At 36.6% G+C, this 72089-nt stretch overlaps 1 protein-coding gene across 4 annotated transcripts; it reads right to left on the bottom strand.

Annotated features, from left to right (window-relative positions):
• Positions 1-13123: 13123 nt before the first annotated feature.
• On the bottom strand, positions 13124-54572 carry GABRA1 (gamma-aminobutyric acid type A receptor subunit alpha1). Of its 4 annotated transcripts, none has more exons than XM_051631094.1 (10): positions 54464-54572; positions 51049-51136; positions 47208-47320; positions 37555-37622; positions 32041-32261; positions 30392-30474; positions 25722-25865; positions 20987-21139; positions 18887-19089; positions 13124-15952 (listed from the first exon to the last, which is right to left on the bottom strand). In XM_051631094.1, the coding sequence occupies exons 2-10, from the start codon at positions 51120-51122 to the stop codon at positions 15644-15646; spliced, it is 1368 nt and encodes a 455-aa protein (XP_051487054.1). In that variant the 5' UTR covers positions 51123-51136; positions 54464-54572; the 3' UTR covers positions 13124-15643. The 4 variants fall into 4 exon arrangements, with proteins under 4 accessions (XP_051487054.1, XP_051487053.1, XP_051487055.1 ...); XM_051631093.1 differs by lacking the exon at positions 54464-54572 and adding an exon at positions 53422-53465; XM_051631095.1 differs by lacking the exon at positions 54464-54572 and adding an exon at positions 53252-53271.
• Between the last annotated feature and the right edge of the window lie 17517 nt (positions 54573-72089).

Here is a 72089-nt window from a genome sequence, read left to right as displayed (position 1 = left end):
CAGCTATACTGATCATTAAATGTTTAGTATTTCTGTTGTGTCAGAACAGCTGGCACTAGTTTTGAACTTTGACTTGAAAACTCAGTAAACCCACACTAATTTCTTCAGCCTGTATTTGCACGGTACCTGGCACAGTGTTGTATGAGATGAATAATAATAAAGGGAGGAAGAATTAATAATCTCAGGCATTAATTATGAGGTATTCAGGATGAAAAGTGGTAGCTCCTGTGAACTCCCCTTAATTTGAATAAACAAATAAAATATTACATTGTCAGAAGTCTGGCAGAGCAAGGCACTCTTAATAAATGTTCATTTCCAATATTAAGATCTCTTTCTATTGTTTGTAAAATCACATTACAAGTGTCATTTATATATTTTTGTATATTTGCTTTATTTGCATATGCTGTGCTTAATATTCTAAGATATTTTAGAGATTCCTTCTGAAGTACATAATGCTGTTGGATTAAATCAGGCAGTTTTTCATTTCTGGATGATGTCCTTTATTTATAAACTTCACTAGATGTCTCTGCTCTGGAAAATGTGGCTACTTCCTTGTATGTGTGTCTTAAAAACCAGTAAAGAAGCATATGCAACAATAAAAAGGTCTCCATGAACAAACAGTACCCTGATTACTTCAGTTTTCTATGGCTTTTTTTCTTCTTTAGTCTCTTTATGTATCTGTTATACAGAATCCTGATTATGAACCAGTCTGACAGCTGTCAATCACAAGCTAATTGGAGTTTGGCTTTGCACAGAACTTGGGTTCTGCAATATTTTGAAGAAAATGCCTTAGAACTAACCTTGGCCTCTGGTATCTTCAAGTCAAAACTTGGAAAGAAGATTAGGAAATTAGAAACAAAATTTTTAGACAGTATCTGTTGTTTTTTAGGACTGTCCCTCTTCCATGAAATGAGTTCGATCTGGAGAAAGAAAAAGGAGCTCCTCCAAGTACAGATTTTTATTTTATGAATAAGTGTGAAGAACAGAAATAACTTGTTTCTGGTGTCTTGCTTGATAATAATGCTGGAGCTATTGTGGGTTAACAGAATTTTCTGGGCCATTAAAGGTAGTCCCTTTGTGATAGCAAGATTAACTGCTACAGTAATGCAACAAGTGAGCTGCGATCACTTAAATCTATTTATAACAAGGGCTACAGCACTTTCATTATTAAGGGGATTGAGGAGAGAGAGTGGCAAGGGTCTGTTGGGGGCAGGGACATTAATTTTATAGAGAGGTTACATGGAATCCCTTTCAAATATTTGGATGATTGTTCCAGCAAACCAGGAAAGTGAGCCTCCAGCCTGTTGCTTAGCCATCTTCCCACATCTGAAAGGACAAGGAAAAAGGCAATGACTGGGACAGTGAGAAAAGAAAAAAAAAATAGAGAATGTAAGATATAAATTTTACCTTGTGAGTATGTTGGAAATACAGCATCCTATAAAGGAGACACTGCGAAAGATTCTGAAGATACCCTTCTCTTTCTGCTACTGATCTGCTCTCCTTTTCTCTCTGTGTTTGATTCTTTTTTCAAACCCTCTTTCTCTTGCTTTGCTAATGGTAGCTTCCTCAACATCTTCTGTTTGTATAGTCTGTTTCAACTAAACCACACTATTGTCTGGAGCTCCGGACTCCTAGCTGTTGTGCCAGCAGAAGCTCACGTTTCACCCAATGGGACCAAATAAACATTTATATCTAAATAAGCATTTACGAACATCTCATTTAACTTGAGTTAGCTGGTCATCAATCAAAATGATGTACAATGAGAACTCCCAGGCTGGCTTGTTTGTATGCTTCTGAGCAGTGTGGGAAATAAATAAGAATTAACCCTTGGATGTTTTCACTTTACATGTCAGCAGGATTTGGTGATGAAGCAGATTATTTTGTTTAGGGTTAGGAATGTGGCTTTTCTAGTAAACAATAATTCTACCTTTGCAGAAAATATCCCAGTGGGCCAATTAATTTGAATTTGCTACATAATTTTAATTGGTCTAGTTAAGTTCCTTGATTACCGCTTTATAATAAAAAAGGTAATATATTGTTTTATATTTAGTTGTCTGAAGTACTGCAGGCTTTCTTTGTTCTTACTGCTCATTTTAATCTTTCCTTTTCTATCAGAGACACTTTTTCATTTTTTAACTTACTATATTAAAAATAAAAATTCTGATTAGTATAAGTATCTAATGTACATAGCTATGCTACTCAGTCACTGCTGGGTCACCTCTTCTCATTCCTTGTCTCAATTTTCTCATTCGGAGATGAACAGGATTTCTGTATTTACGTTCTAGTGCTGTGAGAATAAAATAAGCAACACCACCAATTCTTTTTCTTATTTATATTCCACTTCTGTCTCTTTGGAGCTTTGCTTCCATTTTACATTTTCCTCCTTCGTGACAGCTTTGCATTGGAGTGAAGTTTGTAAATTTTCAGCAGTAGCTCCCAAATCCCTACCCTGGTCAGTATGCAGCAGCATAAGCCTAGATCTGCTGTCAGTAATCTTGCTTGCTTTTCTGTTTTATCTTCCCAGTTTTGACTTGCAGGTTTTCTTTTTACTGCTAAATAAAAGGATCCTTCACTCGTGACTGTATCTGCACTCATCTGCTATTTCCATTATCTAAGCTTAGGAAATAAAATGATACTATAATCAAAATCATATTATAACAACCCTTTTTAATTAAGGCTTTGTATTTCATCACCTCATAAGATTATGAAGATAGATTTTTTTTTGCCTAAAAGCTGCCACCAAAGTTATGAATAGGGCCACTGAATATCCATGAAACCCTCTATTTCTCTACCTTTGAAAATGTTACTTCATTAAAAATCTTTCCCTTGTTTCCCAGCCTCATTCCAGCATGCACTTTTTCCACGCATGACTCAGCATCATCCTCACAGCCTGCAAACTGTATCAAATGGCTCAAATCTCAGTTTGATGCTGAGGTGCATAAAGCCCACAGCTATAACCCACATAATTCCCAACTCTAAATGAAGGTCTAAAGTTGAATGGTTCAAACATTTTCTGAATTAGGGCTGCATTTTCTCATCAGATCATTTGGCCTGTTAAAAGATGATAATGACAATTACCTTAATTAGGATGAAGGAAACATTTTCTTTTTTTCCAAATTGGAATTATTTGTATTTTTGGTCCAATTACTACAATAACAGAAGTTTTGTAATATAGCTGGAGGAGGAGCTTTACTTATTAGATTAAATCACTACTTTGTTCTTGATTTCTCAAAATGAATAAAAAACTGACAGACAAATACAGCTAAATAGTTATATCCTAGAATGTACATGAGCAACCTCAAATTTCTATACTGGGGGATGGGAGTTTGTTCCCTCTCTCTTTTTGCTACAGTCTCTCTGAGTCTTCTTTTGCTTGCACATAGGGCTTTTTTCACTTCTTAGTACTTTCTTTTCCAGGAAATATCTTAAATCCAATCCTGTACTGCTTTTGTTTCTCTGGCAGGCCTCACTGCTCATCTTTTTGTCTTTTGTACATAATATATTGTATATATTATATATACTTCTATACTATTCAGTATAAAACATATGACAGACTACAGATGTGAGAATTTGTTTTACATAACAAAATATACCTAACATTTATAGGAATTTTTATTAAGTCATGGAGGTTGAGTAGAATTTTTTTCAGTCAGCTGTTTATTTCCTGGATGGCTGTAGAAGGAATGATACAAGGGTGACTATCAATTGTTACATCTGGGGTAATTTCCCATTATTATCAAAGCAAAAGCCATGATCTTCCCCTCCCTTCTATTACTGCGTCAAAGGAAAATTTACTATATGGATGAGAAATATATTAAAAAATAATAATAATAACTGAGGGGCATGAGTACCTGTAGTACTTAGGCCAAAAATCCAGTTTGGAGATGTGTCACAACATCTTACAGAGACTAACAGAACACTTTGCCCTTAAAAGTTAATTTTTTGTCAAATCCGAAGGTATCCGAAGTTCTGGATAAGATGCTCAGAATGGATGGGGGGCAGCAGCTACCTGGTGATTCCTTTCTGTATTTTACTGTCTCCATTGACTAGATCAGTAATGACTAAATGGGGTTTTTTGGCATTTAGGCCATTACAGTTGTTACAAGTCACAGCTCTGGGGCACTGCTGTCCCAGGACTATTACTCTCCTATTTTGACAACGATCGCCTGCAGCCACAAAATATTTCCACAAGTTCCTTGTGGTTTTTAATTCTTCGGCCCCTTGTGGCATGAAACAATCTGTCATCTCACTTTTGTCCTGAGTCTGTTCTCTCTATCTAGCCCTAACAAGTCTTGGCAAAAGCAGGAGTAAAACAAAAATAGATAATTGAAGTTTAGCAAAATAGGAGGGAATCTGCAAGGAAATTCTAGTTCAAATGTTCTGTTAATGTTACACAGAAATGTATTTCCATGATTTATTATCTTAACAAGTTATGTTGAGAGTGAAAAATAAAAAATACATTTCAGCCTACATGATCCAAGACCTAAGCTGGTTTAGGCACCCACATTTCAGTGGTTAATTACAGTTAAGAGAGATCTGGCCGTTGTATGCACCATCATTTGGTCACCTTAATTCTCCTAGTTCAAGTGACAACAATGTCTAGGTAAACACAGCTTGAAAAACAGGTTTGTAGAAAACCCCAGGATTGTCAAACCACAAATTAACACTAAAGCTACAGCAGAAAGAAGAACCACTTGGAGTTGGGAACAAAATTCATATATAAGCATGTCTAAATATATCTACAGGAGAAAGAATATATGTTAATAGCATTCTAATAATCTGATCAGAGGTTTAGGAGTTTTTCTTAGGGTTGAGAGATCCCCGTTGTTATCCCACCATTTAAACTCTAAATCCATGTATTTAAGAAACAGTTATTTTTCCCCAAGGATGTTCTGCCTTTGGCAGAGTCCAAGAGCTGATGCAAATTTGTCTAGGGGTCAGCAGGTTTTGCACTCTTTCTGTAATGTTAGCTGTAGAAATATTTTTTAATATATTTTATACAGCTGTATACTCTACCGTTCCCCTCCCTAGTAATTAGGAGCAGTGGGAAGAATATTATTCTTTCTCACATGCCAGAGGACCTAATTTAATATTTACTGAACAGCAGCCTCACAGTGTCTTCCTTGGAAGACTCAAGTGCTGTCACAGTTTGGCTCAGGATCAGCGAGTAGACCAGTGACAACAATGCTCTCAATCCCCTCGCCCTCCCACCCAGGTAAGGAAAGGAGAGAGAAAAATAGGAGAGAGATTTTCTGGGTTGAAAACTAAACTAGGCAGCTTTAATTAAATACTAATGGTAAAAGAAGATATGTACAAATATATACAAGTATGTGCAGGAATGTGCAAAACCCTTATTAACCCTCCACCCCCACCTCCGAGCAGCTCCCACATCACTCTCATGAGCTGTGAGCAGTTCTGAAATGTCCTGGAGCTGCCAGAGGGAGCAGCAGAGCAGACGGGAGCTTGGGGGGAGAGTTGTGAGGGTCAGGAATGCACAAGCCTGGGGACCAATGGTGATGAAGAGACAAGACACCAGCCATGGATGGAAGGGACAAAGAGGCAGGAAGGGGCTTGACTTCCATGATCCCTGACCTGAAACCAAGCTTATGTAGATATACGGAATGGAATACTTTGGTCAGTTTTGCTGTCCATCTAGTCCACTCCTCCCTATGGCAGAGCGGTGACACACACTGCAGATAGGACTCTTCTGCTCCTTTAGCATCTGAGGTTGCAGATTCAACTAGCAGAGCAAAGTGACCATTGTGTCTCAGCAGTAACATAAACATTCCAGTATTATCAGTTCACTAGTTGGAAAACTTGCTGCTAGTTAAAAGGGAGATCTCTAAAGGAAAATAGAAAACAGTAAAAGGAAAATTGGCTTCATCCTGGCTTCAACCAGGACAAGTGCCATAAGGCAACTGGTTTTATTTAGTAATCTTCTGCATCAGTAGTTTTGCCTTTTGGGCTCATCTTGGCATATCTTCACAGCTATGCCCCTTGACCTATTGCGCTGCACTGACCAGCAATGGCAAAAGTGGCAGAAGAAATGTAAGTCAGATTGGTGCTTTCTGGGGCATCAGAAGTGACAGCTTCATGAGTTAAGAGAATTAGGACAGTTCTTTTGAAACATGTTACAGCTGGAAAACAGCCACCACAGAGGCTGTTCAAACTTATTAAGTTTCTTCTTTATGAAGACATCCCCTGGAAGACAGGGAATGTGTCCACCCTTTTAGTACACAACCTAATGTTGTTTTGAGCATATTTTAGACTTCTGCTAAGAATTTAATAGACTACGTGAGAAACATTTGTCTAAAAAAATCTTAGAATTTTATTAGAAACATGCTGGGATGAAAAGAGTCTTCACTGAATGTTTTTTATTAAAAAAAAAAACCACAAAAACATTGTCTTCTAGAACTGCCTTAGCCACAATATTCTTGTCCACTATTGTACAGTACAGGCTAGCCTTTTGACTATCAATAGCACATTTGTCTGCTGAGACTTGTAATGTACATAATCATGATCATTACTGGGTGAGATTTCCATCTTTTCCTCACTTTTTTAAATCATCTGCCTCTTATCTTTTTGTACAGCAGTCACTGCTGAGAAGTCCAAATGACTCCTCTCAGATGGTAGTTGCTGTTATAGTGAATAGCAATAATACCTGGCTTATACATGATATTTTTTCTCAGCAGAATGTAAAGGTCATACACAAGCTCTGGGAGAGCAGAGTAGATCCTTGCCTGATTTCTTGAAACCCAGTGAACCACAGGATAAGTCTTTCTCTTAAACTTCAGTTGTTTAAAGAAGGAAATAGGGGCTCAGAGCATTTGTAAACAGATCAGCATCATTATCACCATTTCACCAATGAAGCAATGTATTTGAAGTGACTTACCCACATTCGCACAGAGAAACATCTAGTTTTTTAGGTCTTCGGAGATCTAAACCTTAATAGCTAAGCCACTGGATTATATCACTTGAGTTATGGTGCTGTGGTTGACCACACCACCACTGAGGTGACCACAACTCAGGTTGTGGTCTGTCCTGTGTGATCTTTTCACCTGTGGCAGTCTTTAGTTTATTGAACAGGTAAGTGATCTCAGCATCCATCCAATGTTAATGGTTTCTTGACCTGTGGAAATTATCAAATTAATGCAGTGCACATTTAATAAAAATGAGAAAATTTAACTGTGGAAATTATCAAATTAATAGAGTGCATATTGATACAGAATTTTTCAGTCATAGGAATGATGATATTTATGAGGATTGTTGGTCTCCCTGTGGACAGGGCCAGCCTTGCAGCCTCTTTGAGCCTTAGCGTTCGACAGTGCCACAGTGTCCCTTCTGAGGGAACCATAGAGGCAGCCCAGCACTAAGGCTTCAGTTTTCCCCAGAAATCTATGACAGGCACAATCCTGCTCTGCATCAGGTCACTCCTGCAGGGAGACCTGTGTGGGCCATGGCAAGGACCAGACAGAGTAAGCTGGACAGTGCAGCAGGCAGGGAAATATTGCTTGGGCACACAGACACTGGCTCCTGCCAGTGCCAAATGACATGAAGTGGCAGTGTTGGCATCACCTCCTCCCCTATCATACAGGTGCACAGGCTCACTGCTTTCCAACTTCTCCTAGCTTGTGTTAGGCTGCTTCACTTCTGACTTTGCAGCCTTCTTGCCTTCACTTCCTTCTGGTGTTGTATAGGCAAAGTTTCTTTGTGTCCTTATTTTACTACATGTATGCTGATGAGAGCAGTGTATGTCCATCCTAAAAATGCAAAGTGCTGGCACTCTTTGCATAATTGCCTCCAGTAGCAGAGCTGAACACTCAGGCAAGTTCTTCTGTATTACTATACAGAAGCTAGTAATAGAAGAAACACCATACATTTTCGATCTGGGACTGGGGTCATGATGCATTACAATTCAGTTTCTGCTGTGTTGGTTTCTGATCAAAATCCTTCACTGCACTGACCCTGAAGTCAGTTTTCTTTACTTTAGTGATGCACGCCATCCAGCCACAGTTATGATGTGAAGATAAATGGATTATTATTTGCCATTTGTGCTGACCATACCTTCCAATATCCTCAGTCTTTTTATCTTTTAACCATAGATTTCCACGAGTATTAAATACTGTATATAATAACACAAAATAATAGCTAATGATCTGTAGAGCTTGCTTGCAGTACAGTGGTATAATAGCTTGTCTGACATTTTTTAGAGCCAATATTTACCTTTATCACTGGTAAGTGCCTCCTGAGACTCATTATTCATCTAATTCCCATTAAGAGGCAGTAGTAAAACAGCCTGTTGCCTTACAACTCTTGTTGTTAAGTACACTATGTTTAGTAATAAATACGTCAGTTTGTGCTACACCAGAGAATTATTATTAATTCTTATCTCTAGACATTTATAAATAAATTAATCATGTATATTTATAGACTTCTTTCCATTACTACTTTCAGGAGCCTTATAAAACTGTTCTTTAGATTTATGGTCATAATTCTTAAAGTTTATTCTCTTTGAACCTAAGTCTGTAACAAAATTAATATTCTTGCTTTTTATGTCCTTTACTTCACAGTTAACCAAGGATTATATTTAGGAAAAACAGCTGTATTGAACAATGAATTATGTCTAGGATAACATAATAGAATACAGAAGTGAGTTACTTGAAATTACAACTTTTATTTCTACTGCCATTACTAAGGTCCAATACAGAAAGATAATCATTAACTTGTCTGATCAGTTGCTCTATGCAGCTCTCTGGCAATCCTCAATATAAATGTCAGGCTCTGGTCTATAATTAAGAAAATCTTTTGCAGAAGTATGATAAAGACCAGGAGTTCTTTTTTTTTCTTTCTGAAACTTGAAACCCATGTTTATGTGGCTTGATACTGAAGTATTTATTGCACTGTTCACATGTCTGCAAGAGTAAGTTTTTGAGCCTCATGCCCTGGCAAAATCCAGACTAAGAAAATTTTGTTAGCAGAAATTGTTGCAAAATCTAATGATCTTTTCCCTGATTTCTGTTATAATTATTTTTAGCATCACCAGTATGCTTGTAAAAACCATTATGTGCATGGCTAGATTTCAAAAGCATCAAGCATTTGTTTAATTCTGTTCATATCCACTCAAAAGGGTTTTTCCTTTTTTTTAACTCTTTGGATAGAAGAAGGGCAAGGCTGTCTGGGGGTGGGGGAGTGGATGATAGGTGGTAAATCATCAGGACTAAAACTATTATAAACATCTAAAGGTGAACTGTGGTTATCCAGTTCTCTGTATTATCCTATTATCTATAATGATCTTTTTCTTTTGTTTCAATGTTCTTTTTTTTTTTTTTTTTTTTTTCTTTTCCCCCCTCAATTTTTATACCTTTTGGGAGCTGCAAGCAAAAACCATCTAAGTTAAAAAGCTGTTCAGTGGAAGCAGGCGTTTTCAGCCCTGCCACTTTTGATGGAAAAGAAAGCCTAGGTCAGAGTGACTTACAAATGCACATAGCCATTGAGATTCAGTAACTCAGTAACCAGAACACAACTCCTCTGCCTTCTTAGAAAGCTGCTAGTGAAAAAATAATCATTTGGGAGCGTCATGTGGGGCTGCAAAAAGATTCACCTTCTCTGGGAATCTGGCTGTCTTTTGGGGGAAGACATTATGGTGAGAAAAATCTGACTTTGCAGCCAGCTAATACATATGTTACTCTTAATACACACTGCATCCATTTAAACTGTTGAGTGGGCACATGTTGATCTAGTTATTTATGTTTTCTTCATCTTCCCACAAACAAGATAGTTAGGAGAGAAGGCAATCACAGACAAACTGGGAAAGGCCCTAATGACCTGAGGCCCCATTTTGCTTGGTTTTCATTAGCCAGTTCCTTACAAATCTAGTGCTGGTGAGGTAAGCTAGGCAGGTGATAGGAACATGCAGAAATCAGCAGGCTGATTGACAGTAGGTATTGTCTTCTGAACAGCTCTGTGTAGCAGTTTCTTTACAGACTTATTTAGCTGTCTCACTTAACTGAAGAGACAAAATTCTGTCAAGCTCACAAAGTTTTACATTAATCAGCATATTATTTTGTTGTGTGAGGCTCAGATGAGCATTACGTGTAGTTAAAAAATATTTCATGTTGCCATATTAAAACTCTTGTTTGATCCAAGACTCCCATGCTGTTATTTCCTGAGATATGCACCATTAGTCCCTCACCTCTTCATGCCTGCTTTAGCTCCTCAGATGGGAAAAAGCTTAAAATGAAGTTGAATTTCATAGGGTTTTGTAGAAAAAGAAAATCAAGGAGAAAGCCTTGTCTAAAGTCCTTCCTGAAGCTATTGCATTTACCAATTTTGTTCAAAAAGAAGATGGCCTCTTCATTCAGTTGATTATATTTAACTGAAAAAAGTTATTTTTCTTTCTTAAATCTATGCAGTACAGCAGGTCCTAACAATTCAGTCTCTTACTGTGAGCTCTATTGTCTTTTTCTCTCATTCAAAAGGTGCATTACTTTAAAAGATTCTTGGCTGAAATCCGTTTTGGTTTTGTAAGGTATTTAATAAAAAATTTAATTCAAGAGCAAGATCTTTCTGTCATAGCTTCACTTGATTTTATTTTTGGTTTTAGATGACCACAAAATATTTTCTTCTGTTTATTTTTTTTTCTGGAATTGTTCCTATCCTTGCAGTAAATTCGTTGCTTTGATAAATATCACTCCAATGGAGAGCAATTCCAGAAGCTTATAAATGACGTGTCTAAAGTGTGGTTCTACTGCTATGGGTGGTAATAGAATAAGAGTATGTGGGGTTTTAAAAAAATTGCATTAACCACATAGCAGCTAAATTATTTTTTTTCTATGAGCCATTTCAGGCACCTAGCATTAAGACAATGATTCATACATGTAAAACTATCATGTAGCAAAGATAGGCATTCTGGGCAGCCATTAGCAAACCACTTCTAAACAAGTTTAGCATTTTAGGCCAGGTTCAGATCCTTAGGCTTTTACAACTTGAGGTTAATTAAATACTTTGTATATAAGGACATTTGGAAATCTTTGGTTGGAGATCCATCTTTCCTCCCTTGATAGCACATCCAGAAAAGCAGTGCCCTTTGCTGGTTGACCTGTCTGCAGGTTTTTGAGGGGAAATGACTCTTGTCTCTGGGTGGAAGGAGTATAACAGCTCTGCTGCAAGTGCAAAATCTACTCAGAGCATCTTCAAATGCCCTAAAGCATTTAATAAAAAGTTTATCAGCAACTTGAAGTCATCCTGCTGTTTGGATGTTCCTATAGGCAGAGTGAAACTTGTCATTTCAAGGCTTTTACCTCACTTGTATTTGATGTAGTTTGTAATCAGATGTAACATGACAGCAACATCTTGACAAGTTGATAATACACTTCACTTATAAAATTCCTGTGCTAAGACTGCAAACACATTTTTATTTAAGCTATGTCATAATTATGTATAGCAGGGGGATATTTTTTTCTTCTGTGGATCTGCTATAGAAAGTCTGGAGAAATCTTGAGTTTTTATCTTTTAAGCTATGACTGATATTTTTACAGCCTCTAAGAAACAGTTTGACTTTTCCCAGTCACACTAATTTATTTGGACAGTCATTCAGATACAAAACCAGGCTGAAAGAGGTTCCTTTATTATTTGCTCCCTGAAGCATGTGTGCCCCATTTTCTAGCCGTTAGGATGTTTCATAAGCTTTTGTGATTTACTGTATTGGTGAAAAATAGAAGAAGATAGAAAAAGAAAGCAGTTTTCTCAGGTCTCACATAGTCCAAGAGAAATAATATAATTAAGAAAGTTGTTGGTGTTGTAAAAAACGTTCTTGGTCAGTAAGGAAGTCCTGCAGTAGCTTCTAGGGATCCAAGGAAAACTGGAGGAGTTTCCCCTACTGATGTGATGTGGAGCAAATGCAGCAATGCCGTGTCAGGGGGTCATGCTGACTGCGTGGTGACTGTGAATCTGTCATCTGATGAGGCTGTTCTTCCACTCTGTGAAGCTGGATAGTGCTATTTATTTTTCTCTGAGTCAAATCTGTTGCATCTAGACATTTTCACTCGTTTTACTTGAGTAAAATTCTGCCTAAAAATGTGTGAGCAGTGACAAAGAAGGTGTGAGAATCCCCATGTATGCTCTGTATCTGGCATGGGAACATAGGAAGTGGGTGTTACTGTCACGTGCCACTTTCTTTACCATGATCCTCCAAGAAATCTTGTGTGGGTCTCCATATGGATTCAACTCTGTGAAGTTAGTAGTAGGAGGCAAGGAACATGGATTCAGACTGCATTATTTTCATTCAAAATAGAGGAAAGCGTAAGAAGTTAATAGAATCTATTTTGACAGAGTCTTTCCTTCCATTTTGAAGAATCCTTCTGTAAGACTCACGCTTAAGAAAACCCAGAATTTTTTAATATACGTATATACTCTTTTATCAGCCTGCTTTGAATCTTCTCAAAACTGCATGTCTGCAAATAGTTGTCTCCCCTACATAGGAGCATGAGCTTTGCTTTTTAGGAGCTTTCCCAAGAAAATCTGAGGGCTGAAGGCACTGGAATGACTTTTTCTCTCTCTGTATTTTCCTATGTGAGAAAAAATGAGGAGCTGGGAATTGACATTTTCAGTGTACACATATGCTTGTTTTAATGCTATTCCCACAATTCATTAAATAAATGAAATACTATTTTCTACAGTCTGAGGTTCTCTTCTAACAGCCTTTCTTATACCTGTGCCTTTATTTAAAAGGTGAAATCTGTAATGTAAATACCCACATTTTTACTCTCACTCACTGGTTTACCTGCCATTTTATCTGGGAGCCAGTGCATAATATTCTGTTCCTACCCTAAATCTTATTAATTGCTGTGGTACTAAACCTTAACAATTGTTCATCTGATTAAATTAATTGCTTTACTGAATATGCATTGTACAAAATGAAATATCTTTTCTTGAAAGTCAAATCAGATTTTGGAAACATTCCTGTTGTTATATTTGTCCCTGGAAAACAGTAGACAGAAAATTACATCTATTAAAACTGCATTCATTACCAAATCCACAGAAACTAAGTTTTTGAATGAATAGCAGTTTATCAAGCAATGTCATAAAAGGCCGTAGCTAAAGAAAACCAAAGTAAAACATTCACTTTCATTATTGAACATTTTTAGCTTTATTATTATAATAGAATTACAGTCTGACATAAAATAAAGAGCTTTTGCTAAACTCTGTAAAGCAATACATGCTTCTGCCATAAACAACCTCTATTTGATTTAGGTTTTATTGCCACATCACTGCACTGAGGTGCAATAAACATTCAATGTCATCTTTTTAAAATTATCCCAGGAGTAAACAGAAACTGTCCTCTATAAGAGTGTATCATTATTTTCAAGGAAGACTTACTATTATTACATGGTTTAGCAAAGCATTGTAAAAAAGCTACATAGAGAATACCTTGTCTTTGATAAACTGTGCAATCAAGTTTATACAGTATAATACTATTGGCATAGACTAACTAAGAGGTGATATAATGCAGTCATTGCATAGCAAAAAGCAGACTAGTTAAGTAATATTCACATCTAATGTGCAAAATGCAGACCAAAAGGTAGCTATGAATTGCTAGAAAGATAAAATGCCCTAAATGAACACAGTAGTTTAACACCAAAAATAACAAGATAAACAAGTACACAGAAGTTAAAGAGCCATAGTTTATTTTTTTTTCTATACATATATCTACACATATTACCAGAAGATGAAACATCCCCTTGTAATAAGCTCCAATCAGATAACTTATCAAGTTTAGACAGGACTAAATGTTAGACAATGAAGCAGTATTTTTAAAAAATATTTTCTAAATAAAACATTAACTATTTCCTTTTGTAGAGAGAGAATGTCAACTTTTTGATTTATTGAGAAAGAGTTTAGAAAACATTGCTTATGAAATTTGACTGTAAGCAGCTGTTTCTCTGGAGGCTCATGTAGCATTGTTTTGAAATTAATTTAATACCATGTATTACTTTTTTAAATTGATTGCTTGCACATATCCACCATTCTTCCCATCTCACTGAAGAATTTTTACCTGAAATTTTATTTCTAAGAATCAGCAGTAATGATACTGATTAGAATCTTTTTAAAGGGAGCGCAATACCTGCAAAATGGACATCTTGTATTTAAAGCCCTTACATATTGTTCCTACAAATATATTGCTACAGTAAAAATGAAATTTAGTAAGTTTACTCAATAAAATCTATTTTCCTGTACATTCTTTTATGTATGATTTTTTTGTATTTAATGCTACATATATTACATCACTTATTGTAACAGTTATGTATCAGCAAATATAGCAGTAATATACAGATGAACTTCTGTCTTAACAAATATTTCACCATTTTTACCTACCAAATATAATTCCATACTTTAGTATTTATGCATGACCTGAGCAGACCAGTCATTAATCTAATAGTATACATTGGATGACGTTGTAGAATTGCAAGCTACTGTACACTTAACCACTTTACAAATTTAATTACTTCCGAGCACTTTCTGTGTATTTATTTTTTTGGTCTTTCCAGTACCACTTTTTTTTTTTTTTTCCCATGTATTCAGGCTCTAAATATGTTTTATTGAGCATTTAACAACATATTAAGAGCTAAGAGGTGAATCCTACACAATGGTTTAAGAACACAACTTTAAAAAAGTAAAAAATGTACAATCTCATGCTGCATATTTACATATATTATTTAAATACTATATTTTGTCTTTCTGCTATCCATAAATCTCAATCTAAAGCTTCTTTTCAATGTATCATTTTATAAAAGAATACATTCAACATATCTAGAGCTTGCAAAAATTGTGGGTTTGTTGGGGTTTTTTAACTCTCTAAAACATAGTGATGAGTAAAAGCTATCTTTAAAAGCATCCAGGAACGGTTTGGATTACACAGGTGATAGAGGGAACTTGTGATGTGCACTTGGTTTTGCAACTGGTTTTAAACCTAGTCTAGTGACAACTTAATGCTTAGAACAAGACTGCAGTAAGACAGCAGACTAAAGCATTTGTTACCATTAGCTCTTATGTGCTATACAGTGACAAACCATACCTAGAGTGAGATGATCTCCTTTTTCCTTTAAACACCATTTAATATTATAAGTCAGGTGGTTTGGAATATAGAAGAGAAAAGGGATTAAGAAAATAACACACTTTATGGGATTCAGCAAATGGAAAGCTTAGCATCCTTGAAAAGATTATAAACAGTGGTTGAATAAATTGTACGGTATAGTATATGCATCAGTAAGGACATAAAGGATGTTTCCCCACTTCCTGCAATTGTTTGGATAAAAATATCTTTTTCACGTACATATACATACCTTTTGTGGACATTCAGTACTGAGCTATCTACAAAGGGTTGCCTTTATTTCTCCCCCCACCCTCCCCATTACTCTACAACTCTCCCATTTTCAGAAACACTTTTCCAAAGTATATAGCTTATATTGTTCTCTCCCTCACACAGTTTTTTAAATACATAGATATATTTTACCTTTTGTTAAAATAAAGAAGCCTTTATTTTCTTTAAGACAGAGGCAGTGAAGCAAATGGGAATTATTGTAAGTGAAAACGGGAAGCAATTCCCAAAGCAAAAGACAAAACAGATCTATACAAATAAATGAGGTTATTGATGTGGAGTTGGAGCTTTCAACTGGGGCTCCCGGTTTAAATAGGTAGCCCAATAGACTAAGTTAAAGATTCCAAAAAGCAGTGGGAAGGCTATTCTTGATAGTCGATCAATTTTACTGACGCTGTTAAAAGTTTTCTTGGGTTCTGCAGGTTTTGTTTCTGGCTTAACTTCTTTGGGCTCAATCGTTGCACTTTTAGCAATGGTTGCCAGCCCAGGGTCCCTTGCAATGTTAGGGGTGTAGCTTGTAGCTGCAGCTGTATACGTGTTATTTTTCTTAATGAGAGGATCCTTCACTTTCTTTGGCTGAAGAAAGAAGAAAATGTTTTATTCTCATGGTCTTCTCAACAGCTCATGAGAAAGCACCATAAAATGTTGCAATTACCATAAATAATAATAAGCTGTAAGAAAGAAATTAGTATCTGGAAATTAGACTGATGCAAAATATTTAGGTAAAGACAAAATCCCTCATCTCCTTTACTTGTATGAGTTAAACCAAATTAGATTACGGGCAAATTATGAGGACTTATACTGATAGCTAGGATCACTGATTGATAAAATTATCTTTGATGGTAAACAACAGTGACAAACCACTCATAGTTCAATATTCCTTTGATCAACTGTACTTTTTTACCAGAACAAAGAATTTAAAAGACACTGAATTTCTTTATGTAGCTTTCCACTATTAAGACAAAGAATGTTATATGATGCATTCTAACACACTTCATACATAAAAACATACAAAAGTATCATGGGACCATGCAGTAAAAGAGTAGATTACTCCATAAAATGCAAAGCTGCCAGTATTCTATTTGCTAGCAGTTTACACTAAAAGCATATGCATTATGGAAGAGATACTTAATGTTCTTGTTTGCATATTACAATTGGATCATAATGGCTGAACTGTCTTTCCACACACAGGGATTTAAATAGCTGTATGAGTTTTGCACCCACCCACCTATCTTGCTAAAGCAAGAAAGTATTCAAAATCTTTCTGCAGAGAAGAACTTACTGATCAGAAAGAATATCTAGAGTTTTCCCCTGGATCCTTAAATTTTCTAGTATTCTACTTCTGGGATCAACTTGTAAGAAAAAAAAATATTTTGAAATCTGGGGTTGCTAGTTGGAATTCAACTATCTCTGATGCAGACAGCCCAAACCCTTCCTCCAGCCACCACACAAGGATAAACATAGGAGAGAGATGTAGTGGGTTGCTAAGGAAGTGTAAAGAAGAGCATCACTTTGCTTCAAGTTCCTCTGTTTATGAGAAAATCAACAAAAAAAAAAATCTCAAGAGCTTAGAAAATCTTTAGGCAATACTTGTCACATGAAAACAGTAGGCAAATGTTATCCATTTTATCCTTTTAGAAGAAAAAAAAAATATGTCTAAAGAGAAAATATCAGCAGAGTGTGATCTATTATGTCATTTCATAAGATATCAAATAGAATTACCTGTTTTCAGGAAGCAGCTGTTCCACAGTTTTTAAAAGTAGTCACAGTGCTTTTTATTACAGACCAACTATAGTTTTGATAGCTATATAGATCACCCAGTAGGGGGGCTTTGGTAAAAAGTTCTTGTTCAAAAGGTGAACATTTCAGGGAGCAGATATGCTCCTGCTGGACACGGGAACCTGCAAAAGCATCAGGCCAAGCGGGAAGAGCCTTATCTAAGCAAAAGCTGGAGCCCCACGCAGGAAGGGAATGAAGGCTGAAATGTTACATTTCTGCCACTTAGTAAGAAACGGGATTCATATCATGACTCTGATGTAGATGCTGTTTATTTCATGAAAATAATATTCAGCTTAGCTTGAGGTTAATAAAAAGCTTCAAATTGTTTCAGAATATTATTTCTGCTGAATAGGAGGAACAAACAGACTGAAAAAAAACTCAAGATTTTTTGTTGTCTGTCCATTCTTTTCTTTCTGAGCTAGCAGCTAATGAGCTGCTAACATGCTTGCTGCCTAAGAAGTCAGTCCAGTTTTCTTCTCAGCCAGATACTCTAGCGAGCAGCAATAAATCCAGCAGGCAAAGAGCTGCTTCACAGAAGTCTCAGAGAAGACCCCTTTTATAGACTTAAATGTCATGAGGAGTCTGATCCACATGAAGTCCTGACTCCAGCAAGGGTCTTAATATTTCACATAAAATTCAACTTTATGAAAAAGTAACATGACAGCTAATTAGAGCTCTAAATTTTATTAAGCTGAAATGCTCTGTCCACTGATAGTCTGCTCTGCTTGCCTTTCCTTACGTCTGCAGATAATGCAGACTGGTGTGTCTTTGTTGACTTGTAGCAAATGACACATAAAGACCTTTGCCTGTCAGGAAATGCAAAGCCATAAATCTTCCTATGTTTTAAACAGTGTTTGTATATTGTGTTTCTATTGATGTGTCTTTTTCTGAAAATGTCATTTTCTTTAAAACAGATTAAATGGCCGATTATAATAACTATGTTACAAGGTCATTTATATTGATAAGGTAATATTTAAGGATTTTGTTTAATAAATGCCCATTTTTCACAACAGATATCGTGAAGGCAGGAGCACAAGAAAGAATCAAACCAATTATTTTCAATGAAAGTATCATCAGTAACTGAAAACCCAGTATTCACCAGCAGTTGTGCAGCTCATTACTGTAAGTTTCTTTTGCTACTTTACTCATTTGGTATACAATACTTTTATATTAATTTTCATTGTGTAAATGTCCTAATTTTATTTATTTTTTCTCACTGACTCATGCAACTTAAATAGAAAAAAAAGAAAATAAAAGGTATGCACTCCTGAATTAAGCACATACATTCAGGAATCAATGAGTAACATCTGCTCCTCCAAATCTTTGTTCTTCTGAATTTCTAGTCTCTGGATGTAAGTCATATCCAATTAGGCAAGTAAAAACTCTCAAAATCTCTATTTTTTTTTTTTTAACCCCCAAAACTACAAACCAAATGAGCTTTCTCACAGAAGCAGCTGACTTGATAACTCATAGGAAACAGGAAACTTTCTCTTTTATCTTTGATATGTCTTCAACATTTTCTTGAAGCACCTGTGATTTACAGACTAGGTCTGATCCCACACCAAGGGGAGTCAGTGTGATGTCCTTCTACTGCATTCACAGAGGTATGGATCAGGACTGCACACTCCCAACAAAACTGCCAATGCTTCCCTCAGAACAAATAAAAAACCCCATACAGTGACCAAACATGATACAGTATGACCTGTTGGGATAGATAGTAAGTGGCGCTACCTTTTCAGGAACGACGCTTTTGCCATCCCATGCGTAGCCTCTCTTTGTGAAGTAATTCACTGTTGCAAATTCAATGAGTGCAGAAAACACAAAGGCATAGCACACTGCTATAAACCAATCCATAGCAGTAGCATAGGCCACCTTGGGGAGAGAATTCCTTGCACTGATGCTCAGAGTAGTCATTGTCAGGACAGTTGTCACTCCTGCAAAGCAAACAGCGTCTTTAGATTAGTGGCTGTATGTTGTGCTTCATTTCTCTGCTAGACTTAATTTCCCCCCTAGTTCTTATAAACTCACACTTAAATTCAGTTGCTAATTGAGGATATCAGATTTCAAGGTCTGTGGAAGTTGCAGGATTTTACATTTATTCTTTGATGCTATTATAATAGAGTAATATTTTTGAAGTTGGATGGAAATAGTATTTTGAGCTGTCGACTTTATACTACTTTGCTTCCTTGTATTTGGAGAAGCATTGTCACTGTTCCTTATTCATGCCCTGAAAATTGTCCTACCCATGTAACAGTTTTAACATTTTTAGTTCTTTCTTGCAACAGTTCTAAGATATTTTTTAGTTTAGAAAATGAAAAAACTTGTGGTTTTCATTAAGCTTATCTGGTATAAGCTCCTTCAAATGTACACTCTAATACACTAAGCTTTATGTGATTATTACATTTACTTGAATTGATGGTTTTGCAGCTATCTGTTCCTGTATTTACTGATGCCTTTAAATAGCAAACAATTAATGTAAGAAAAATGAAAATATAATTTGCATTTCTGATATGAGAGCTTCCCACTGATGATGAGCCTTTTCCTTTAACTGGCCACAGAGAGCAAGCAGGACTGTACTGAACTCACTCTACTTGCAGCTGCTTGGAAAAAAAGATAAAAAGTCTGCAGCTGTGAGACATTTACATCAAATCACATGTCCACAAGTTACCTTGACAACTGCAATGTCATGTATTGAATGTGTCTTGCAAGTTCATCTTCTCTGCGCTGAGTGTTAGGGAAAATATGCAGTGGTTTAAAGCAGGCAAAATAATGAACAGTGTATCTACATGCAGTGTAAAGAGTTTGAATTATTAGTGCCTAACGAGAAATTTCTCTTTCCTGAGACACAATCTCATATTGTCTTTGTCTCATCACTTGTGAGTTCGTGTTTCTCTTACATAGTAGCAAAACATAATTTATAATTTTTATTATCTGTGGTAGAAAGTAGACTAAAAGATGAAAGTTGTGCTTCTGCACAATTTTCTGCAACATTGTTTTGCTGCAATTAAGAAATGAAAAGGCTATCTTGAAACATAATGGTGGAGTAAACACAAAACTATTTTCAAAATAACTGTCTTAAAACAGGAAAGCTTTCAGAAATGTGGGTATTCTTGAGCCTGTACACATAGCAGCTTCAACTTCATGCAATAGTATATATTATTAATTGTGAGAGTAGGAAATTTTGCTCTCCACCAAGGCACAATTATGTACAGCATTTCAACTGATTATCTGGCAATTCATTTTAAATAGTATGTGCAAGAAGAGGTCAAATACTTAAAATTTCAATAGCTTTGACTACAGAGGCCCATAAAAGTCCCAGGCTAATTCACAGTGAAGTTGATGATAAAAATTCAGAACTAATTTTAGATGTTAATCTGAACAATCTCATCTAAATCAAAATTAGACTGTGGTCTAAACTGTTCTTCTGTACACACACATCTATATATCTACAGAAAGTCTCTATTTGTTCATGAGGCCTAAGGCTACGCAAGTTGTGATTGATTTTCAGAGGCATTGGGAAACTAAAGCACAGCTTGAAAGAGTGCCAAAAAAGGTCAGTAAAAACAGTTCTTGATCAACAACAATTTCAGAGTGTGCGTGTTCCTTAACATCAGGCCTTGTAATCTGTATAGACTCCAGTAAACACTGGAAAGCCTTTGAACACTAAATCAGCTTCTGCTACATTTTTGCAATGAAATGTGTTAATTGTTGTGCAGGGCACTGTGTCCAAGGCTGTTCTCCAGTATCATGTTACACATAACTAGTTTTACCATAAAATTTCTTAAACCTATTTGGCTTAAGATTGCCAAGTGGTTTATAGGTCTTCCTTACCAAATACAGTTCTTGCTGGAACAGATTCTCTGTTAAGCCAGAAGGACACCTGTGACAGTATCACTGTCATGATGCATGGCAGGTAAGTCTGGATCACAAAGTAACCAATCTTTCTCTTCAAATGAAAATGTGTAGTCATAACAACATATTCCCCTAAAAATAAGAAAAACAGGAACATCAAGCTTTTGTACATATACAAATCAGACAAAGTATTTTTTTCATAATATTAACCTCTATTGTAAAAAAAACCAAAACAGTCCTCAGATAAAATTGGGTCAGCTCTGAAGAAAACATTCAGTAAGGCACACTTGCAAGTTCCACTAATAATACAAAACTAAACAGTTCTGGGAAATGCTAATTAAAATGACATCTTTTCATCTCTGAGTAGTCGATTAAAGTCTGGTGGCTGTTTAGTCCTCTTGTGAAAGGCCTTATTCCATTAGAAGATGGAAAACCACTGTAATATACACAAGTAAAGATCATTTAAAGACTAAATGAAGACACTCTGAAGTGTTTCAGCTGAGCCAAGTTTAAGATCTAATTGTTGTCTGCATTACTACTGACTGTGTATTCCAGTCGCAATTGAAAGGAATCTTAAGTATTTATTTGACTTTGTATACCTTTTCTGCCAGAGCACAGCAAATAATGCCTCAATTTTAGAACATTATTTACAGCTTCAAAAATGGATTTTGAAAAACAGTGCATTCTAAAAAGACTAGAAAACCTGTTGTTGTGACTTTTTTAGAGTTGATTGTTTCTTCTTATGCAATAAACATCTCAGGAAAGAAGGGTGGACACAAAACCGAATGGAAACCTCTGTCTAGATTAGAGATGACATGAGAAATTACTGTTATTCTATTTTAAAATGTAGGCAGTTCAAAGAGAAAGTTTCTCTTGTACAGGAAAAGCTTAAATTGGATTGAAATACTATGTCTAGACATTGGCTGCTTATGCACCGAGCACATCAAATGCCCTCTTCTTTAATTCAGAGTCTAGAAGAACATTCATTTGAACAGTCTTGCTCAATGCATAACCCTGAGGAAAGCTTATAATGCAACAGTACTCCTGGTATGTTTCAATATAAAAAGCAGTAGCAAAGAGGAAAAAGAGAATAAATTGTGATTTGAGTTGTAAAGCAAAGGATATAAAAGGAAAATTTTATTTAAAAAATAGGACTGGCAGCAGTAGTATAGTGGACATTACTTGAATTTTGACCACCTTTCTTTATCTTTCACTCACACAATCTTCTTTTCCTCTGTACCAGAGATTATGATCTTATGAAGGCTACCAGCTTTAGATAGAAGAGCCAATAATTTAATTTTATCTACTAAAATATGACGTGGGAAGCTATTTTAATGCAATCAGATACAGAATGCTCACAACAGTATGTCAGACTTAATTCAGTGATACAGAATACAGAGTGAAGACACCACTGTACTCTGAAGCTTTATTTAGCTGCTTAAATTATCAAAGTATTTTTAACCTCTGGAAAATGAGAACAGGACTCAAAGCATAAAGGCAATTAAAAAGCCAGGGATTACTCTCTCATCTGTTAAGCAATGCAGAAGATATGAGCTAGAAGTCAGCTAAAGGGAATGCTATGGGCAGTGAATCAGGCAAAGCATAGGCCCAGAACAACACCTGCAGTTCAGTTACAAGGTAAAAACACGTTTTAAACTCTCTAAAGTACCAATGGACTGCAGTCACTTATTAGAAGACAGCAGATCTTTGAGGAGATTTATTTAAATAAGGCAGGACATGGAAGTACTGCAGCTATTTACTGAATCTTTAGCTTCCCACATGTTATGGCTTTCTTTAATTGAAAAGCACAGTCACGTTCACAACACCTGCTGACCACTGTCCAACTTCCCAGCAATTACTCTGTAAGTCTCTTTTTGAAAGGTTTGTAATTCAGCCATGAAATTCCTTACAGGCTAAAATTTTAAAAAGCTCTTGTGCAAAATATTTCTGATATTCATAGTATCTGATTACTAGGTTTTCACAAGTTGTAGCAGAAGTTGTAGCTTATGCATCTTACATTCTCTTACCTCTTATTCTCTCATTCAAAAAATTTTGAAAGCTGTTTCTTTTTAGCTGTCTTGGAATTCCTAAAGTCTACAACTAACTGTGTTGGGCAGATACATTTATTTTTCATTTTATTTATTCCATGAAGTTTAAATTTTATGTATTACACAGTATGAAGCATTTAAAAGTGGTCACCCAACTCTTCCATCTCTAATAATTTAGTGTTTTGAATGATTGCCCACACTTGAATACTTCCAGTGCTCTGGATGTTTCTGCCTGGGCTCAGTACTTCTGTAGCTGGAGTTTTTAACCAGCTCTTAATTCTACAGTACATCACAATAATTGAGTCAAATGTTTGGGCTGTGTAAACTATCCTGTGTGGTTAGAAGAAAACAGTTGATAATTCAGTAAAGCTACACCAAACCTATTACTCAGTATTCTGTAAACTATTTGCAACAGACCAAGTTTATCAGGTCAGCATGTAAAATTAATGTGAACCATATCAGACATAAGCTTTGAGATGGGGACTGAGATTTAGCTATAACACTTTTTCTGTCACTGTAGGTAGGAAGTAAGGTTTTCCTTGTCATTAATTTAAAACAAAATATTTCTCATTTTCTATTTATGCCATGTAATCCAATATAGAAACTCTTAAGAACGGCCTTCTCCCAGCAGATATAAAGAACACCAGACAAAAAATACATAATTGTGAGTATAAAACCTGATGGTTCTCAGTGCAAACCTATGTTTTCAACGTGGCAAAATGATTCTATGTAAATAGAAACTTGCACGAGCCCTTGAAGCATTTGTTAAGGTGTGTAAATAGAAGATCACTTAAGCTCTTTCTGGGTCAATATGAGTCAGTACCTGGAGAGAGACAGGAATTTTACCTACAAGCAAAAAATGGATGAGACCCTGGTTAAACAGAACAGCAACAACAATAATTAGTATTTCATTTACTGAATACAATTTTTAAGCTTGTAGTACCTGCACATTCCATTGCTAGCTCAGATGAATAACTATGGTAGAAAAAATTTTTCCGAGATTCTCTTCTCATTAAAAAAATCATATTTGTAGTTATTTTGTTCTAGATACAGAAATAAGCACGGCAAGTGGCCTACTAGCAAGGGAAGAAATTAAAGAAAAATGCAAAAAGGATTCACTAAATAATTTAGTAGTTTTGAAAGTGTTTAGAGTAACCCAGTTACATCCAAATTCTTGGAAAGTATGTGTCCAGAATTCCAGGCAACTCTAAATATAAATTTGAAATTGCCCAAGATAATGCAGATTCTTCTAATGATCCACAGAATCAGCTGCACCAGAGCTTCACTTTCTTGCCTAATAATGGTGCAGAGAACTAAAGTGAAGATTGTCTTCAATCCCTTTTGTCTTTCTGTCAGCTGAGTCATCATCCACACCTGTGCAAGCAGCGAGGGACTTCTTAATTTTCATTACGTATGTCATATCTTTAAACAGAGATGATCAGAGGACAAAGATGTTCTGGAGGATTCTGTTGAGACTAGCTGCACACCTACCTGAATGAGGAATAGTTATTATTAACCACTTCTGATTCCACCATTATTTCAGGGAAGGCAAAGCATTTTTCTTTCCAAAGCAAACTAAGGAGAATTTTACCTTGAGACATCAAATTTGCAAGTAATAAGTCTGTTTCTTCCACCACTGTATATTCTTATGAGGTAGTAACTAAAGAGAATTTTAAGTTTAGTACTAAAAAGATTCTTTAATGGTCCACTAGAAACTTTTGTCTGTGAGAAATTTTGTTGGCTTACCAGAGCACATGTAAAATATGTGTGTATATATATATATATATATAGGCAAGCTAAATAAAATATTCAGAAACAAATTATTGTTCACTTTAAATTGTCTCACTTTTCCTTAAATGTTCATTGACTTTTTGAATGACACATTAAAAAGTTTGTTTTATGCAGGTAAAAGAAATTCTCTAGTTCAGTCACAAGATTGGATGCCCTCAAAGCAATACAATTACTTCTCCTAGTACAGTGCTTCTTTTGGTCCATTGAACAGTCAATCTAGTAAACACTTTGAGCTCTTGTTCATGCTTAATGCTGTGTGTAGGTCTTTGTGCCTTTGTGTCTTTTTAAAAAAAAAAAAAAAAAAGTTTACATCTTGAAAAAAAGCAACTGCGAAGTAAAAAAGCAAAGGTTTTTAGCCAGCTTCAAGGTTAGAGGTATATAATACTATAGACATCAGCTATATTTCTGTATCTCATTAATACTTTTGGAGTTAAATCTGGTGCTACCATTAAGGTAGCTATCCTATTTGGATGTTCCAGATGGATTTTAATTTGTTGACATAGTATTTTCACTCTAAATACCTGAGAAATTCTATGCTTGCTTTTAGCAACTTACTTCACTGCCTCCAGGAATATGGTCTTTGAGGATTCATATTGTTATAATATTTTAAATCTTACATAGTAAGCAGACAGTATGATAAGGACATGAGGAGTGCTTCTTTATAATGTAAATTACTATTTTTTCTGGCTAGATCTGTCACTATAAAGGGAGCTTTTTCATTGTTCAAATATTTTAATCACCAGTTTTAGTAGGAAAATAACCCCAGGATATGTTATATTTTCTCTCCTTTCTTTGATATTTGTGTTTCTTATCCTGCTCTGAATTATGTTTTGCAGTTAAATATGACCCTTCCCAGAAACCCTTTTTTCACAGACCTGTACTGGACTGAACAATTCCAGAGTCCACAGTTTGTCCAAGCAGATCATACTGGTTCAATCGAGAGCCATCTTCAGCCACAACCACTGACCTTGCTGGTTCCCGTGTCCACTCATACACAACTTCTGCTCTGGTATAAGCATCTAATTTAAAAGAAATACACTGCATTTCAGATTTGCACCCTCCATTTCCATATGGCTTTATCAGAACAATGTTTTGAGCAGTAATTTGAATTTTAAATTCTCTTTAATTATCTGTAGAAACCCACAACTGCAACTTTTTACCTATGCCAAAAATATAACTGATGATACAGGTCTGGTCCGTAAGATGATTAGCTAAGTATCTGCTGTAGGGCAGGATTAAGGTTGGTCCTCCACGACAGGAAAATCTTTCCTTTACATCATTCCTAGGTAGAATCTGAATAACCAGAATTGAGACTGAGATGTGGAATTTCATGGGCATGTGAGGACACTGACTCTTTCTAACTTTTAGCTACTATCAAGAAAGATGAGATACAGTCTTTTCAGTTTGTCATCGTGTGATGTTTGGGCTACTGTAAGAAAACAAGTCCTTCTCAGAGTGGCTTACGTGATCCTCTCAACCTGGCTAGAGCTCTCCATTTGGTTATCCCTGCCTCGCATCATCCTTGCTGTATAATGCAAGAGCCTGCAGAGCAAACATTTCTGAGGCTCAAGTGAGTTTAAATCACAAGCTATTTTTTTGCTTCAATTACTTCTTGAAAATGCTCATGCTCAAGTTCAGGTTTATTTGAGTCTTGAACAAAAAAATAAAAATAAGAAACACGGTGGGCTCTCCAAACCTAAGTAGTCTAGTATGAGATAGTTCAGTAGCACACTACATGTGCCATCCAGGTGTTTTCTGCAGTTACTAGTATGTTATTTATGCTATTTCAGGAATTAAATTATATAGAAATATTTTTTAATTTTAGTCTCCTTGCAAAATTCTTCTGACATTTTGCATAGTCTGGAGTCTCTTGCTCTGAGCAGTTATGGTGGCAGTTGTCTACATGGAGTTATGTAGTGTCATTCTTCACACCTAAGAGTATCCAAGACATTTATGGGACTGAATGTGTGATCAGAACCTACATAAAGCTTGCACCCCAAAAAGGCAGCTGGAAGCCAGATGGGGCATCTTAGGGCATCTAAAATGACACTAAACTCCTCCCTGAAAGATGAGATTTTCCCTTTTTTCAGGACTGGCAAGCAGGAAAAGAAAAGGAGAAATCTCATTCACTTGACCTCATTTACAAGTTAGTAATTTTATCTTATCAATGTAAGAGATAACAGTTAGTAATTGAAGAGGTGGTGTTGAATAGAGTGCGCTGGTAAATTAATTGCATGGCATTTCATCCTACATTATTGAAGTGGAAGGGTGCTCTTACCTTCAGACTTCATACTCCCCAAGCACTGTAACACATACATCACTTTTTGGAATCAATGGTAAATGCAAATCTATAACTTAATAATTCTGACCTTAATAATGGCTACAATAAGTACAAGAATTGCCCTGCTAATCTAATCGCATAAAGAAAGTGTGGCAATAATATTATTAATTCTTAAGCATTTTGCTTTGCCTGGAGCATTTAGGAAGAGAGGACTGATTTCCCGAGTTGCTGAGAACCACTGGATTGGGTTAGCAGGAAGGGACTAAACTCATCATCAGTGCTGGAAACAAGTTCACCCTGCCCTGTAACGGCCACATTCTGTGCTCTGTTTAGCTTCCCTCCTCAGCTTCCAATGCAGATACTGCACAGCCTTTAGCTTCTAGCACTGCTGCTTTCCAGAGTGGCCTTAGTTTTAAACTGACAATCAGATTTTTGTGGTAAGAGTTGAAGAGAGCATCTGCCTTTCTGATTTTGTTTTTCCAGCATATGGCTTTTTGTTGTTCCAGAATCTCTTTAGCATTTGTCACATTGAATTTACATTGGAATAACCTCTAGCTTAAGCTGCTATTTTGGCAAATCACTTTAGCCTTGGAGCTGGGTCAAACATTTATCAGCCTCTACAGCATGGGCAGAGTCCATGGGAAACATGCAACTCTTTCAACATGAGGCTTATTCTGAATCCAACTCCAACAAGTGACAGTGCAGGACATGGAAAAACTTCATCCAATTTAATTCAAAACAAACAGACCTGGGCAAACACTATCTTGGGGAGCTACTAAGTGTAATATCGTAGTCTGCACTTTAATTGTCATTAAATCTATACTTTAATGTCTTTTTCAGTAATTTTTTCAGTCCACTAAGATTCTTATAATGAATTGGCTTTAGTTTGACAAAAATGTCTATAATGTATTTAACTACAATTCCCACTGAAAAAGTGACAATTAAAGATAACAACTGTTCTTTTTCTACATACATATCTTGCTGGGTCCAGCCATTTGTCCCATGGGAGATAATTCTATTTATATAAACAACTAAATATTGAGACAGTATTCTATTATCTGATAATTATGACATATAATCTGATGAGAAGGAAGAGGGAGGTCCATCTTTATGGCCCTGTTCTGGACAGTGAATTCCCCATGCAATGTTTGCAGTAAAACCATGTTACAGAAGGAACTCCTCCCCATAAGGATCCCAGATTAGAAGCTCACCTGAATTTCATAGGGGAATGCAAGGTTTCCCTGGAAACTCATTAATTTTATCTCATGGCCCTTACCAGCATTTGGAGTTTTTTTGTTTTTTTTTTTGCTAAGTCCTGTTAAAGACAGCTGGCATGATAGCCAGTTAGTGTTTAAAACAAAACAAAACAAAAAAACAACAAACAAACAAACCGAAAAACTAAAATTGCCTGTAAAACGTATCAGACCACGTCTGCAATCTGAGCTTAGAATGCCAGTTACAGCCTCTGACTTTAGTGTAAGAAATGATCTTTCAATCAGAAACAGGACTGATTTGTTTTTTTTTTAATTTAAGAAAATTATGTATATTATGATTAATACTTTTTCCTGGATACAAAAGGAAAGCAATTTAGAAACCAAAGATATGCAAATACATTTGCAAGTCTTTTTTGCTATCTTGTTTTTGCCTTATGGTGTGGCTCTGGAGTGGTGTTCAGATCCATATTATCTATTTCTTTTCATTCATAATTTCTGCATAACTTAATCATTTCATCAAGACAAGATCCCTAGTAATCTGGAAAGCTCTTACTGTATGAACCCAGAGTACACTGCACCGGGACACAGTGGGCCAGAAAGAACTCAATGTATGAAAAAAGTTCAGGCTAGGGAGTGTCTGGTGTTTGGGCTGTGGCTCACCAATGTGTAAACATAGTTACAAGTGTCTCATCTAGTCTATAAAAATTCAATCTAGTAGTTCATATTTGCTCAGAAACTGTAGATGGTGTAACGTTGCATTAGCAGGGTTTCTGCACGATTAACCACATTCCCACCTCCCGATCCAGCATGCAATCCGCCTGAACACGTCCATGTGCATCTCAAAGGAAATTCAGTCCTGCAGCCCCTCCTATCTGACCGAGATCATGGGTGCACACATCTGTGATTAATCGAAACCCCACTGCAGCTATTTGCCCTATTATTAGCTGGAGTAAGGCTTCTCCCCCACCCCTTCCGTTTCACAGGAGATTGGTAAAGATTTATGGGAAGTGCTGTAAGAAGACTTAACCGTTCAAGGAGTAAACTATTCTTGCCAGTGATACTCCAAAGTTTGTATGAGCTTTTTGTTCTCTGAATCTTATCACGGAAGCTAGTAGTTCTTTCAAGACAAAACATGGAAAAGATGGAGTTATTTAGCCCAAAGTAAATTGGTAAGGCGAAGAATGAATTGGGTGTTCAGTTTGTTGACTTACAAAATAGATCAAACCACTAAGTACCCATTATCAGTGAAACGACCCATTTCTACTAGAAAAAAATAGCTATTGAGGAAACAATTGGTACATGGATACATCTCCCACACATTGTCTTGCTTGTTTGTGTTGAACCAACCGGGGTAAAACTGCCTTTTTAAATTTTATTTTATTTTATGAGTTGAAGGGGAGCTATATTTATTTTTTTAAATACCATTTTCAGCTAAGTTTGAAAGTACCAGTGTCAGATTAGTTGCTATTCAGACTCAAGTTTTGGGGGAAATTCTCAATTTCCAGAAACCTATGTCAGTTATTACACTGATTTCAACTACATTAGCTTTTTTTCAGTATGTTCTCTAAGGTTACAAATGCTGCACTTCCCTAAATGTTGAATGACTGTCATAGGAATATTTTTTAACTTTAGGCAAAATTTTATTCTACACGTGCCAAGACTACAGTAGGGGAACTGTTTCCACCTAAACAAATCCAGTTATCCGTGTTCTGTATTACTTTTCTCTAACATTGATTTTAGGTCTTAACAAAATAAAGCAAAGATAAGATTAACAGCATTTTCTCTGTGACAAATTACTTTAACTAGATGTTTAGAGCACTGTCATTTTTCTCTTTTGTAAATGTCCAGGCATGACACTGGACGATATTTAAAACACACAGAAGAGGTTCATTATATTAAATAAAAATACATGTAAGTATAAAAACACAACGCTAAAAAAAAAAAAAAGTGAAAAATAAACAAAATAAAAGCCTTTAGTTTTTCTCAGTTGCAAAATACTTCTGTAAAGTGACCTAAAAAGGGGAGAAACCTCAATTTAAAATAAACTTACAGCTTCCAAACTTCAAGGGGCAAGCATGTACATCCATAGGAAAGTCTTCTAAATGCATTGGACATTCTGCTCGCACAGTCAATCTATAATGGATTAATGAGCAAAAGAACACATTTGTTCTAGTTCCATAGAAATAGCAAATAGATCTCCAAGACACACAGACACACAGAATAAGCATAGCATAATATTTGTTATGTGATTAATTAGCAGCTAAAATGCGAGGTGCATTGTCTGGCTGGGGGTGCTGACAGGCATATGCAGACCCAGCACTGTGACTGGCTCTGCCCTTTCACTGTACAGCACAGACACATTCAGACTGCTAGGATTAAAATCTATTAGAAACTGAAATTGCTTCCTTGCTGCCATCATTAAATTGGCCCGCTCTGGATGCTCAGACATTTTCTAAAATCATTTCATTGCTATCAGCTTGGGTGCAAATGTGTTTCTCAATAAAGAGATTAAATAAACCAGAAACAGTCACATACCACACATCAACAAGGAACGAACAATCATACTTGAATACTCGGCAGAAGATTGCAAAAGTGAGCAAATAGAAATGGTTATGGTCAAAAAAAGAGACACGTGAACAATGTGCTGCCAAGATAGTGTTCTTGTGCATTAAATCCCTACCAGCCCACCCTTTAGGAAGACATGACAAACTGACCTGCACTTGTATAATTACTGGACAAGCAGATTCTACCCTAGCCTAGGCAGTCTTGAAAGATGTCGCAGAATAAATTAAACATATTTGACAGGCTCCCAAAAGCCAGGAGACTTGGTTTTCTCCAAATACTTGTACTACTTTTAAAAACATCTTTTAAACTGTTAAAAGGAAAAACTCTTCACCTGCATACTAAGCTATTCATCTTCACTTTGAATCAACAGAATCACTTTATACCTTGTTTGATTCCATGGGAGACATAAATGGGGAATGTGTAGCTCTGTAGAGACAACATACAATTTTTTTTTTCATTGATTAATTTGCAGTCTTTAAATCCAGAATGTTTCTAGGACTATGTATCATCATTATTTCAAAAGGACTTACTTAACTCCTCTTCTGACAACTGGATAACTACAGTTTAGCTATTCATGAAGAGAACAAAATATTTCCAGGAAGAATAGTGCTGGCACAAAAATAGTTTTTTTTCTCCTAACTTTCCAAATGCTTTAGTGCATTGTTTTTCTTGTCATGAATGAAAAAAGAAATAGGTTTTTTTAGAATGGTTTCAGAAGCACAAGAAATATGAAGAATGGGCAATGAATTCTCTGTGCATCTGCTAGTTCTTAGAATCTGCTTTCTATAGAATCAAAAGATCAAAGACTCTTACACAATCTAGTACTCTAAATTATATTAAACTTTCAGGTTTTGATTAAATCCTTCAAAACAACTCCAAATTAAGGTCCTCTGCAAACTGGTGAATTCCTAATACTATATATACCTTTTTAAAATTAAGCACTAAGACACATACTAGGAGCATAAAGGTAGCATAGCTACCATAGGAGGCCATCACTCCATGGCCTGTGTTGAAAATAATTACTAAGCAGGAATCAAATTATGCCCAAAAAGTAACCTGTTTCCTGTTTTGAAAATATGATGCTTTAACAAGTTAAATTGTCAAACTAAACAAGTATAGTATTTTAGGGCTCACCTCATTGTGTAGAGCAAAGTCCCATCCTCTGTAATTCGTAACAGTTTATTTGGCATCGTCATGTTATGAGCTACTGACTTCTTTCCATTGTGGAAAAATGTATCAGGTGTCCAAATTTTGCTTGCCATTAAATTATTTAACCGGAGAACAGTCATAGGGCCTTTGAACTTTAATCTCTCATCTTTCCAGCTTTGGCGGAAAAATACATCTATAGTGTATTCCTACATCAATTCAGAAAAAAGGGAAACACTTATGATGCTGTATGATGCAATATGAGAACTTGAAAAATATATTCTTACCATTTCCTTGAAGCAAGATGACTATTCATGTAATTAGTAATTATCAGAACATTTATTCTCTGTATTACTTACAGTGTACCCGAACCTACTTATTAAATGGTTACAATATTATTATGGTGTTCAACAGAATAGATGTTAGAGAGAACACTGTATCAAAAGTTAGACAAGAATTTGAGATATAATGTATTGGAAATGCAGTAAATCACCCTTTTCTCACTTTTTCTCCACCTTTCATAAAACTGTAATTTGAAGCTGCAGATATATAGCCAGTATGCATAGCACAGAAGGAATATGTCTCTCAGAAGAAAACAACTCTGGTGAGACATGGTCTTACTAGAACCCTTTGTTCTAAGTGTTGCATTAGTATAAACATAGTCAACCTGTAAAAAGTTCACAGTTCACTAAAATTCTGTGCTCTTGTTTCTGAGACTTGAAATGGCTCATTGGGCCAAATCACTGGACTACAGAGCGCACAAGGTGAGGACAGCTTTGGACCTAGAACTGGAGTTGGGTTAAGCAAGGTGTAGGCCAAAGGGGAAGAGATGCAGTGGTCAACTCTGTGTACATGGGGAGAACCAAAATAACTGACACTACAGAATGCAAGAATTGTTACAAAGCAGTAGGAACAAAGTTAAGAGGTTAAAATTAAGAAAAATATATTCAAGTATTATACATAAAATATAGATCTATGTGGGGTGAAAATGTGAAAAACTCCTGTGGATGCAGTATAGTATTTTCCCATGGAAAAAAATAAAGTTTAGTATAGGATTATCCTGCCCCTTCCATTGTTCATAAGTGTATTGTGATAAATGTCAAAAGTAGCTATCCAAACATTGTTCAAAATCACGCCAGATGATAATAATTTGGCTGAGAAACTGAACCTTTGCTGGTTTTGTTTTATTTTTAAATTTACATCCCAGACCTGTGAATCATTTTGGTGCATACTTAATTGTATTGCTGTTTTGTTTAATCACACGCTCAGTGAGCTGCTGAAGCCTGGATTTGTTCAGCTCCAGTGACAGCAGTTGTGCATTTGTCGACAACTACTTGCTTAAAAACTTTGCTGGGTTGGGGCCTTAGGCTGAACCATGTGCAAAATCTTGTCCCAGGTGTGCAGCAGAGTAAGAGAGATGGAAGTTTAAAATGCAGTGGATACCATTAAAATATTGGATTTCCTCCATGTTATAGTAGCTCCAAAGAAAATTTTCTCCTACACACAGAGGAAAGGTAAAAGACATGCCCAGAAGGTGACATCATTACTGTGTGCATGTAAGCCATTCCCTTATTATCTCTTTCATCTGCAAAGACGGAGATGAGTGGGAGGTGGTACAGGGTGAGAGAAGGAAGTCTAGTTCTTCATGTTATATGAACACAAGGTTCTTTTGCTGGGAAAGAACAAGGAGTCTGAGAGATTTGATAAGAGACCTGACAGCATAAGACAAAACTCAATCAAAAAGCAGCTAATAGGTCATACCTATTCTCTACCCCAGGCCGTCGCAACATAAAGGATGACTTCATTTTGGCTGAGACTTCTTAGTCCTTAGCTTTTACTACCCACACTAACACGTACAATAATTCTGCTCAAATGAATCCTGACAGACAGCTGATCTTTAAGATCAAGTCATCAGATACTCTGATTGGGGCTTTCTTCAACAAAGAGGTGCCATACAGAACAAGAGAACAGAAGGATTTTCCCCAGACCATGTACTATAGCAGTGGTCTCTGTGCAAATGTATCAGCGAGATGAAATTTGGAATAAATTATCCACACTGTAGACTCTTCGTTCCTTAGTGGGCAGATAAAGGAAGAAGATTCCTATCTGCACTTGGGCAACAAGTTGTATGGTATTGAATATTTATAGCACTTTGATTTAAATGTTCTCTAATTTACTCATCAGATATCCCTCCCTGGAGACTGTTTATTCACATGTTAGACCACACTGTGATTTAGGTCACAAGAGGTGTGTACAGGCAGGCAGTAGAATAGAAATTTGTTTCTGAAGAGCTTACAGTACAGAAGCAGTGAGAATGAAGGTTTGCTAGAAAATCTGTATTTCTGAAAAATGTTAATTTTGAAACGCTTCTTATTCCAGATAATATACATCAAAATTTTTACATAAATGACAGTCATGTGAGAATAGCAAGTTATCTGTTGATTAGCTCAGTCCACCATCTGAGAGAGCACATCTGAAAATCTGAATCCACAAAGTTCTTCCCAAAAAAGGTGTTTTTATTTTTAAAAGTGCTCTTCTCTTATTTAACTTTACTCACAAGTTTAAGAACAAGCCAAGACATTCTCTTTATAGAATAACAAGTTATGCCTATGCCGCTCTTAAAAGTGTATGGAGAGTGGGAAGGAACATCATGTACTCCCTAGTATATCAACCTACTATCTATATGGCTGCCTCACTGGATTCCTGCAAACAGATGGTCTAGGAAAGCCGATGTCTCACCATGGCTGCAGTTTCATAACACGGGGTGTCAGCTGGAGTAGCTCATTGCCAGTTCCCAGCCATCAGTCCTGGGCTCAGACAGCAGCGCATGGCCCCCGCCCTGTGCCAGTACAGCTGCTTTGAGGCCTCCCTCTGACCAAATTCCACAATCCAGTCTGGGCTTTACTGTAAATCTGCTCACTGGAGCAAATCTGGGGCAGACCTCACTGGTCTACAACCAACCTGTAGTATACACAGAGGACTTTGAACTATATGTGCATTGAAATTAATATGAACTTTGCATTCTGATAAGCTCTTCATTTAATCTTTCTCTTTCTGGCTCTGATTTCACACTTACTTCCTTAAGCAAAAGAGTTAGAATGAGTAGGCTGCACACACACTACTTTTTAGGGGAGGTGAGTAGGAGTTTTACACTAAATACTTGTCTGTAATTCCCTAGTTCTCAAAGCATATAAATACCTGCCTGTCTGCTTCTTGGTCATACATCTTATTAAGAGACTGATGAATTCTTTCTCCTGTTTAACAAAGTAAGTGAAAATCAGGAGCCAGTGTGGTATGGGCTTTAAATTATTTTGGAGGTTCTTTTTGTAGGTAGTCATTGCTTCTGCTATAGTAATTCAGCTACACAGAATTAGAGCTGAACTTTTTTTTTTTTTTCAAATATAGCTATTTCTAATTATGAAAGCAGATTAATTTGGCCTTCAGTATTTTATTCTTCCTTAAAACCCATACTCTGTAAAAATACTAGTTTGTCCTAGGAATGTTAAATTAGCTTGATTAAACTACTACTTGATTAAATCACCTGAAACTACAAAGTGTAGGTAGATGCTGAAATCCAAACATAGAGTCCCAAGTAATTCAGCAGGCCTATCAGTTACTCTGTAGTTATGTCTATGTGTAAGAAAGCATCCATGGCGATTTGTTTCTTAGATTGCCATTCATTATTGGAGTATTCCAGTAAATCTGACTGAACAGACCAAACAATGGCTTAGCCAGCTGACTCACAGAAAAAACTCTAACAAATATAAAGCATACATTCACCCTCATACATAATTTCTTTTGTTCACCTCCCACAAGCATCTATGTTCAGGCCAATGCTTTAAATTACATTAATTTTCAGGAAATTAACAAAACCGGAGCAACCTCAGATCACTTACAAGATGCAGCTGCTACAGTTTTAATTCAAATACTCTTAAATTAATATATTTTATAATATATTTTAGTCTCATGACTGTGTCCAAAGTCTCCAGTTTGTCCATTGGTGATTCATGGCCTAATTCGAGGCAGAAATAGGAAAGCAAGATCAAGTGTTTTGCTGAACCAATTATCAGAACAGAAAGAGTGGATGCTGCAGGTTTCTACCTTTCTATCTTTAATCCAAAGAATTTCCGCTTTTTAATGCACAATTTAGAGTAACAAATAAACACTGTAATTTCACAAGAGTATCATGGAACAAAAGAGCAGAAGTCCCCAAATTATTTTTCTTTCTTCTTAAATTCTTCTTCATGGTATACATAGTATTGGACAGTATTCTCTCTATGTGCTGAAGAGAGAAGTTACCAGTCCAGCTGGTTCTCTGGATCACCCTTCTGCTGTAGGTCTTCTCACCAAAATGACCAGTCAAAAAGTTTGTGCTACCCAAGCTATTCTTTCACATTTAAATATCATGGCAACAATTACAATTAGAAATTTATGGTTTTATAAATGCTATTTTCTGAACAATCAGGACAATTGTGTCTTTGAAGAAGTTCATTTAGGAAAAGAAACTATATTTGTAAAGGTCACTTCCTCTCTTACTCCATCCCTTAATGTTGCTTTGAGTAGTCAGAAACTTGTAACAACCGTGTATCTAAGGCTTGTCTACAGTTTTTGTTCAAATTTGTTGTGCTAAGAAATAAAACTTATGCCTTGCTGTGAAAATTTTTTCTCTTAATTTTTTTTTTCATCTTTCTTTTGGTGAGTGTCTTTAGCAACATGTAGACAGGTTGAACTGTTTTCTTCATTGAAATGAATGAGGATGTTTCAAACATTCATCCTAACAGAGGATCCAGCAGATGCTAGTGGCTGCTTTCCATGTCAGTAGCAACCTACTTGTGAATACCTCATTTATATGCAAAATTTAAAGTACCTTATCTGGATTTTTATACAGTTTTTAATATCTCTTAAGACCTGGGCTCACAACATCATCATTCAGTTTTCTGAACTTAGCCATCCCCTGCAGTTATCTAGCAGTTTGATTTTAATATTCATTCCATAAAGGAATGACACTAATTCTCTCATTAATCTTCTCTTTCAGCAGCCAGGATCTAGAAAAGTCACTTCCCAATGATCAGTAGCTTTTAATATAAAAATACAGGTTAGATTGTAAGGTTGTCACACTGTAGGCATAAGTGTTAATTGCATTTTAAGATGATGATCTTTCTTAGCAAATTGGATCAGTGATGTGCCAGCAAGGACCTGAGCAATCATTTTCAGAAGAATACAGTTCCAAACCCTAATGCATTTCATAATATATTATGTAGCAAATATAAGGTCTGTTAAAACACACTATTAAAGTCACTGAGGCTGTTAATTTCAGGGCACTTAAATGCAGTCACAGCTAGCAGGAACGGCTGCACATAAAAGCTGACAGCATTTTGGAATTAAGGGCTTAAAAAAGGCTGAGCCTTAAAAGGAGTAAATAAGTCATTGTATAGATCTTTCATCCTCCAAATTAAAAAGATGAGAAAATAAACGCTGTAGAAATTTAGGCCATCAACTTACCATATCATGGTCTGAAACAGGCCCAAAACTGGTGACGAAGATGTCAGTCTTCACTTCAGTTACACGCTCTGATGAAGCAGGAAATTAGGACAGTGAGTGTCTATCAACGGTCTTCATTAGATCTAACCACTACCAATTCTCACAATAAATAGAAAAATTATTGGCTTTGATTAGCCATTCTAAAATTGGTCTACAATACGATCCTGATAATTTATTGCTTCTAGATGTAATTTCACAGCCAATATTGTCAGCAATATTATTATTACAGTGTTTCTACAGAACTTTTTGAGACGTGGCTTGTGATGCCACAGTACAGCAGCCCTAGTTCTACTGTTGTGTAAATCTTTTCACTCTTTGACTAATAAATCTTCTTGTCTGACAATATAAACAGTGCTGAGTATTCTTCATAGTGCTCAAAGGTTTCATTGGGCACTCAGTATTTCTGGGCAAGCTGAATGAAGTTCTCAAGTAATTAACGTTGGACTTGCAAATCATGTTTTGTATTGAGACACACGAACGTAGAAGAAAAAGAGAGAGAAAATACATTATAGCATATAGGAACATAAAGACATTTTATTGTCATGCATTAGAAATGGCTGCATTATCTTTAACTGCAATAAACAAAAAGGAGTTATATATTTTTCAAATAAATATCAGCTAAACTTCTTTACTACATTTTTTTTACTTACGTATAAATGTTACTGTTTGTAAATGTTTTCCATTTCTTTTTAAATCTATATGGACACTAGCATTAGATTTCTCTTAAAACTACTAAATTATTTTATAGGCCTCAATGATAGATCCATTAAAAAAATAATTCAGAAACTTGTAACATGTACATAACAGATATTATATCATGCCATAAAGTCAGACTTCTCTGTGATTTCAAGGATGTACATTTCCTCCAATGCCCTTGGCCACTTCAGAAGAATCCAATTATTTTAATGGTCAGAAATAATCAGAGACACCTAAAATGGTGCTGATTTCCAGAAAGAGCCAAATATTTGGCTTCTGCAGACCTACTGTTAAAAGTCACTTTGAGAAATGCACAAGCTTAACTTCCCCCCTTCCTCTATTCCCCCCTCTACAAGTACACACAGTGTCTGAACACATCGGTATTTTCTAGGCCACATCTCACAAAATATTCACCCAGGATGGCATATATCAATATAACTGTTGATTTAAATATAGCAGCAGGGAGTAACACCACCTGGAGGCACAAACCCAAAGTGTTGAGTGGACCTAACCCCTCACCTTTCAGAACTTACAGTGATGTTAGCCTGAAGCCATTCACTATAGTACTGTACAAGCCAGCCTGGGGGCTTTTTTGGTAGAAATTTCAAATGTCAGAGGCGTGACATATTTCTCAGATAACTTTCACAAAAGGAATAAATTGAGAATTTTGGAATATTAAAAGTAATCCTAAAGAAAATATGTTAACAGGAAAGTTAAGTACAGTAAGCAGAATTCATGCAGCAGGCAAAAATTTTGATAATGCTAAGAAACATACATATGTAGCTATCTGTATAATGTTATTTCAATCTTGTAAAATAATTAAGTTTAAAATTATTTGATATAACTCTGACTTCAAAAGACTTTGGACTGTTTATATGTGATGTTTCAAGAGAACAGAAGTGAAATAAGAAATTAAGGTTAAGCAGCCACTAACCAATGGGATTCTTAATCTGATGCTAAAGTTCTGAGAATCAATATTCTAGAAGACATACAGGTTTTTAACTTTCATTCAAAAAAGGCTACAACTTCTAAATCTGTATACATTTAAGCAGTTTTATATAAATGTTTAATATAGGTACAATAAAATACCTCCTTTTATGAAACTGTAATAACCAAGATGTAATATTAGATTTGATTCTACTGTCATTCTAGTCATGCCCGGAATGACACTTGTATTCTGTTAGCAAGTTAATGCAAACTTTAGATGGTAACAAAGTAATCTTCAGGACTCATTAAAAAAATTAAAGGATGAAATTTCCAGTGTATTCTTCATAATCACAGAAAGTTAAATACTATGTTGTGGGTGAACTGCCCAATAATATTCTTTTTGTTCTTTATATCTGTGGCTGAGAAGTGTAAAAACTACAGTGACTATTGGCAAAAACATTGGATAGGCAATATTTCCTCCTTAGCTGTCCAGTGCAGTTAATGTTACCTTATCACTGTTTATAAGCTTTTCAACTGACTTAAAGAAATTTGAGTTTTCTCTCAACATCTAATTGGCTCTGATGTTCAACAAATTTACAGTGAAAACTGAAAAGTGAAACTCAAGTTACTCTCTTTAAGATCTTTCATCCTGACTCCTCATCTTTCCATCTCTTTTCCATTGAGGCACTTCCACTGGTGTCATTAGGACACAGAAGATGCTAGAAGCTCTCCGGGCACAATGCATTCATCCCTTAATTGTGTAAACTCAGAGTCCCAGCTCTGAGTGAACCACTACTTAATATAATATAGCTACCTGATTTACCTTGCATGAACACAGAACATGCTCTTTGAATCAGCAGCATATCATGTAGTGTTATCCTCAGTTCCAGTTTTGGGAGACATCTGGTCATAGAGGAGAGGCTGAGGCTTAAGGAAATCACTTTGAGACTCAAAATGGAAACTAAAGGCTTTGGCACTAAGATGGAAGATTTCTAAGGGAGTGGGAAAATGTGTGATGCCTTTCATTTCTATGTAACACTGAAGGTAATTTAAAGTGGCATTTAAATAATAGTAGAAAATTCAGATTGTGAACTCACGAGAAGTTGTGTTAGCTTCCTACTTGATTACTTTTGCAGAGCATCTCGTCCCGTGTCTGCAACTCCAGATGAAACTACTGTACACACCACCAAATTGTTTCGGTTTTTCTTTGATATGTACCTCATTTTCAAAAGCAATGAAAAAATGTGTATGAACACAAAGAAAAAAAGCCATATGGAAGTTTTGAAATTTTTGTTTACTGTTTTACTAATTAGATGATTCAACTGTGCTTTAAGAGCTTCAGAAGTTGTGAGTCACTCCTGCACAGGACATGTTTTTACTCATAGAGTAGGGATATATATTTAGAATCAAGGTTTACCATGTTCAGTTTGCAGCTTGATTACTATGGGAAGGCTTAAACTGTGCTTCATATGCTCAGAATGCATTTTTCAGGAACATCAAATCCTGAGCTATATTCAAAACCTTCACAATATCCCTAAGAACTAGAGAAAATTCTAAAAACAAGCTCAGGTCAGGAGCTGATCAGACTGCTGAGGATAAATCCATCAGTTATAAAGACATGTTAACCATTTCCCTTGACTCTAACACCTATCTCATGAGCCAGAACTAAGTAATATAGGAATATCTATAAAACATGTATCTATTCCAGTATAAAAAACACAAGGAAATTATTGATGTCTTATTAGTTTTACTACAAGGCAACTATAGTGTCCTAGTAGCTACAGATCAGCAAAGTAGCAAGTACCACCTGGACACTGCAGCACAGCCTGGGGCAGCTGATCCACACAGAGCCACGAAAGCACCAGTCAATGTGAACTACTGTCATTTCACTGCTTGCAACTACTGCCTTCTGCTAATGATGTTAGACTAACGTAAACTCTCAAAATGAGTAACAATAAATATTTTGATTTAAACTCCCAGGGAGCTCATTATTGTTAGAATTGTGATTGGATTACAAATTGAGAACAAAATAGGAAATACGGATTTATTTAAACAGCAGGAAATAAGCCTATTTATCAAAGGAAACTGTACATTAACTATTTCCCTTTCTAACCTACTGCTATTTGAGCATAAGGCTTATTCGAGTTGTGTATTTTGGTAGTTAAAATTAATTCCTTTTTTTTTTTTTTTTTGTGGTAAATGTCCTGTGTAATTGTTTGCTATAGTTATTAAAATAAAGAAGACTTTTCCTATTGCTTTGAATGAAAGGCATGCAGATGCCTGTAGAGCATACACTATTACTAAAAAAGGTCATGCAGACTAATCACCCTGGCTGCATCCTATGAAGTATTTTGATTGAAGAACCACAACAAATACACTCGTAAGAATTTTGTGCAGCTGCTTTTGTAAAAGCAGAGACCAGACAAGAGAACAGTGAGCTGTCTGTCCCGAGATCACCCAGCTGCAGTCTGTGCTGCTAGGAAGGGTTCACTGTCAGCCGCGCAGTGTCGTGGCAGCTCTCCCCGCACCAATTAGCAGCTCAAAGCTGCTCATATCCTCTCCACCTCCTTACTGTTGTATTTAAACCGTTTTCCTAGGGTCATCTATGGCTTTTTACAGTTGCCTTGCCATCAGTGTGGTGCCTACAGAGTAGACAAAGGACCAAAATCAGCCCTTTCAGTTTTTGCAGAGTGAAGTATAGCATCTCTTCCTCTCTACTTACAGAATTATGTACCGGGGTCCAGTATAGGACTCTCTTTTAATTTAGAGGAGAAACATTTAAGTTTAACTAAAATTTTGTTGCACATACAGACCAAAACTATATTTTCCCAAACTTTGAGTTAGCTGAGATATGCATTCAAATCCAACAGTTTCCACTGGGACCTAAATCACCAAAAGGAAACTTTTTCATATATTTATAGATAATGTTCTCATAAAACTGAATTTTAAAATATAATTATCATAATGCTGTCAGTTTTCTTTTCCATCACTTAAATATAACCACTCCATGGAAGTAATGAATTGCCTGAGATGGACAGACGTTCCACTTAAGGACAGTCACACTCAATTTTGGTAAACAGCCCACAGGAGAGATCAACAAATAGCTTTTACTGATAGCATAAACCAAGTATAATTCCGTTCAATACTGAAGTAATGTCGATAATCTACTCAGGATGATTTAATGAGCATTTGACCCAAATTTGATTTAGGAAGATCCTGGTCTGCCAAATCAAACCCACCTCTTGTTCTTCCTTGTTGTGTACTAAACAACCTTTCTACTACAAAATCCCTCCCAAAGGCATAAGTTGCATTTACAATAATTCTAAGTTAAAAGGTCACAGATTGATAGATTACTTGATACTCTTTCCTTTTAAAGAGGGGATGTGTGCAATGCAAAGGTGATAGTCTTAGAAAATTTGTAGTTGTACCTGATTTCATGTTAATGAATCTCAGCACCAAGTGCAACCAACCTGCCCTGTGCAAGCCCACCCTCTCTCCCCTGTGGCACTCCAAATCTGCCATGGTAGCATCCCAGGGCTCATCTCTATTCCATACATAAAGACAACCCAGAAAAAAAGAAAATGGCATATCCACTTATCTGAGTACCTTATTTTTTCCGTCATTCCATCATTTCCATAATTTCTTTTAAACTCCCCCTCTAGATACAGTGGTTTACTATAAGAAGTCACGGAACACTGAGGTAAATTTTCCTCCTTATATGACTCCTTCCCACCATTATCTGATTCTTTATTTTGTCCAGAATTGTGTATCTGAAAAGGGACCACCATCTTTATTATTCAGTCTATTCTTCATCATACGTAGTTCCAGGGTCCAGATAATTCCCACAGAAAATTATGCTATTACCTAAATGGCATAACTGTTTATTTTTTCCCTTAATGTCTAACATCATTTCCTCTTTTTCAGCTTCAGTGCTACTCTCTGAAATTCCTCCTTCTTGCTTTTTGTAAATTATTATCCTCTTATAGTTATGAGGTGTCCTCTAGTGTGATTCAGAATGTTTTTACATTCAATTTGAAAGTTCTATTTTCCAGGCATAAATAACTGTAAATGTAGCTATTTGTGTATGGTTATGGATGGGTACAACAGATGCTATTTCCTAGCAATGTCTGACTAAGTGACTATGCCCCCATATGAAGAAAGAAAACATCTAAATAACATAATTTACATAAAAAATTATTGATAAAAGCTGTAAATGTGCCAATGCGTAACATAGTGCTCATGTTTCTTTTAAAGAAAAATCAGATTAATTTTAGTCACAATGACATTTTTTAAATGTCATTCAGTCAGGTGTATTCAGTCACTATAGTTTTTCCCTATAGGTCACCTACTCAATTTTTTAATATTCTTGTTAATGAGAACTAATTGCTTCTTTGTTGAACAGAAAAATGGTCAGAGCTGCTCACTTAATTTCAGATATGGCCTTACTGGGTTATCTGATGAATAATTATTTTAATTCCCTTACTTTTTATGGAGTATGTGTGATTTTTTTATTTTTCCTTTTGAAGTGCTACCTCAAAAGAAAATCTAAAAAAAGAGGAAAGGGAAGACTTAACATTAACCTGGCACTGATTCCACATGTACTGAATTGTTTTTATTTCACACCTCTAAATTTTTCATTATCTTAATGCTCCACCTTTTAACATGGCTTTACAATTAATATATAGTATAGCTCCAACAACGTATCTCTGTAATAAGATCTCTCCAGGAGCTTGTTCCTGGCTTCACAGTGCCTCATCTACCTCACCAGGATTTGTCTGCCAAATAATGAAACTGTTCACCACACTAATATGAAGTTTGCAAATTTGGGATAGAGAAATATCATGGCCTTTATTTTAAAAAGGAGGAAACTACTCCTTTGAGTGAGTAGAGTAAGATCAAAATCAAACTCCTTTCACAATTCATTACAATTTTCCAGTAAACATACCCTTTTGTCACTGAATTCTTCATGCATACACATAAACACAAGGGAGGAGAAACAAATAAATTGATTGAAGAAACTCTCCCATCTACCTTTTCTTACATAGGTGAGAAGGAGAGAAATTGATTCTCATTTCCATTTCTGTTCATGCACAGAATTCTCTTTTCTCTGGGTCTACATATTTGAAAAACTGCACCACAGAAGGAGAGGTCACACAGGGACCAGCAGTTTCCTGCAATATATCCCCTTCTGCAGAAGAAAGTAACTGCACCACACAGTATTTTACTTCATCAACTCTTTCTCAGAAGGTGTAGAAAGAACAGGACAGACAATTTGTGATAATTGGAAGAGTGCTACACTGTAACCAGTGGTACACAGATTTACATTGTGCCTAACAGCTTAAAATTTATCAACATGTATGTATGAGGCTCTCTGGTCTCTTAAATCCTCTGATAGCTACATCACAGCTAATATGGAATGAATGAGTTTTAGACTCAATCCTGTGTATCTAAAAAAGCTGTTATGTTGTTAGCTTTCTTAACTTTCTCTGTAGAGTAGATAAAAATGTTGTTCTGATTGAAAAATTTAATAAGAAGCCATCACTGATGTAGGGAAGAAAAATGAAACCACTGCTCTTCCATATACATTTTAAAATTTCCAGCAACAGATCATGCTATAGTGGAAGGCTACTGGACTTCCAACTCCAAAAACTATGCTATATTTCATATATTAATTTAGATTTCTCATTGGATATTTCTGTGTATGGAACATTTCAGAATACATTTCCCCCTTATACAAAGTGTGTAAATCGAATGTGTCAAAATTGAGTTATCTTGATGTTCTTAGCTCATAGATACCTCAGTAAGATTTTGCAGAGGTGAATTTCAAAACACTTGAGCAAACCCTTTATTATAAATTGGTACCAGAATTAAAAACATTGGCCTAGATGTTTGTCCCTAGTTTTTTCAAATCTATAATTTATGTCTTCTGAATAAAACATTATTCAATAGTCAAAAGAGGAAAGCTACTTCTTACTACATTTGATTTAAAACATTAATTTACTGCCCACAATTTCATTAGATATGGTATTTTTTTAAAAGTCCTGGTACTCTTAGTTCTGGTATTCAAAGCTGATAAATATAACAGAGAAATTCAATTTACTCTGCTGAACTGACACCATGAAAGTATAATGTACTGAACAACACAGTTTGAGGTTCTTGGCTACATGCAGGACAATGCAACACAATTCAAAAAAGAAGGGATGCAATAAATTTATCCAATCCTTGCTTAAAGAAACTGCTCCAATCCTGCCTTCCCTCTACCCCGTATTTCACGTGCTCCACTCATTTTTGGTTTTAACTGATAGTGATGCAAATAGATATTAAAGTTTGTGAAGAGACTGATTTCCTCCTATAGAAGCAGTTACATTAAACCATCTTTCTGTCAGGAGTAAATTTTGACTGGACTGGATGATCCTTTCATGAGGTACGCAGACCTGTTCTCCCAGTACACCCTTGGAGGCTGATGTTGATAAACATGCATACAGAAGATTCTGCACTGATGTCCTCAGTTCTCTGAATTGCAATCCAGAGAAACAGAGAAAATCCTTTTCCTGCAGCTCTCTTTGTTTGCTCTTCTTGTAACTGCTCAACATATCATAATAGCTACACAACCCATATACAAAATCATCGTGCTCAGATTTTTCTTATAGACATGCAACAGACTCTACACAGTTTACAGAGTTTCATTTATTTATTGCCTTCTCTGCTATGTTTATTTACTCTGATATAGTAGCTGACTAAATTATACAGTTGCATTAATCAAAGATTAAGGACCATTTATTTCTGCACTAGTCCAAGGATTTACAAGTAAGCAGGCAAAACTACTGGTAGATAAAAGTAAAAAGTGATTCTTATTTTGTTATGTATTATCTGAAATTGCACACAAAGATTTACAGACCAGCTCATTTTTAAATGTGCTCATTAGTACTTTATAAATAGAATTTTATCTTTAGCCATTCCTTGAAGTCAAACCATTGAAGACTGGCTCACAATTCAAGAACCATTGCAAGACAGTAGCCTCAAACCACAGAATAAGCTTACTCTTAATTACCTTCCATTTCATCCACAAGAGATGGTCTAAGAATTCTTCATGTAATACCCTGTTCTTCTTATCATACAGTTCCTCTGAGAGCTATTCTATGAAAACAGGTTGAACTATACTTTGTGGGGGAGGTTGCTCTACTTGATGAGTTCAAAAGAAAAAAAAAAAAGGAAAAAAAGAAAAAAAAAGATAACGTCTGGAAGAAGTAAAACCAACCTTTCCATTCACTGGGAAGAACAGATTTGTGCTTGTATGGATAGAACTTTCATGTTTGTGAACAGCAAGCTTTTATGACCCAGTCTAGGGGCCATCTCACAGCAGAACAAATCAGAGAGTGAACACAGGGATGCTGATAAAGCCCAGGCTTTGTAACGTTTTTGTAAAACTGTAATTGCTATGTGGTTTTATACCTTTTTAAGAATTCAGCACCAAGAGCAGAAGAAGAAAGACATTTTTACCAAGCTGTGAAGACAAAATGTTACAGAAACAAATCCTGACATACCTAAATAGAAAAAAAATTCACAAACTTCTCTGAACCTTTTATAACTAAGGTTGATTGATGCTTTCATTTTAAAAACCAAATCCTCTTATGAAGACAGTCATAGATAAATGTGCTGTTTAGGCCTGATTCATAAACTTGTCATTTGTCAGGTCACGGGTAATTTTTTATTATTTTTTATTCTTTATATATTTGAAGTTTTAATACATATTCAGAGGTCTCCTTCAATTGTGAAACATTTTCTTGTTCTTTTGGGTATAAATGTGAGCCAACCAAGAATGTGAATGACAGAGCAGGCATGGCATTTTTGAAAAAAAAAAGTATATTCAATATCAGCATTATTTTGTATGCATATATAAGCAGAATTAAAATAAGTATCATGGAAAAATAACATTTTTTTAAACTGATTCTTATCTCACATGTAACCTTGACAATTATAATGCAACACACCTCCCAGTCCTGGTCTCAAGCGGTTATCATAACCATCCAGCAGACGATCCAATATTCTGGTAAATACCGTGGTATTGTCTTTCAGTTCATCTTGTGATGAGGTTTGTCCATAGCTGAAATACAGAACAGTTACACTGAAAATCAGTAACCTTACTAACCTTACAAAGCAGTAATTCAAAAATCTATTAAATCTTCCTTATACTGGTTTATGGTCACAAAATCTCCATAAAACAAGATTACAGAGCTTTATAGGGTTCTTTCACTTAAACATTTTCTTGTAACATTGCACATTTTTTGTAAAATCATAGAAAACCACTGCCTCTCTATAAATGGTGAGCGAATGTCAGTTCCTAAATGTTTCTCTTACTATTCATTAATGATTATGATATTCTGTCTTCCTCACTAAAAGATTCATTTGTCAGCAAAAGTTATTGTGTTTAATTTATAGTCATTATAAAGGGTTTGCATCCAAAGAAAGATCCATAATTCAAAACACTGACACTTAAGTGCTGAAAATAAAGGCTGAAACAAACAAAAAAATATATTCAGAGACGTCTTTTTTATGAAAGTGAGCATGCATTTTCATAGGTCAGTATTTAATTGTGCTTTATTTCCTGTTTTCATTTAGCAGTTAGATTTGGAGGAATACCTCCAACTATTCCTTAGAAATGTGTAACAAAACTGTATGTTCATCTGGAAATCTCTCATTATAAAGTTTCGCTTACAGATCCCTAATGTACACCTCTCACTCCGCCAAGAGGTTCTGAAATTTTGCTTGAAGGATAAAATTAAGCTCAGCCACCAAAATCTTACTTCCATCAGTGAAAACCACAATTAAATCCTTGGGCTTAGTGGTTTCTGTCTGCTGCAGATGACATAAGATGTCTTAAATCTGGAAACCTTACCAAATGCCCTGTCATAGATTACTTCCCTTAATCAGAAATTACAGTTGTCTTAAAGCCAAACCCAGTACGGTTATTTCATTTGTTGTTGGGAGGACTTCCATTATAAGCATGTGTAGTCCTCATGACTAAAGGCAAAACCACTGCTTTCCAAACCATCATTTTGCAGCACATGTTGCTACTGAACTGCACAAACAGTGCAGTGCCCAAAACTTCTTTTATGATCAGGTCGGGTCACAAAAGTGATTCCTCCACTGGGCAGCTTGTTCTCTGCACGGCTACAGCGACAAGCGGGTCTTGGTGCTTTGCCAGTTGTTCCTGCTCTAACCAGAAAAGATTGCCCCATGAGGAATATACTGTTACATGTAATGATCTGGTTCTATTAAAATACACAAAAAATTACTTCCTGTTAGCTGCATCAGTTAAACATCCTTTGTGTATCCCACACAGATAGTCCACTTGTATCAAATACAGAGAGAAGGAGGAAAGATAACCTTGGATATAGGTAGTCTGGAAAAGCATCCAAGTTATTTTGCAGTACGTGTTTGAATAAATAACAGTACAAACTTAAATTATTTCAGAACTGACACTCATAGAAGTTTTACTAACTTTCGGGTTACCTCAATTGCATGTGGCTTTGTAGGTAACAATTTCCAGGCTTTCTTATTGCATATAAATCACTGTTTCTAAAGATGACAAAATCTCTTAACAGTTAAAAAAAGTGCTATGAATTTCCTCTAGCTATACCTCTAGCTATAACATTTCACTTCATTAAAAAAAAACAAGGTTAATTTATTTTACCTACCTAAAGTTGCATTTTAAGTCGCAGAAGTTAGTATTTTTTTTTCTTTTATGCTTCCTATATGTTACCAAATAACAAGGTTCTCCTGCCTTCTCCAGTGAGCATTATCTTTCAAAGGATCATTCCTCATACGTCTTAGGTAGAATTGCAACATAGGACATTCATTGGATTAAATTTTATATTTACACTCATTGTCAGTAAACAAGCTGCTGTACATACATGTCTCAAGGGTAGCAGAAGGTCATCAAGATTAAGGTGGCAGAAGGATATAAAAATACTTCAGAAATTTCCATGGTAAATAAATGAGTATGTTTGCTGAAAAGATGTCAGAAAGATGGACTAGTGGCAGTGCAGTCAGCAAGGATGCAATACAATACACTGCTCCCAGTCTGGGTGACACATTTTTCAGTACTCTTACCTGTTCTTCCCACCATCTTATCAGAGGTAAAAAACAGTTAGGGCTGGTTTTAACTGACATATGGTCACAACAGGATGAATGAGAACATTAGTGTACATACTAAGTGCACTGTAACTCCAGAGGGTTGTGATTTTTCATTCAAACGACACATATTAAAAGTCCTAATGTTGTTTTTTTTTTTTCTTATGACAAGAAGAATGACATGGAAAGGCTTTGTTTTTCTGTATCACAGACACTTTATCTAATCCATCAATTGCTTTTTATCATAAAAGATTGATAGCACTCCAGCAGAAAAGGCAGGATGTGTTACTATGACAAAATGGCTTTAGAAACAGATATATTTCATGTAAAGTGTGTACATTTTGAGGAAAAAGTGACTGTATGCAATTGTGTTTTCATATTAAACACAGTGTAATAAAAAAAACCTGTACACTAACTCCATCTACAGGTCATTATAATAGTGACAAGCCATATAATTTTTAAACACCAGTTCAACGTGTTTTAGCTCTCACTTTAAGAATGGACATGCATACATTCTAGATACAATAATTATATGTACATATAAATACGTACACATCTATATAATAAACATGTTTTCACAAAATTCTCTAGCCAGGCCAGATGAAGAACTTTGTGAATACTTCCAATCTCATTTTTCTTAATACATTTGCAAAATAAAAGGTATTTCTTCTAAAATGTCATGTTTATTCAATGCAGCAACTGTAACATGAATCACCCGCTTTCATTATCTTTTTAGCGGAAACATTTGTGCAGATGAACCTTTGCCTCATTGCCCACTCCACTCTAAGATAGTCAGGAGAGAAGTTTGTCTAGAGCTGTGAATTCATAAGGAGACACTGTGGAGATCAAAGCACAAATACATCTTTTAGGGATCACTACTGCCAGTATAAAATTTGTACTGCTTTTTCATCATTGTCATTATTGGCATGACATCAATATTTTTAAAATACAGAAATAAATCTGTGAGTCTTCTAAAACACCTTTAAGGAATTTTGAATTGCAGAGTACTGCAAGTATACTCCAAATTGCTTTATACTCTTTCATCAACCTACTAGTTGTTAGAAGAGGTGTTGTATGATTACAAATTGTTCTTAATACTAATGCTATTTTTCCATTGTTATTTCAACATGTATTGTCTAAACATTCAGTGCAACATGGTCTTTCAAATATAAATTCTTAGAGGGTCTGAGCTTACAAATTCTTCATCCAGGCTCCCTTCACAAAGAAGGGCTACTTCGGTTTTGCAAAAAGAGCTACTAAGTTAGGACACAGTCCTGACCAACCAGAAAGTGCAGGTTTTGCCTCTGCTTGCAGGGTCAATCAAGTTACTAAATAGCACTTAAATGAGATTTTAAAAACTTAATAATACTTTTTTTTTTTTCCTCTAAAGAAACTTGTCAGCAGTCATATAATAATAGAAAGGGTAACACACATGTTTAAGAGGTAGTTTAGTTTCAATTTGTCTCAGAAAGCATTTGCTTTTTTTTTTTCTTCACAATATTGAAAAAAAGATATTAGTAAATAAAATGTAGTTTTCTCTCAGTCTTCCCTTAGTTAGATTTAGTTGGGATTTGACCAGGGATTAACTTCCCCCAATACACTTAGTAGCAGTACAGCCCATGCAGTATTTGTTTTATGCTGCTATATTAAATCAAAGGTTCCTCAAGTATGTTGGTGCATTAAAAAATATCTCCCCACCTTCTTTCAGTCAGTGCATTCAGAAGGAGGCTCCAGGCCCAGAGGCAGTCACAAAGCACCAGGAGTCTCTTCATGGTGGGCTCTGAAACTAGAAGGAAAATAATCGTCAACGTCCCCCATGTTAAAACAGGTACTGTGGGAAAAAAAAGTATCTGTTTTTGGAAATTTCTGCAGAATAATGTGATGTCAGGCAATGACCTAACAAAACTATAGCTCATGTCATTTGGAATAAGGGAGCATGGCCTTGCCTCTTCTCCTGTTTACCTTCCACTTTTAGACAGAGCAGCTTAGGGCGGGATTTATTTTACAGTAAGGGCAAATCCTTGTTTGTATTATTCTTGAACTGTAACAAAAACAATTATGAGTTAAAGCCGCTGTCCCCAAACTCTCTGGCAATTCTTACTCACTTTCCTCTTGTGTAGAAAATGTGACAAGATACCTCCCTAACTTTTCCAGATAACCGAGTGTAATCGTTTTCTGTTTGACTTGCACCAGGCTGAGCCCTTCCAAACCTCCTGGAAGGTGTCAGCGTGTGGTGGTGTGACTGAGGGGAGCAGTTCTTCCCTCCCAGACACCCATTTGCGTTGCTGTGATGGAAGCAACTTCCTTGTACAGGTTACTATTCTCCTCTTGCCTGAAATATCAGCATCAGAGAAGGAGTAAAATGATCAGATTCTGACTATCTGCTCTGCTGCTAAATACGCACACTAATATTTTTGTTTGGGTAAAGGGCACAATTCACAATCAAACCATGTGCTGACAACCTACACACCATCTCCTAAATCTCTGCCAGGAAATGTTTTTGCATTAGCAGCCTTCTCCTCTCCAAATGTCTCCTGTCCCCTCTCCAGGCTTCAGGGTTACTCTCAGTTTACCTTTGAATAAAAGGTAGCATCACTCAGGAGGTTAGTTTTGGTTTCTAATAAGCCATAAAATACAAAGTTCATGGCATTTGTGGGATCAGTGTTCCAGATTCAACTGATTGCCCAGGAGATGCTGCAGGTCCCTTTACATATCTATGTACTGTGTGCTGGAATCCAGTCGATTTTTAGTATTCATTACATTAAATAAGGGCAACTAAATATGAAGCCTGTCATTTCCCCCAATAGTGAATTGCAGGGTTTTTTTAAATGCCCGAGACAATGAAGCAACTGGAAATGTTGCTGTACCTTTAAATAAAGCTACCCCAATTCACTGCACACTCTCAGGGACAATTTAAATCAATAAATATCATTACAAAGTGGTATGTAAGCAATGAGATCGAATTAATGGGTTTATAGGCAAATGATGGACAGATAAGCACCGAGTGAGGCTGAGCTAATCTAACTGGATAGGAAGGAGCTGGATGTGGCAGGAAAGCGTGGATAAAGATCTTCAGGGACAAGACTGCATCTTAACTTGCCCTGTGATCAGCCCTGTTACGAAGGGAAAGGCACCATCTGTGGCTTCAAAAATCGCCTTCTCCCAGGTCCTGCCAACTTCTGCCTTTGCAAAAGGCTCCTCGGGATAAAGAACGGAAAGTGAATTATTCTAAACTATCTTGATCTGTTGAGCTGCACGCCCGTCCCCCCCCAACGCCTCCCAAACACCACCCCCCATCTCAATAAACCCGTACAGGCACTATAAATCCTGGAGGAGGAAAGTTTCCTGCAGCTGGAAAAAGCAAATGTTAACAAAGACTTTCAAGGCGCGTTCAACACCAGTAGCCCCCAGCCCCTGGCCTCCCCCAGCCCGCACCGCCTGTGAAACCAGCTTTGGTTTTCCCATTCAAAATAGAAGGAGCCACGTTTCTGGGAGAATTTCTGCAGCTCCCACTGGAAAGGAAAAAAAATAAAATAAAAAAATAAAGGGGGGGAGGGGGGGGGGAGGGCAAAAGGGGGCATTTAATGCATTTTTAGCCCCTGGCGAGAGATTTGCCCATTTCTGAAGCACAAATCGAGACTTGTTTTCCTCCAGTTATTTCAACTTTGTGTTTCCCCCGCACCCTTCTAAAGCCACCCCTCCCGCCTCCCTCGGAAAAAAAAAAAAAAAAAGGGGGGGGGGGGGGGGTGGGAAGCCCCCAGACCAAAAAAAAAAACCGTTTTCCAAGCGACCGGTGGAAATCAGTCCACGCTAAAAAAGAAATAAAGAAGGTAAATTAAAATGTCCATCGATCGCTGCGGATTTTCAAGCTGGAGGGATAGGGAAAAAAATCATCACCGACCCGGCGGAACCTGCGGAGAGAGGGAGAGGAGCCGCCTGCGCGTCTGGACGCGATGCCCGCAGCCGGGAGCGCCCGGCGCGGTGCGGGTGTGTGCGGGTGTGTGCGGGTGTGTGCGGGTGTGTGCGGGTGTGTGCGGGTGTGTCTGCGTGCGCCCCAACCGCCGCCCTTACCGGGAGCCCCTCGGGCGCGGGTCCGCGGCGCCGCTGGCCGCTCTGCCGGGGTGCCCGCCCGCGCCCCGCGGAGGCTGCGCGGCTCCGGCTCCGCCGCTCACTCCGCCTCGGCCATCGCCCGCTGCTCCGCTCCTCCGGGCTTAGCACCCAAATTTCTCTTCCCAATATTCCGACAGCCGCTATACAACAAAAGCTTTCTCTTTACGAAGACAGTAGTAATACGTCCCAGGGTAAACCGGATGTGAAATAGGCTGTGACTTCATGCCAGAGAGATTTTATTTTAGAAAGGAAGGTGGTACCAAGCTCTCATCTAGAGACCAATCCGCCCATTTTTTATATGCAGCACAATTTAACTTCCAGTGCTCTCGCCCTAATCCCTTTCTCTCTGGCTGCAGACTCAAATCCTTCCACAATCTGCAGCATTATTATTATTTGGGGGGGGGACGCTGCACGGCTGGGAGGAGGCTGCACTGAGAAGATTGAGACACTTGCAATTTACTAAAGAGTCTATTTTTAAGGGTCGTACCTTAAAAATACAGGCGATCTGCGTTAGCGTTCAACCTTTGATCACATATTGAATCATGGTACAAATATGAATGAAGGCGAGCTGGAAATGCAGCACTACGCGTGTGTGCCTAGCAGCTCTGTGTACCTATAGAGACCAGGCGGCAGCCTGGGGATGTGGGCAGACGGGGCAGAGATGCTGTGCAACTCTAATTAGACCCAAGTAACGTAGATTATGGGCGAGACCCGCAGTAAATCAGCTCCGGGACCTGGTGGCTCTCCCATACTTTCACATGCCTTTTATCGGTAGGTGCCACGTTCCCCCGGAGCGGCCCCAGGGCTCCGCCGAGGGCTGCGCCCGGGGGCTCCGAGCCCCCTGCCCCCTCAGCCCCACTCTCCCACGGGGCCGCCGGGGACCTGGTGCCCCTCGGTGCCCCACAGGGGACCAGAGGTGGGACAGCCCCGCGCCCCGCTCCGGAGGGAGAGGCGCTCCCGGCTGCTCCCCCGAGACGTGAATGGTGGCCCGGCCCTGACCCACCTGTGGACACCGAGGGGCACGGTTCTGCTTGAAGTTAACGGCCATTTAATCCTCCCCGGGCTACCGTCCTTCCCTCAGGTGAGAGCAAACTGGGTGAGCTCGGCGGGTGCTGATACTTCTGCGGAGTTGGATGCATTTAGCTCAAGGCACCGTTCATCAGCTCCAAGCCTTCTGCAGAAATGTCAGACACTGCTAACTGCCACAGGCACAGCGTGGTCAGCTGTCTTAGCCCAGTTCAGTGTAAGGATAAAATGAACTCCCCAGTTAACAGTACCTGTTACTTACAAAGCAACACCAGCAGACATGGGGTGGAAAAAAATCCTTATATTGTATGCACCTACTGGATTCCAAATACTGTCTACTTTCCCTCTTCTCAATGCCATCAGCAATCCAGTTTCTGTTCCCTCCCATGATGCCAGGCCAAGGGAGATCCACATCCATACATTTTGTCAGAAATAACCTGAATTGGTATCCTGTATTACAGTTAACCTATCTGTTGCAAGCTTATCCAGATTTTTAAATCAAATATTGCACATCCTCACTAAACACATTATTTGTCTGTTGCTGTAATAGTGTGAGAAGGATTTGCTGTGACCCAACAAACCAATGACATTCATAGCTAAGGCTGGCAATAGCTTCCAAGGGGCAGTCATATTGGATAAGTGCCTGACTTACAACAATCTAAATACTGCAATGATTTCCCTTAGCACAAGGAAAACAGAATTATTTTTTTTTAATCAAAGCCCCTAGTACACCAAGTTCACCTAGTCATCATGATCAGCATTAAATAGTCACAGGTTATTTTAAAGACTTGTAATGGACTTTTTGCGCAGTTTCCTGACATTTTCAATGTAGTTCATGTCATTTTGATTCAAGGTTGTTAGCAGTGCACAGAAAAGTAGGGAACAGGAAAACTTACTGACTTCCGAGGAAATTTTAAGTAGTGACTTTTCAAATCATCATAGATACACTATTTCTGCTTAGAGATATTTTCCAAATAAGCATTGTTTCCGCCTTTATTTGCTCTTAGCTATCATAATTTACTGGTTTTGTTCTTGCATGGAAACATGACACAGTTTTTCTTAAGCAACAAGTAAGTTGGGATCCCCAGCTGAGTTTACAAAAACAGCACAAGCAATTTTATTGAAGTACATGGACATTGTCTATTGTCTATTATCTACAATGTCCTTAAACTATTTTTTTCTAAATGAATCATGTATGTTTGCAAAAATAAATGTTCGACATCACTCAAGTGTTTAATTTTCCCCTTGTTTCTCATGAATGAAGAAATTAGAAGTACATTTGCTGTATGTGTGTGTCTGGGGTAGGTAGCTAGGTAGGCAGATGCACTGAAAAGTGAACGATTGAATGGCTAAGGTTCATGTACCTCTGTGCACTAAAATCTGAGCAAGTGGGCAGCTGAAGTAGTTTCACCAATGAGACATAACCTTGCATCTTATATTTTTCTTCTTGATTTATTTTAATTAGTTTATAAACAATGGTAACAGTTTTTTATTTTAATAAAGTGTCAAGGGTTACACAGGATGGTCTGTGTCTCCATGGACACAATTGCTATGTGCCAAAAGATGATGTGTTTTTCTGAGTTCTCCCTGGGTGAAAATATTGACCTAAAATTGGAAGTTGCTCACTCTCTCTCTAATTCTCATCTTCTCAGAAAGTAGGACAAAACTATTTTTCCTCCATGACTGAGGTTCCTGTCCATCAGTTCTCACACCTAACCCAGATTTTCCTGTTTCTTTTCAAGGGCTGTTATCACAGTTATCATTCCTACTATGCCATAGTAAATGCTAAAAATATTTGGACGTAATCAAACAAACAGGCTGTTTTGTAATAGATTGTGGTAACAAAATAACTGTCTTTTAAAGGGAAAAAAACCCCAACAAACCCAAACAAAAAAAACCCCGAAACTACTATAAAAGAAAACATCTTGTCTTTTAAAGACAAATATAATTTATTGTTGCCAACAGAAATACTTGTTCAAAGAGCAAGTGCTAAGTGGCAGATACATGTCTTGCAATTCTTTCTTTTTTCCTTTTCCCATCCAATTTCCACTGGTCCAATCCAAACACCACTGAGGGTAATGCATTTATCAAATAAGTCCATCTGTGTGTTTCTGGTGCCTAACTTCAGAGGCTATCTTTGAAACTCTTAAGCTATATATAGGTGAGTCTTAGGTCATATGATTTCATTCTTGAATTAATTGTTCAAATGAGAAAGGGAAGGTGCATTTGAACTTAAGGTCTCCAAATAACTCAATACTAGGTGATGTGCACTGTGTGGTTTTACAGTCACATTTGGAAAATGAAGATGCCAGGAAGACCTAGGTGTTTTTTTTCAAGCCAGCTTTATGACTCCATAAAGTTTTCAAAAAGAGACTCTGTCATTCATGTTACAAGGTAGTGTAGATCTAAATCCTTTAAAAACAAGATTATGAAATCTAAACAGCCAGCCAAAACAAACTTGGCACAACTACTACCTGCAACAATTTCAACCTTGATGCTAGTCTAAGTGGTTAGTAGCAATGAAGTTAAACCAATTTAATCCCATTTTGGTAAAATAAATATATTACATGATGGATTAAAATAGATCTAGAGAAATATTTTTAAAGCAGTTATAACTATTTTTTGCTTTTAAATTTTTAGTAAACACATTTTTGAGAACTGACCTATTCCTGAAGTGCCTGCATCCTCTCTGTATATATACACATTACAGACTATTTACATACATCACCAGGAAAGAATTTTTTTATTTTAGTGTTGTGGGTTTTAGTATGTTATTCTTTGTGTGTGCAAAATATACACATTTTCTTTTAGTTTAGGAGCATATATAAAACAACTGCAATTCCCCAGCATATATAAAACAACTGCAGTTCCCCAGCAGAATGCTTTGACACAATGTGTCCTGAATAGCCAAGGGATTTGAATAAAGCAAATGAAACTCAGAGATTTACTGGCACACAGCAGATCAGATAAAGAATTAAAACAGAAAGACCATCTGCTTCAAAGCTTTGAACTCTTATTTACAAGTCCTCATTGTGTGATTAAATGGAATTATTTTGTTAAATATATGATTAGAATTTGATTTCTAATTTACTGTGTTTCAAAAATATATTGAAGAATAGCTATTGACCCTTTGGTAGATGTAATGAAATGTAGTTGCCTGACTTTTCTTTTTCTCCCCTTTTATTTAGAGGCACGGTCAAGAAAACAGGACATATAATTGTCAGCTAGTGTTTTTATAAAAGGCAAGTTATCAAAAGATATAAAAAAGTTCAGTTTTATGACGGCTTTTTTATTTACAGTAAGGTTTTATCCATTGCATCCTAAAAAAAAAAAAAAAAAAAAAAAAAAAAAAAGAGTAGAAAGGCAAGTTCCAGAGAAACAAATGAGAATCTTCATGAAAACGAGTTGCACTTTCAAAGATTCAGACTGAAATCCAATGCCCATTGAAGACATATGAACGTTCTTTCTAAATCTGTGTTGAAAACTGAAAGTGGCACTTCTTTGAACCCATTGTCTATTAAAAATTGAATAGAAATGTAAAATAGCTGATGCCCAGAAATTTAGAGATGGTGATTATCTCTTGAATTTTGATGTCTCCAAATACAGTATTTCAAACAGAAACTTACACGTTTCTCAAACTTTCTAATCCAGAGACAGCGGTTTGTTACTCCTTGCCCCACTGTTCCAAAACATCACCACAAAATTCAATCCATGAAGACAGAAATGGAAAATTATTTCCTAGATAAGAATAGGATTTCTTGTCTGATGTCAGAAAGAAGTAATGGGATCAGTAGTGATCACTGATGAGATCTTTTTCAGGAGGCTTTTCCTGTAACAGTTGGATTTATCTATAGTGGAATACGAACACCACATATTTTTATCTCCTCTGCTCTAACTCATTGCTTCTGATGAGGTGAAGTCTTGACTAGAAATCTACAACCTCCTGGAGCTTTCATAGCACCACTAGTATAAACTCAGCACACCTACTACAACTAGGAACTTCCTCCCACAAAAAGGGAGGAGTATACTCGACATCCTGGTGTGGATGTCACTCAGCCTTCAGAAATAAGAAAATAATTTTGTGGTTCACTGTCCTTCCTGCTCTGCAGTTAGAAGGAAAAATTTGTTTGGGACACAGACCTTAGAATTACGACTTGTGTTTTGATATTCTTAATGACAGTTCATGTTCCTGCAGACCAATGGGCTAGCCCGTAATTTCATATTTTCTTGAGCAACAGTATTGATCCATAATGACGATTTTTTCTAAAATCATATAAGATAAAAATTTGTGTAAGTAAATATTCTAGATTATTCAAAGTTACTGAAGGTTAGTTTTTTTTTCCTTTTTTACAATTTATCCAACAATACAATATTTAGTACACTAATATTACTTTACTTGTTACTTCTTACCTGTGGATAATGAAAATAAGTGACTATGAAAAGAAAGCGAGCAAAGTAAAATAAATACTTACAGAGATAAGAAGCAATAAAATACTTTAAAAAAAAAAAACAACAACAAGAAACAAATAACTAAGAAAAAGAGTAGTAGGGAAAAATTTGGTTCATCATTGTCCTACTATAAATATTTGCCTTTTAACAAAAAGATGTAGTCAGAATATCTCCACCTGAATTCAGAGAGATGCTTAAAATGTGTTTAAGTGTATCCCTATTCAGCCAAACACTTAAGAATCTACTTAATGTTATGGGTCATAAATATTCTTAAATTTAAATGTGTCACACTAGGATGAATTTTGCTGCTTTGCTGCTTTGGAAGCCAAGTACCTTGCTGACTTCTTAGGTGACCTTAAACACATTTAATTTCTCTCCCTGTCTAGCTGCCTCTATCTAGAATGACAACACGCAACCTGTGGAGCTCAGTTAGCCACAGTTCCTGTATGCTTCAGGGAGTGCTGTGCTAAGTTGGAGCTTTCTGGCAAATAACTGTTTAGAAACCACAGAAAAGTTTGTGAAGCAAAGGTAACACACATGAGCTTGTCAGGTGCTGGTTCCCACTGTCGTTTAGTGTTTGAGTTGCTCATTCTTCCTCCTCCACTACCTTCCTCACTTCTTAGAGATGGTGAGGAGGAGGCTTTTCAGATGATTTTATCTTCCAGTTGGACACACTGAGTGCTTCCTGCCTGCTGATGTTATTGTGTGAGGTACTTGCTTAATTGTAGTATACTATCAACACAGTCTTTCATGCCCTGTCCTGTTCTAAAGTTTGAAGTCTGCTCTAGAAACAGCAGACTAAACATTTCAGTCACATTCAGATTTTAAAATTTCATTTTTGTGTGACCTGCTTAGTGCTAAAAATCCAAGTGTAGTCAGGCATAGCAGATACAGATGAGGAATCCATGGGGACAATCATTCGCAAAGTGATATAACAGTTTGTTTTTATACTTAGCTTTTGCACTCATCTCTTTTAAAGTCCTTATCCAAAAGACAGTAATACAACTTTTCTTCATTTTCCTTCCAATTAAAAATTATTTCTATTTGGTTTTATACCAACAGACAACAACTGTGTGATTTTCCCAAAACTTCTGTGCCGGGACAATTAAAGGTCCAGGTGTTACTGGCAGACATTTACAGGCAATATAAAAGCAGGGTAGGTTGCATACAAGCTTTCCTCTGGCCCAAGGCTCCTTGTTGCTATGCATTTGGCTTTCAAGGTATGTTTTTTCCTGATTTCTTCTGTGGTTTATGTTGCTTGTTTCTACTGTTCTGGATTAAAACTTGATGTATGTGTTTCGGATGCTCTTGCAGAGCCCCCACGACTAGTCAGGCAGAATTGAAATTTTGATGTTGCCTAGAGATCTGCTTGATGAACTTTTAATTTTTTCTTATTTATTTTAACATACTGATTCACCTACATTTGCTGTTCTGTCTATTTCATTATGGAAATATACCTCATAATTGTTATATTTATATACCAAGCTTTGCAACATGAAGTCCTCATTTATAATAGTTAGCATATGTGGTTATGTTATATGAGGAAATTATTGCTTTTGTTCAAAAGCAGCTGAAATAATTGCTGGTCTATAGAGGCAAAACCCCAAACAATTAAAAATCAATATTTTCTGGACATTATGAATGAATGTAAATATTACTTAGAATTCAGATGGTGTTTTAATCTAAAGTTGTGCTTTATCCTGAGACAGAGCTATTAACAGTACAAATGCTGAAGGTCTCTGATAATCCAAGGTGATTCATGTGGTGTTTTAAAATGTAACCAATAATTTTTAATGTTGAATAGCATAAAGAGTTTTGTAGGAGTAAGGATTGGCTCCTCTGCACGTCACGTGTAAACTGGCACAGCTGTGCTGGGTTCATGTGGTTTGTTGCAGCAGCTGTGGGTCTGGTTCCTGCCTACTAATCTGTTTTAACAAGCTCAGCAATTGCTATGAACAGCTAGGTTTGCTCAGGTAACATGAAAAGTCAGTCAACTTATTCAGCATTCATAGTCTTTACTCACTGCTTTCATAAAAATGTTACATTTATGTAATCTTTGTAGCATGGATATTGGTGTGCACTTTTACTTTTTTGGAGATTCCATGTACCAATATTAATTTGTTTTGTTTTAAAGCTCAAACTGTTTCTTATGAAAATTAGGAAATGTGTCCACATAGGAACAGTGCCTCTTCAGTCAGTAGTGGTTCCTTACAAAGAGGTGTTTAGTTTTTTCTCTTTTTCACTGCTGCCAATCAAAAGTAAAGTACTTCAGATTAGAAAAATATTCAGGCTAACAGTCACTGGAGTGACTGGGGAGGAAACTGTTTTTTCACTTGTGTCAGCTTTGCTGTGAGAAAAGAGCTCTGTAGTTTTGAGAGTAATTCAGTGGCATGGTTATGGAACCACCTTCTTGGTTACCACTGGCTACCATTACTGGAGGGAAGTGGAATGCACAGGCTCTGAACAAAGAAATGTTATTGTTAGCAATATATCAAGGAGTGATAAGAAGGTTGTCTGACCTGTTTTGTGGTAAGGCAGTAAGTAAAGGAGTCAGATGGTCATTTTGAAAGTAAAACTCTGATCTGCAGGTCATTAAAGGCAGGGTCCATCTAACCCATCTGCAGCTGTGACTAATTAATTAGATCCCTAAATTCTCATGTAGACACCATTTATAATCAGAGTGATAAAATGACTCTGTTTACTTTTTTAACCTTGTTGAAATGGAATGATCATTTTTTCATAGGGATATATCCCATTATACTAAACAAGACTGATAAACATTTACATAAAATTAGTTATGTAAATACCATAGAGGATTGTAAAGTCAGGCCTATAGAATATTGGTGCTGTTCAGTAGTAGTTCTGAAGGGCTGTCTTTTTTTACAGTTTCTTATTTGTATCTGCACAACTGAGAGTTCAAGGCAAACATCCAACACAACAGCATTTTGATACTGAGCTGGGTGTGATGCAGTGACTATATCCTCCATTTTTTCAGGACAAAAAACCCAACCATATGTGAGATCATTTGCTGAGAGTGAAAATACTTGCAAACCTCCTTGCAAATTACAAGCAGTGTTATTCACTAGCATATATCATTCCAGCAAGAATTTTAGAGGCCTAAATATTGAAATGGCTTAAGTCTGTATCACAAAGCAATCGGGATGTGACATTTGTCTTACCAGCATTCTGCAGCAAAATCTTTAAACGCTTTGTCATGATGTCATGAACTTCTCTTATTTGTTAGTGGTGCCACTGTACCCCTGACTGCAAAACTGCTGGTATTTTTTTGATTATGCATAGTGAGTTGCTGTAGTAGCTAAAATATGTCAAGGTATGCTTTGCCTTGGGTGAAAAAGAGAGTGAAGGCCCTATTCTAAAGAAAGTGGTAAAACCTAAACAATTAGGACAGCAAACCAGCATGTGTCTGCATACACAAGTGGTTAGTCAACAAAATTGTAGTTACTGAAACCTCCTAATACTAGATCTTTGGTAAACAGCAACTAGAAAGGGCTCAGCCTTGGACTCTATCTGCCCAACCCCCTTCCCCAAGAACCAAAACAGAAGGAAGACGTAAAGTAAATCTTCTGATGGCAAGAAGTTCACTAGCACAAAATACATGCTGTACAAAATAAGGTCTGTCTAAACTGAAAATTTTGTTGTCATTTAGGAGAATCAATCAGAAGTTCTTATGAAAACAATTCTGTATATAAATTATTTTTTCCACCCATTTTTTCTTCAAAGAACAGAAAATGAACTCTTTGCACTTTTCCCCCTACAGTTGCTCCATTAACTTTTCCTTGTTTTATCTTCTCTCTTTTTTTGAAATTGAGTAAAATACAAAAAAAAAATTAACAGTCACCAAAGCCACTCAAACATTTATTTCCCTGGTTCTGAAATGCACATTCATTCAGCATAATAATTTCTATTATCTAATGCTAAAGCTTCTTTTCCATGAGTATTTGTTGTAGACACCCACAGGAGTGGGTAACAGGTTGTAATTCAGATTTTCCCATTCAAGCTGAAAGATTTTCTTTTTCTATGTAGCATAGCAGGAATGTGCATCCTTCAGAAACTCTTGCAATCTGAATGCTGAAAACTCATCCTGCAAAAGCAAACTTGAATACTTGATTCCATGAGAGATGTACCACCCTTAAGGTAGCAGAGGGGGTGTTCCCAGCTGTGCCTGGCCCTGTGGCTCATGCACGTGTGCTGACATTGCCCATAGGCTGTAGGAAAAACACCTTGCATCCTACCAAGGGGAGATGCCAGGGACCATCTTACTCCTGAATTCAGTGGGGCATCTGGGAATTTTGTAGACATGGGGAAAGATATTAATGATCAGGATTCATAAATGGGTTAATTAAAGCAGCAATTTTACACCTCCCTGGAAGTGTTCAAGGCCAGGTTGGGCAGGGCTCTGAGCAACCTGGTCTAGTGGGAGGTGTCCCTGCGTATGCAGGGGGGGTGGAACAAGATGGTCTTTAAGGTCCCTTCCAACCATGCTGTGATACTCTTGATTTCTTCTTCTGACTTCTTGAGTACTGACTCAGTCACAATGCCCACGGTAGCCATGCACTTGCATCAAAGATAGCCTTTTTTAGCAACTTGATATCTAGAAGAGGCCTTTATGCTAGTGTTTAATTTGTATTGTATGGCCTTTTAAAGCAAATCTGGCTGATCCTGTTTGCACCTGTCTTGCTCTGGATATCTTCATCTACTGATTTATACTACTTGATAATCAAAGCCAGCCTATGGTAATTAAGTAGTGATAGTAAATTTTATTTATGTTAAATTCACTTTACCTTTGCTGTGTATTTAGGACTGATATAGATGTTAAGCATGCCAGTATCTATGTTCCTGACCCTCAAAATTCTTTTAGGGAGGGAGCTGCATATACCTGTGTGTGGTTATGCCAGTCATGTGCTTCCCTGACTTAGAATGTTGCCTCCCTGCCAGCAGCATCCTGCGGAGATCTCTTTTGTTTGCTTTTCTTACCCCACCTCTGCAAGAATAGACCTTGGCTATGTAGAAGTCTGTGTTGTCTGCATCAGCAGACCTGCTCCTTGTCCTAAGTGTAATAATTGTATAGGATTTTCAGTGGCATCAGTTTCATTTTTTCCTTCCTTGCTGTATGCGGGCATTTTTGTGTGTACTAGTAGGGAAAAAGAGATTGATCATGTGGGTTTGTTGAGCAGCTTATTCCCCTCCCCCTGACAGAACTTTCTATCAATAGTGAGGCAATTTCTCTTACTAACTGTGTATATAATCACTAAAAATCAACTACTACAAGAAAAAAATGAGGCCATTAATTCATATTTTAATTTATATATTTTATTTTTATAGCAAGCACCAGCCATTTAATTTCTGTGACTGAGCTTATTTAAATAATTCAAGCTGAGAAAAAGAGCACAGCTTACTCCTCAGCAAATTAATTGTCTACCTGTAGAAGCTATTATTAGCGTAGGACCTATTGAAAATAATCTGATAAAGATACTGCTTAGAAGTAGATCATTTCATTACAGTGTTGATCTCAACCAGCTTTTATAGGGCTAGGTGCTACAAAAAAAGGTAGGGGTGGCTGCATACACTTGAAACTCTTAGGCTGGGGTAGGTGCATACACTTGAAATTTAGACAAACCAAATATCAGTGAAAAACAGTCTTGGATTGCTTATACCTTGTAGAATATTTATTATATATATACTTATATCTAAGTTCATTTACTGGTGCAAAGTCAGTGTGAAATAGCATGTGCCAACAGCTCGAGGTTAGAAGCTTGGTTTAAGTCATCTTTAGTGAAGAAACACAGGTTATATATTTTCACAAATGGTAGCCTGTTTTATTTCTTTTGTAAGTTTTGCGCTAAATTACATATGATTACTGTTAAATAGTGACCAGTACTGCTTCCAACAATGAACAGAAAAAAAACTACTGGTTGGAAAAGTCTGTGTGCTAAAATAAGATAGTAGCTCAGAGCACCATCCACCCAAACAGATATTACAGACAGAAAAAGAAACAGTTTTCGTAATTAAGGTGAATCAAAGCATTTTAACACCTTTAGAGCAAATTCTATGACAGAAAAGCTATTTTAAGGACCACTGCAATGAAGAATGACTGACAATATGGAGCAGTACAGAAGGGACCTCATTAGTTGATTTACAGGAGGATGAAATTGGAAAGCTAAAGCTTTCAGAGGGCAAGAGTCAGGCAGTGTAACAAGGAAGTCCTTATAAGAACTGTCTGTTCACCTATTATATGGAACGATGGCAGCTGAAATTCAAATGAGAAGTGTATTCAGATACTGTGGAGAAATGTTAAATATATAAACTGTCCTATCCTCACAGAATTAGCTGTTACTGAATTTAGCATAAAAATGCAAAGATGCAGACAGAGCTGTCCTGATAATGAGTAACGGGCAAATACTTACTTACTATGAGATATTTTTGTTTTATAGTAATGATGGTATCACAGTGAGAATTAAATATCAACATCAGAGGCTTTTATGTAACTCATAAGGTAAAAATAACTTGGAAGTAGTTTTTTTTTAGTGCAGTAATTTGGAAGCTTTGCTTTATTAAGCAGTAGTAAGGATTCAGAACTGAACAGGTATTTCAGATACCTATTCAATCTTCACTAAAAATTAGCAAAATACAAAGTAAAAATCCACTAAGGAATTAAATTTATGTAGAAGCTTTTAAAATTTGCTGGGAAACATGCTATATTCTTCCATTGTTATAACTACATGAGAGACAGTCCATTAGAGTGGCAGGGGACAGGCAATTAATGGGAATGTACAATAGGCAAAACTTCTTCAACTTGTCTTAGCACAGACTTAACTGCCATAAAGGAAAACGTTTTAAGACAATGAAAACTGTAATTTTTAAAAGACTCTGAAAGGTGGATTGTCATCCTTTCTACATCTCTGACCTTCAAGTATTATATTCACATGTATTCTCTTTCTTAATAATTCAATCAGACTTTTTAGTGTAGCATACAACAGTTCCTGTTAGCAGCAGGGGAAGGCAGGTTTTCCTTGCCTCACCAACAGGTAGCACCCAGAGGACTTGGTCCCAGCATGGCCTGTGCAGAGGGGTTTGTGTTTCAGCAAAGGAGCAGGACTCTATACCCCTGAGCTTAACAGCTGTGGCAGCTGAGTGTGTGTGCATTCACATTTGAAAGTATGCAACCATGAGACACAAACATGCAGAGTTAAAGATATTTTGCAATAAAAAGTGTACAAATGAAAAGAAATACAAGGAATAACACCACAGCAAGAGAGCCAAGGTGCAACATAGTCTTAATGCAGCTATTGTTTTCTTGAAAATAAGGGTAGCTGTGAACTAAATTATAATACAGTGGTCCTTATACCCAGGTCCTTCTTGGACCTTTGGATGACATGTGCTGCTCAATTAAGCAAAGCTGAGAAAGATTTAACCAACAAAACATCTTATGGATTTTTCTGTAACAAAACACAGAGAACTGAAAGTCAAAGCTATAAGACACTATCAAATTTGCATTAGAAAAATTTTGCACCACTGTTAACAGGTCTGATCGTGAACTATGCGTCCATCATTTTTATAAGCCATTATGTTTGTTGAATTCCTTTACAGAAATTGCTCTTTAAAAGAGTATTAACAGTATGTAATTTTAATACATGCATTATATTCTCAATTCCTAGTGTTAATCTCCCAGCACCATTCTTCAGCTACTAATACATCTAGTTAAATAGCTTTCTGTACAGGATTACAGAGGCAGTAACTATATACCATGGATGAATTACAGAAGTAATTTAATATTTCAAACATCTATTTATATTGTGACACTTTTCATCAACTCAGAATTTGCAATTGTTTGCATAGAACAGAAACTACTCCAAAAAGTCATCAAGTAAGTCAAGGTTTCTGAAATCCGGTGCCACATCATGAAACTTTAGCTATTACAAAGGGTCAAGATTTTATCCTTGGTCTGGTTTTGATGGCATAACTACAGTTGCATTTATATCTTATGTCCAAGGTTATTAAGGATCTCCCTAAATCAAAACTCAGGGAGATCAGTAAGTTCTATGGATCTTGGAAGCTCATTAGGCAGAGAATGGGCTTGCTCTTGCTCTTAATGAATGCAGTCGTGTCATTCCTGTCTCTTGGCCTTCTGTGTGGATTTCCAAAGTCTTGTTTTGGAATTCAGAGGAGTTACTATGTGGACTTGCTTGGGATCCTGTTCCTACTACAAAGCTGCTTTCAAGAATCTGCAGAAGACTAGCACAGATAACTGACCTTTCCAGGAAAAATGTGAATGTCTTTTATTAGCAGCTTTGCAGGTTTAAATATATATATTTTTTGTAACACTATTAAGAGAACTTTAAAAATACGTGCACTCAAAACACCTTGCTTTTTCTTCAGTATCTCCAGAATTTCACATCGTACTTTCTAGACCTGAATAAGACAAGCAACAGCATTAGATTAATCCTTAATCCTTCCAGCAAAATTATTACACTGCATCTGTGCTGTACTGACACTGCTTCTGGCCAAATAAGTGAGCCACAGTAAAAAAAAAAAAAAACAAAAATGAAGAACAAAACCAACAACCAAAAAAACCCCCACCATTTTATTCTTCCCTCAGTACCAGGAGACTTGCTGACATTCACATCCTGCCTTGTGAGATCCAGCCAATAAAGTCAGTAGAAAAGGATTAAAGCTCAGGAACTGGCAGAAATCATAGAACTTCATTTCTGTTCTTTTCCCTTGCACATTTGCATCTAGAGAACAACTGAACATTTCTTTTACTTTAGGTTTTCTTGGCATTGATTTTCATGTGACTGTATTTCTTCCAAGTTCAAGAAAAAGACCCTTCATGTATAGTATGATAGTATTGACTGCCAATACCTGTGATTTTTATGTCAAGATATAAAACTTAAATGGATCGGCAGGGTTCTTCAGGGTCTTGTTTTCCATCACCTCATGAAAAGGAAATACATTTTCAAGATAATATGGATGAGATTGCAATAGGAAGGGAATAAAGTCAGCATTCTGCCCTTGATAAAATACAAACACCTGACATCTGTTTGATCTTATTCCTTGACAAGACCGGCTCATTGTCTCTAGAAAAGCTGAAAAAAAACTTTGTAGCTGAGGAACATTATTATGGCAAGGAAGCTTCTCTCACTCATACTAATCACCATTGGCATGCTGTATATACACATATATGATATGTTACTGACAGCCAAACGGCCAAGAAACTGCCACAAAGGCTGTTTGCAGCTCCATTTTGTTATGGTGGTTTAGAAGTCTTATAGCTCCCTTCTTCCAAGGGCTTGGAAGCATGGTGTAATTTGGTAGCCCAGGAAGCTACTTCATGCTCTGGTGCAGCCTTAAGTGCAAGCAAATCCTTCATATTAAGACTCCACAGGATGCAAAACCTGTAACAGTGGGGAAGCATCTCTCCAGGAGTCTCCCTGTCTTGTAGCCTGGATGTAAGGGGAGCAGGTTTCCTCCCAGCAGCTCATTGGCTTATCCCTCAGGACAATGTTTCTTATTTGAAGTTTGGCAGTGGTGGGTCAATCCTGATATTCTTTTGGTAAGGAGAAAGATATAGTTCCAGATTGAATTTCAGTATTAAGTTTCTAATAGTTATTTCTGTACCTAACTTTGAGCAATGCATCAATACAAGTCTTCTATGAAAAACTGCTTTCTCTATAGGGTTCTTCTCTCTAGCTGATACACTCAGACATATTCATGGGGAAACTGGGTTTTCTGGGCATACGGTAGGATTCAGATAAAAAAATAAAATACCTAAATGCAAGGTCCAAAGTAAGTTTTCAGGCAGAAGATGCCTCTGTGCTGGGGCATACCAGCCTTATTTCAGAGAGATGCCACTGACAAAACTTACAATACAGTGTCATGACTCCCTAGGTCTTGAAAACTTTCCAACAAATTATGTCACCAACACCACTGAAATCAAGAGGAAGAATGTTCACTGATAGCAAAGGCAGACAAGTTTGGCCGATTTATTTTTAACCTGCTTAAAATATGAAGTCAGCGAAGATCATGTGTGAGGGCACTGTCATGTAATTGAATCCATTTGGGGGAGCAGGTATTGATAACAAAAGTGCTGGAAAAATAATTTCCTGTTCAAAGGGACATCTACTTTAAAAAACTATTTTGCATTTTCAAGTCTTGTTAGATCTTTTAATGAAGGGTACTTGTATACACGGGCTAAATATAATTCAGAAATTGTAGTGGGAATGGGTGTGATTGTGTAAACTGTATATCAAAAGTTGCTTGTGGTCATGCTTTAAACAGACTATCAAGATTGTTTCTTTATTTAGGCTGTATGTCATGTTAGGTGTAGCAAGTCTGACTAAAATTTGAACACTTTTTTGACTGAGTAAACCTTTAAATGTCTCAGAGGTTCTCCGTTATTTTTAGTTACATTAGCACAATAAAAAGGCCATCTTGCATGCATACTTGATCCTTAAAGTGTATAAGACCTGGTCGTTGTTTCAAACTTGTAATTGAATGTTCTTTTACATACACATTTCTTTACAGCCCAAGAGAACAACAATATTAATTGGTGAAATACCCTCTAAAACAGTCAAACCCACACATTTGCTAATGTATTCTCCTTGTAGGAAAAATTGATCAAGTGAGGATTTGCTTTTGAGAGTTTTTAGTGAAACTTGGCATTTAATTTAAAACAATTATCTATAACTCTAAATTACCTTAATTAACCTTTCCTCAGAATTAGTAAAATGTCATTAAATTATATTAACTACCCAAATCTTTATGTAATATACCTTGTATTAAAAATTCAGTGTGGATTCTGACATAAAACTGATTTTTAGCTCTTTCCATCCCTTATGAGGACATGCAGAATTGTTAGCAGGTCATTTACTCCAGGGAGGGTGACATAATAAATGCACTGAAGTCCCAGGTAAGAGTTCATGGGTTGTAGTAGAAAAAATGCACTTTAAGCTATGTTAATCACAGTGGCAAACAGTCAAGGAAGAAATTTTATTTTATTACAGTTTTTCATAAATTTGAGTACTAAAGAACATTCTTAAGATACAGTAAAATGTGAGTATTTTCAGAACAGATATGTACTGGTACCATAGTAATATTATTTGAAATAAAATTTTAAAATATAAATCTTGCAGATATTAGTGTCATTGAATTAGTCACAGAATTAAAGATGCTGAAATGCATATATATTTTTCATTATGAGATGCAAATGACATAATAAACAGATTGAAATTGGGCTGTCTGTGATTAAAACAAAACTGAAGTCTTTAAGTGCTTCCCAATTTTAGTCAATGGCCAGGTACAAGTGTTCAATTTGGATATGAAATGCTTATTGCTTGATTCTGTGATTGTAGAGTACAATAATTAAAGGCTGATGAATGTTTTATTAGTTCTCTTAAAATAGACACCATCACTTTCAGTTTAGATTCCACTCCTGTTCACTTGCTGAGCTAACTATAGATCTGAAGATTGGGGGCTTTGCCAGAGATTGTATTGTCTATATTTATCACACACTTACACACTTAAAAGTATATCAGTCGGTATTTTTTAAAAGGTAGATTTAATTAAGCTTCTATTTTTTTCTCTGCTTGTCTCATTCCTATTCTGTGCTCAGCATAATCAAGTATAAGCACCTATGAGTAGTGAAGTAGGAGACACCCACAGTGTCAGTGTTTTCCATCTGCTCCTCCTGTAACTCCAGCTGTGCTGGCTGGGACAGCTGAGCATGCCCTGGAGGGGGGCAAACCCCTGGTCAGGCCCTGCATTTCTTGGTGGCTGAGTTGCATTATTTTCTGGGCAGTCAGTTTAGTGACAGTCATCCCCTGGGGCTCTTGAAGCCCACTTGCCTACCTGGAGATTGAGCTGGGGCCAGGAGTGGGCATGGAAGTGAAGTCTTTCCATACTGATTAGCAATAAAGACACATTCTTCTGGGGCCTTTGGCCTGACGCATGTAACTTATTTAAGGTATATAAATAGATGGACATTAAAGTATTTTACTAAACTGAAGCATCAACCTGGATATTATCTCTTTGGCTGTCTACTGTTTCTGTAATATGTATTTTTAATAAGATCTTCTGTCCTATATGAAAGATAAATGTCAAATATAGAATTCATAGGAATGGTATAAAGGATTTTAAATTTTTCAAATTGTAGTTAAGATCTAACAGTATATAATCCATACTATAAGACAAGGTGAGAAATGGTTATTTCTGCTGGGATAAAATTTTAGTAGCTCAAATCCAATGGTGTCATTAAACAAAATAATAGATTCTGTTGTACCATTGTGCATAAATGAAATCATATTCTGAACAGTCTCGGTTAATGTCTGTTCTTTGAAGTAGATGTGGACTTTCAGAATGTGTGTGCACGTGTGTGTATCTATATTTAGCAATATATATGCATATATGTTGATCTCATTTTGTATCTCTGCATCTTTCAAAGCAAACTAATATGACTATCTGATCTGTAACCATGAATGCTGAATAATTAAAATAATTCTTATACTTTTTTATTTAATAGTCATAGCTACAGGTCAGAGGAGTTTATTTATCTTTAACTGCAAGGAAAGCCTTGGCTGCGGAGCCTTTGGGACTAATAGTAAAGAAAGTCTCTTCTCAGTGCAAGAAAGGAGAGACACTGAAATAACCTTTGGCATGCTAGTCAAGGGAGCTGTAGTTTTAAACTCTTGCAGAAACTATAGCTCATATAGAGAAAACTCAAAGGATTCAGCAAATTATTTTGTCACTTTCACACTGCTAATTACCAGGTAAAATCTGAACATTGAAGCCAATAGGTTTCCTTCAGGTATTTCTTCCCTGTAAAATGTAACCTCCAACAGGAATAATGAAGCCTAATCAACAATGTTATGTGTAACCATTGGATCACTGCTATCTTCTGTAGTTAGTTTGAAATAATGGCATGTATCTGTTTCCCAGGACTTACCTTAGTCTACAGAGTCCCTTTGGAGTGGGGGAGCTAGCTCTGCAGTGACAAACTGCTAGTGCATCAGCTAAGTGCAGGCACCTCAGCCTGTAATAAAATCTTGCCTCTGTGAAAAGATGGAGGGGCTGGATATAAACTCACAGGAGTTCATGGAGAGGGTCTAAAAATGTCCTGGCTCTGAATACATTCCACGTGG

Source organism: Apus apus, chromosome 13 (genome assembly GCF_020740795.1).
Source record: "Apus apus isolate bApuApu2 chromosome 13, bApuApu2.pri.cur, whole genome shotgun sequence".
In the NCBI taxonomy this organism is placed as follows: Eukaryota; Metazoa; Chordata; class Aves; order Apodiformes; family Apodidae; genus Apus; species Apus apus.
The sequence above is the reverse complement of the archived record's forward strand: the minus strand, read 5'-3'. Positions and strand labels throughout refer to the sequence as shown.

Coding starts and splice junctions, on each gene's coding strand:
- GABRA1 (XM_051631094.1), bottom strand. CDS start 51,122: ATGAAGAGACTCCTGGTGCTTTGTGACTGCCTCTGGGCCTGGAGCCTC. Junction 47,321..51,048: donor AATGCACTGACTGAAAGAAG/GTGGGGAGATAT, acceptor TCTGTATTTCAG/CTATGGACAAACCTCATCAC. Junction 15,953..18,886: donor AAAGCGTCGTTCCTGAAAAG/GTAGCGCCACTT, acceptor TTCTTTCTTCAG/CCAAAGAAAGTGAAGGATCC.